This window comes from Eurytemora carolleeae, unplaced genomic scaffold (assembly GCF_000591075.1).
Source record: "Eurytemora carolleeae unplaced genomic scaffold, Eaff_2.0 scaffold442, whole genome shotgun sequence".
Classification (NCBI taxonomy): Eukaryota; Metazoa; Arthropoda; class Copepoda; order Calanoida; family Temoridae; genus Eurytemora; species Eurytemora carolleeae.
In genome coordinates this window covers 188253-252560 of record NW_019396383.1, presented here as the reverse complement: position 1 = coordinate 252560, position 64308 = coordinate 188253, and the positions used below count along the sequence as shown (strand labels likewise).

Sequence of the window (64308 nt, the reverse complement as noted above, 5' to 3'; positions counted from 1 at the left end):
AAACGCACAGGCGCAAGGAAATGACACACATTATCCAATTTTTTTTCTAATGTCATTTTCATGCGTTTTTCCGCGGCGCAAGAACGCACGTTTTTGCAAAATAAAATGATATTTTTCAATTGAAAACACACATAAAGAAAAGATAACGCACAAACGCACGGATATATAGACATATAACCCAAATTTTGATTTTGGGGCAGTTTACACCAATACATTAATACGAGGTTTCATGTGTCGTATTATCTCTGTAAGAACACATCGTAAATGTGTACTTCAATATCTAAATGATGTGCAGGGGTTTGTAGAGAGTCATTTTTCGCTGCGATCTCAGACACAGAGTTGTTGACATCCTGGAATATTGAAAAGATTGATGTGATCGTTCCTCACAGGGTTTTCAATCTATTATACATATTCATAAATAAAATCCTACAAATTGCAACTAAAAGTCTTGCTATTATGGTGGTGGCCAGTTTAACATAATTTTCATAGCACCCCAAAATTTTCTTTCTTCAACTTAAAAATTCCTTTTTCCAGACGTTCATGTTGTAAACCCCTATTGAAATAGTTTACACCTGGAATGAGAACAATGCATGCATTTACCATTCAGTACTTTTTACTAAAGAAAAGAAAAAGAATTCTAATAAATCATGATATAAGATTTGTATTTGTACTTTATATGGTCTTGAATAATTAAATTTAATTTTAAGAAAAGGAGTTTGCCAGATAAGTTTGTAGAAAACCTTTTGATAAATGAAGTGACATTGTATTTCAAATTTCTTTTACAAAAAAGTTTTTAAAAGTCGTCTCTCATAGTTTTCACTTCGTTGAAAATGATCTAAGTAAATTCTGACCTAAACTTTTTCTGATCTTAGGGGTTCCGACCTAAAATTGTATTTTGTCTATAAAAGGTGCGTTAAACTCCAATGCATTTTTGGTCGGTTTGCTCCTTGATCGAATTCAGTCTATTTGAAGACGACAAACGACAATTTTCAGTGGCATATTTACAATATTCGCAATTTTTTTAAATTTTTTTTTTTTTTGAAAATCGATCTTTTTTCGTTTTTTTACAACTTTAACTAAACTATTGGTTAGTTTTTCATAAAAGTGAAAACGATCCATCTCTTCCAGAAAGCCCAAACTTTTATTAAAATAATTTTTGCTACTTTTTGTTAAACTGATAATCATTTAATTCATCTTTCATTAACATGTGTAATATGATCGCCTCCATTCTCCACAATATTAAGAGTCTTTTCTCCTGAATAGGGTTTCCGCGAGATTATTATAGTTTTTGCGCAATTTTTTTGCGTAATAATTGCTCTGAACAAAGTTTTTACACAAATTGACAAAAATTTAAAGTTTCAGCACAGGCTCAAACAGCTGAGGGTTCATTTAAAACTTTATGTACAAAAAAATGTTATTATGCAACTATCAAATCTTAGTTTGTTAATTTCACTTACAAAAACTGCAAATTAAGGAACAAAACATTAATTAAACAGAAATTAGAGACAGAGAAACTTGGTAATGATTAAAATTCTATTATCTTTGATTGATAAAGTATGAATTAGATATGCATGTTTATATTTCTTTAAACCAGTTATTTTTATTTGCGGCTTCTCTGTAAAAATAACTTACACATTTCGTGCTTATAAGAAGCAATGGAGAAATTACTAAAAATTAAACAGTTTTTGAGTCAGGAAAATGGCGTTTTCTTCCATATTTTTGATCAGATTAAGTTTCCAATTAACGTTGTAAATCAGGAGTTGCCATCTTTGTGCATGAGGGTCACTTGAAATTACGCTTACAGTCCCTTAACTCATTAATTATAAATTAACGGTATTAAAAGGAAATTAAAATTTTTAATGGTTTAATATCATTTAAAATAATTGACATTTCAATTATCTAATCAGTTTGGTAAAAAAAATAAGAACATCTAAACCTGCTCGGCTACCCCCCTCCCCCACCAACTTTAACTTTAAAATTATCACCTTTTTCCTAAGCGAAAGAAGCAAACATTTCGCAAAACAGTGTTACGAAAAGTCAAAATTGCTGCTTTTTTCGCGCAAAAGAGTTACGCAACGAACGAAATATTTTGCGTTTAGTTTCACAAAAATTCCACTAACGTTTTGCGAATGGAAACCTTACCCCTGGATTAGCATTGTAATCTTCTTTCTTCCTCAAAATTAACAACTCAAGATCCTTTCAAACTTTCAGAATTATCCGCAGATCCTTTTAAACTTTCAGAATTATCCCCAGATCCTTTAAACTTTCAGAATTATCCCAAGATCCTTTAAACTTTCAGAATTATCCCCAAATCCTTTAAACTTTCAGAATTATCCCCAGATCCTTTAAACTTTCAGAATTATCCCCAGATCCTTTAAACTTTCAGAATTATCCCCAGATCCTTTAAACTTTCAGCATTATCCCCAGATCCTTTTAAACTTTCAGAATTATCCCCAGATCCTTTTAAAATTTCAGAATTATCCCCAGATCCTTTTAAACTTTCAGAATCATCCCCAGATCCTTTAAACTTTCAGCATTGTCCCCAGATCCTTTAAACTTTCACAATTATCCCAAGATCCTTTCAAACTTTCAGAATTTTCCCCGATCTTTTAACTTTCAGAATTATCCCCAGATCCTTTTAAACTTTCAGAATTATCCCCAGATCCTTTTAAACTTTCAGAATTATCCCCAGATCCTTTAAACTATCAGAATTATCCCAAGATCCTTTTAAACTTTCAGAATTATCCTAAGATCCTTTCAAACTTTCAGAATTATCCCCAGATCCTTTTAAACTTTCAGAATTATCCAAAGATCATTTAAACTTTCAGAATAATCTCAATATTCTTTCAACTTTCAGAATTATCCAAAGATCCTTTAAACTTTCAGAATTATCCAAAGATCATTTAAACTTTCAGAATTATCCTCAGATCCTAAATTTTAAACTTTCAGAATTATCCTCAGATCCTTTTAAACTTTCAGAATCATCCCCAGATCCTTTTAAACTTTCAGAATTATCCCTAGATCCTTTCAAACTTTCAGAATTATCCCCAGATCCTTTAAACTTTCAGAATTATCCCAAGATCCTTTTAAACTTTCAGAATTATCCCAAAATTCTTTCAAACTTTCAGAATTATCCCCAGATCCTTTTAAACTTTCAGAATTATCCCAAGATCATTTAAACTTTCAGAATTATCCCCAGATCCTTTTAAACTTTCAGAATTATCCCAATATTCTTTCAAGCTTTAAGAATTATCTTCAGACCCATTTTGAACTTTCAGAATTATCCCCAGATCCTTTTAAACTTTCAGAATTATCCCAAATCCTTTCAAACTTTCAGAATTAACCCCAGATCCTTTAAACTTTCAGAATTATCCCAATATAATGTTCTTTCAAACTTTCAGAATTATCCTCAAACCCTTTCAAACTTTCAGAATTATCCCCAGATCCTTTAAACTTTCAGAATTATCCCAAGATCATTTAAACTTTCAGAATTATCCCCAGATTTTTTTTTAATTTTCAGCATTATCCCTAGATCCTTTTAAACTTTCAGAATTATCCTAATATTCTTTCAAACGTTCAGAATTATCCCCAGATCCTTTTAAACTTTCAGAATTATCCCTAGATCCTTTCAAACTTACAGAATTAACCCCAGATCCTTTAAACTTTCAGAATTATCCCAATATTCTTTCACGCTTTAAGAATTATCCTCAGACCCTTTCAAACTTTCAGAATTATCCCCCGATTCTTTAAACTTTCAGAATTATTTTAAAAAATTAGATAACCATGAATTTTTTTCTTCAAAAACGGCTAATCCGTTTCATTAACGATTTAAAAATCAACAGTTTTTGCGGTTCGTTAACGGACTCTTCCGTGAATTTTACAGCTAATATTTGGAAAAATTAGTATAAATTATTATGATTGAATGTCATTATTTCAACTAATTAAAGTGAATTAAAACAGCCTTTTTGTAAAAAAAAACTGATTAACATTTTTTGCTCGATTAAAGTTGAAAAAGTAAATCTAAAACTTTTGAATAAAAGAAAATTCCCCATTGAAAAAAATATATCAAAACTTTAGCATCAAGACTTGATACCATTTATTTTTGTCTGTCTTCCTTTACTGAAATATTAATATATTAATCATATGTTACACACACAATTAAATCTTATTAGTCGGTGACTGTGAGCCAAGAATGAAATCAAATCAATTTGTAAGCTTGATCATTGCATTCAGCTTGATAAATTCAGGTATTGTAGAACACAATTTTTGAATTTAATCCAGGATGGAAGCTTTTAATGGTCAGAATAAGTTTAACTATTTTACAATTTTATTAAATAAATTCTGCTATTCAAAATAATTTTTTGATTGAAATAACAAAAAAATCAAATTTTTATACCTTATTTTGTTTGTTTTTGGTGACTTTTTTGTTTAGTTATTTCCAATACTTTCTTGGTTGAAACTGAGGATGCTACTGAAAAGCCCAATGTGAAAACGTCTGGAAAGGATTACTATTTTGGAGGAGCCCCACGGCCTCCTCCTCTGGTACCTGCTCCTGTACCTGCTGCTCCGACACCTGCTCCAGTAACTGCTGCTCCGGCACCTCCTTCTACACCTGTTCCTGTAGAGTATCCAGCATATTCAGCATATTCAGCATATTCTGCTTCAGAATATGAAGAAGATACTGCTCCAATAGAATATGATGAAGATGCTGCTACTATAGAATATGATGGAGATACTGCTTCTAGTTCTATAGAATATGATGAAGATACTGCTTCTAAATATTCAAAAGGATCAAAACGTTCTGAAACTAGTTCGAAGGGATCTAAAGGATCAAAAAAAACTGAAACTAATTCTAAAGGATCAAAACGTACTGATACTAGTTCAAGAGGATCTAAAGGATCAAAAGGTACTGAAACTAGTTCAAGAGGATCTAAAGGATCAAAACGTACTGAAACAAACTCAAGGGATTCTACAGAATCAAAACGTGCTGAAACTAACTCAAGGGATTCTACAGGATCTAAGCGTACTGAAACTAATTCAAGTGGATCTAAAGGTTCAAAACTTACTGAAACTAATTCAAGAGGATCTAAAGGATCAAAAGGTACTGATACTAGTTCAAGAGGATCTAAAGGATCAAAACGTACTGAAACTAACTCAAGGGATTCTACAGAATCAAAACGTACTGAAACTAACTCAAGGGATTCTACAGGATCAAAACGTGATGAAACTAATTCAAGTAAATCTAATGGATCAAAACGTACTGAATCTAACTCCAAAGGATCTAAGGGATCAAAAGGTACTGAATTTTATTCAAAGGGATCTAAAGGATCAACACGTACTGAAACTAATTCAACGGGATCCAAAGGATCAAAACGTACTGAAACTAATTCAAGGGGTTCTAAAGGATCGAAAGGCTCTGAAACTAGTTCAAGAGATTCTAAAGAATCAAAACGCTCTGCTTCATGGGAAGCAAGAAATGGCCATGACAATGATTCCCAGGAAGGAAGTAACGACAATGATGAAGATGCCAGTAATGGTGATAACAATGATGATGCTGAGCATGGATATACTGGAGGAGAAGATTACAGTGCCACACCAGGGGAAAAGGCTCAACCTCTGCTTAATATTGCAAATACTGAAGGTGATCATATTACTTAGAATTATAATGAAAGATGTATCAAAAAACTATGCAAAAAGTCCTATTTAAATCTCATAAATTGTGATTGAGATTTTATGATTCTTGTGGCTAGTGCTTAAAAGTATAATGCATTGCTTTGTATTTAGGATATTCCTCCCCATTAAGCCCGGCAATTTCAAAGCTCTGTGAAGATACTGCTTACAAGTCCTGCAAGGCTGCCACTATTAACAAGGATGTTCTGGGCTTGGACTGTTTTCTTCTTCCTGGAAATGTTGAAGTTAAACTTATTGAGGAAAAAAACAACACATACAACTATGGTGCAAACGGAACACATTTTTTTGGAGCTTTTGATCCCAAAACGGGAGCATTAAAAGGAAACGCAAATTTCCCTGATGGCAGTTTGTTTACTTTGGACTTTGTAGAGGGCAAGGATCATGTGTGGAGAGAAGTAGATTTAGAAACAGGGAAGGAGAAACCAGTGGGATATGGAGACCCTCATCCTACACCTAGTGGGTATGGTAAACCTGTAACTAGCGCCACTACAGCAACAATTGCAGGTTATGAAGTCACAACTCCTCGTGGCTATGGAGAAAAAATAGGATACAACTAATCAAAACTCTGGACTACAAATACTTTGAAAACCAGTTTTTTGTTTATAAATATTATCCAACCTATAACATCATATTTATCCTATCTATAATTTCTATGTAAACTTTTACGAGTACATTACCTTAGAGAAGGAAGTATGTTTGAGGAGAAGGATGGATACATCTTTCCATGTTCTTGTCTCCAGATTTACTTAAAGGGACTGTAAAGGAAAAATGAAAGGGGGTATAGGCTGAAAGCTAATCACTTTAGCTCTTGATCGCGACCCATGAAAGTTTTATCTAATGTTCCTGTTTCGAGAAATTAATATAAAACTGTGTTAAAATTATACGAAAGTTCATATATGCAAAATTTAGAAAATCTTAAACTTAAATCACGTGACCAGAACTATCACCAATGGCAGAGCAGTATACTGGTCACGTGTCTCCGCCTGTATCACGTGACCACTTTACTGCACTGTTCAAACATAGTGTGAGAAAAATGCACATCTCGATATAAGTGTTTTTGGAAAGGAGTTCTTGAATTTCTGCTCTGCCCCTATCACTTCATGATCAACCTTGTTGCATGTAGGGTTTCCAGCGAACGAAAAAATGCGAACATTTTTGGTCGAATTTCGTGAAAAAAAATGAAAAAAATGCGAAACTATTTTTGCGAAAAGCCAAAATTTTGTGAAAATCATGAGTTTAAGTGGTGCAACAATTAATTGCTCAAAAGAACTTGTGGAATTCTCTGCTCTGATTGCTCAATATTTGATTTTCATTATGTCTTATAAATAATTTCTCTTCCTTTACTTAAATAAATGTTTGAATTTTGCATTTGTTTTGAAAATTCGGTATTTTTCGCGAAATTTTCTCTTTTTTTGCATAATTTCCTTTTTTTTCGTGAAATTCTCGCATTTTTTCACGAAATCTTTGCATAATTTTAGTCGCAAAATTTTTGCATTATTTTTATTGCGAAATTTTTGCATTATTTTTTCGCGAAATTTTGGCATTTATTCAAAACAGATTGAAGCGACACCTCGTATTATGAACGAAAATTTACGCATTTTTAGTGAGCGAACGAAATGCGAAAATGAAGCAAAATGGTAGTTAGCTTATTATGTCAAAGAGTAGCCGAGGTCAGCCTATATTAGCTCCAGGAATAGCTTAGGTTTGCTTGTTAAATCCAGGAGTAGCTTATGTTTGCTTATCACCTCCAGGAGTAGCTATTTAACCTAAAATTACTTGTTTATCCTACGTAATATATCAGCTTTAATGTTTAAAAGATCTTTTAATCCAACACAAATTTTACATTCGTATCTGATATTTGAAAGTATGGTGAATGTCGTCTTATTCTGAAATTTTCCGTTTATGCAAAGTTACCAACAAAGGCTGAGTCTTTATCTCTACTTCCTTATATTTATGATTCTTTGCCAAATCAATAAATAAGTTACAGGACTACTCACAAAGGATGATTCTGTAAAGACGACCGAAAACTCTTAAATGTGACAATCCCAAGGCTAAATTAAGTATACACTAGTTTTGGCACAATTCTAAACCATTTAGTTGAAATTGTGGTTATACTGAGCAAGGAGATATCAGAGCTCAAACAACAGAAGCAAGAAGAGAAGGAGATAAAAAACCAGCTTAGAAAATGCGAGGACGATCTAGATGAATCAAAACAGCGTCAATTAAAAGGAAACCTCATCCTCTCCTGTCAAAAACCAAAACCTGGCAGTCCATCCATCATCAAATGTGATGAACAGCTGGGTAGCAGCTCCATTTCTGCTCATTGCATAGAGCTAGTAAAACAGAAATACAAAGTAGAGATACCTGAAGGCGATATTCAGGCCTGTCATAGGCTCCCAAATGGATCGGTATTGCTTAAGATATGGCAAAGAGGCCCAACTTCAGCCTGGAATCAACTTTTGTCTGGAATCAAGACTGGAGGAAACAAGGATTTCAAGGAATTCAAGCTGTTCATAAACTTCCAGATGACGACAAGAAGAAGTTCCTTAATGTATGAAATAAGACAGCTAAAGAAACAAGGAAACCTTTTCAAGCATGGGTCTGACGAGAACGGGAACATCTGGATTCAAGCTAAAGAGAGTGATCCCAAAAAGAGAGTGACCCAACATTACAGTATGTACAATGTACATTGTTTTTATCTGCAATTCTCATTCGTTTATAGTGGGCCAACCAATTAAAACAACCTACTCTGGTTAGGCGGGTCCAAACTACATAGTAAATTGTGATTTTTTTATTTGTATTATCTCGTGCTTTGTAGTTGAATAAAAATATGAATGAATATAAAGTTATCAAAGAGAATAGATTAGTATAGAGAGGGATTGACTAGAAAAAAGTGTAAAACCACCATTTCCCTAAATAAATACTCTTACAAACTGTCATGCATTCCCGAGTTCATCTGAGCATAAGCTCCGATAAAAAAAAAATTAATTTGTTTTTTTTGGTAAAAAAAAACATATTTCTTAATTTGGATAATCAAACAGTACCAATATTTTTGAACTACTCAAGATACCAAAACATCAAAATTAAGGATGAGGAAGGTAAATGTTATTAACTCTTTGATTTCAATTTGATAACTTTTATACAGTGGGACCCATAAAACTGTGAAACAGAAAAATGACATTTAAACAAACTAATTTATGCTTGCTAAGTTTAAAGTCTTGTTACCCAATCCAACCCACTGCGTCTTGAAGGAGGTCTGGGACGTCCACAAGACGGGCCAAGTTCCTCTATTTTCCAAGAAAGTATTAAGCTTTCCGTCTTCACTGTTCATTTTGTGGAGACATTATAGACACATCTTTACAGTCTTTTACCCTTTTCATAAAATAAACTCTAGCCTACATAATAATATTATGGCTTATGAAATTAGGTATTACAAAGCTAATTCATTAGAAAGACGATATCGAATTCATCACTGAATTCCCATGTTTTTTGGGACACCCTGTATGTAAAAATCCTGCTTCCCATCCCTTTCTTCAGGCACCCCTCCTGCGTCAGGAAAGGTCTTGAGTCAAGACTCTCAAGACTGCAGCTGAGACCTATTTCCCCCAACCCCGACTGGGCCTGTTTCTCCCTCAGTCTGGGGCCAAGACCAGCTGATGACGGTACTCAGTTTTATGAGGTACAGGGTGTCCCACGAAACATGACAGTATGCAGGACGACTTGAATGTCGTCTTGATTTTTGATATAATTTGCTGCGTTTATTTGTCAACTTTCAAATTTTTAAAAGTTACAATTTTTAAAAATTAATCTGAATCTATTTTTGACCAATTTTGACAGTAAAATATGCCCCCTCTAGAGGCGTAACTAGGGGGGGGGCGGCCGGGCGCACCCCCTCCGTCCCATCACCTGAGAGTGGGGGGCGCCCCCTCCCCCTACAGAATGTAAAGAAAGATTGGCAATAAAATAGAGTATATTTAAAATTATGATTTTAGGCACTGTTCAGAATGAAGACGACATTTACTCATAAATTTTAAACTTTTATATTGTTTTCAATTTTCAGTTGCCTGTTTGCTCACAAGCAGAGTAGACCTCCTATGTGGTCCCAGAATTACAGCTAGAGAAGTGCTGAGTTTAGTTACGCATCTTGTATCCTAGAGGGGAAGCTGGTAGCATAGATTACAAAACTTCATCTTCAGCTTGGTGCACTGAAAAAGGAGTTTAACCCCTCATGGGAATACAAGCCATGCACAACGATACCGGTTTTTTACTTGACCAGATGTGAGGACTGGACTGCCATATGGAAGATTCCTCTCAAAAGAGCTTTTAGGGATCACAACTCCCCATTTTGCATAAGGCGTGCATTAAAGGGTAAATTCCTTAATTCCTCTAACTGGGAAACAGTATAAAATGAGGAACACAGGGAGAAATCCCCTATACCCTTCTTCCTACAAACCTCCTTATCTCTCTCCTACCTGCTCCACAACTCGATATTAAAAGAACTATTTGGAAAGGACTTAAAGTGTAAAAACAAGAAACACGAAGCAAGAAGAAGAAAGAAATTGAATAGAAAGAAGTCTAAGGGAAATCTCTTGACAGTAGAGATGGGGCCTTAAAGCAAGATTAACAAGAAAGAAGAAGAAAACTTTGAACTGGAAAAATTAGAAGGGGATTTGAGCTTTACACTGTCTAATTTTTTTTCACCGAAAGCGAATAAAGACAAATATACAGGATGGCAGACGTCCCATCCCCCCCTCTATGTCCTACTCCTGATAAAAATTGGAAAATGTGTAAAATGCCCCCCTCACCCCTCTACCCCCCACCCCACCTCTATCAAGAAAATTTCATTGAAAGTGTGCTGGCTGATAGGAATGTAGAAGCTGACTCTCAGAATATAGATACATGGCTCTAAAAAATAGTTCTGCCTCTGCAGAAACATAAAAAAAATGGATTTATTTTTATTTTCAAAATTAGCCAAAGTATGATTGAAGGATGGGCGAGGAATGGACGATCAAGAAAAAAGAATGAAAAACAAGAAATATAGAAGTCTCAAAATGTTTCCATCTGATACAATATTGAAATTTAAAAGTATTGTAAAATTTAACTAAAATAAATTATCAAAGTTAAATTTATTGTTTGTAATTTTGGTTTAGACAAATTTAAATGATGAAATTATATTTGTTTATATGTTTAATGTAGACGATTAAGCTTTAGTAATAATAAGAATGGCAGCATCAAAAATGTCTCCCCCCCCCTTAATCCCTTTCAATCTTTAAGATTCTTAAATATCCTGAATAATAATTTTTACCTGATTTATTATCATTCTTATGTTTAAAATGTGAAGATTTGTTGTATTACTTATTTTTCGTTTTTTTCCAATACTTTTAAGTTTGGGTGGGTCCAGAGAGGTCTTCATGACAAGTATAATGTCGTTTGGTTTGGGGTTACTTAAAATATACTAAAAATATATCAAAATTTGTTAACATTTTATCTCATGGCTTTGATGTATAATTTAATTTATGATAGTGTTGCGAAATAAGATCAAGTATAATAATAATAATAAGAGTAATAAAAGATAATGATCATAATGATAATAATAATAATAAAAATGATAGTGATAATTATTTTAAAATGTTTAAAATAAAGACTAAATTACTTTACAATTTAATAATCATTTTTAATTATTTAGAATGTCTCAGTGGTAGCTGCGGAGAAAGAAAGACAGATTTGTTCCTTGCTACCTGCACAAGGAGCTAAAACTCACTCAGTATTTATGAGGACCCTGAGCTGGAAGGGCAAAATCACAGGCTGAGATCATTCTTAACCTGCTCCACACCCTATTCTTCTCCTGCTCCAGGATCCATTCATCTCCCAGGAACCTCCCATGTTCAATCTTTATCCTGGAAATATCAAAGTGTCCTCTCTATCATGTCTCATCTATACAGATCCGGTATTATTTTACGTCTATATTTCAGTTTTTTTCTGTTCAAAAAAATTGTGTTTTTTATACTTTTATTTTTGTAAATTTCATATTAAGTTATTTTTAAATTACCTAAGTTTTTGGGTTATTATTTTACTAGGCTTAATTAGGTTCTATTTCAAAAAGTACATGGAACAAATTAGCACTGAAATTAAATTTTTTTTCACAATTAAATTTAACTATTAAATATTATTATTATTCTTCTAGGGAGAGAATGAAGAGAGTGATTATGAATATTGTGATGAAGCTAAACCTGATTCTCCCTTCCTTAATCCTCATGATCCTACACATAGACAGGCTCGTTAATCCTCATGCTCCTTCACATAGACAGGTTTGTTAATCCTACACATAGGTTTGTTAATCCTCATGCTCCTTCACATAGACAGATTCGTTAATCCTACACATAGGTTCGTTAATCCTCATGCTCCTTCACATAAACAGGTTTGTTAATCCTACACATAGGTTTGTTAATCCTCATGCTCCTTCACATAGACAGATTCGTTAATCCTACACATAGGTTTGTTAATCCTCATGCTCCTTCACATAAACAGGTTTGTTAATCCTACACATAGGTTCATTAATCCTCGTGCATAATAAAAGTAAACTATAAAATATTACAATTTTAAAATCTTGTAAGTTTTGTTGAATTGTTTACTAGAACTATCCTAATTATGATTAGCAACACTATAAATAGACTTATCAAAAATTAACCTTTATCTTATAAATTCTTCAACAAAACTTATTTTTAAAATAAATCTAATTTCAGAATTAAGTAATAATATAATATATATTTCCATACTGTCAATTCAATACAGTTAGTTATGTGTACAGACGATTTTCAATATTTTCACAGACAAATTATACAGCTTTCTAATTAAAAGATATTTTTTAATCGGAGCTATTAGCCATCAAGTAATTAGTTAATCCATAATAAATTCAGAAACAGCTTTTACTCTAGATTTAACACATGACCTATTATTCTAAACATGAGTGTGATTAAATTACAAGAACTAATGAAAATTAACAATAAACATCATCACATTATCAGCCCGTGTATGCATGTTGGGCTAGCTGGTGATCAAAATTAATCACTAGTAAATAATAATATATGAATTAGTTTAATAGTTATAATACAAGAAAATTAAGGTAAATAACAAAAATTTTCGTTAAAAACTAAGCTCAGCTTTTTTTAGCAGATAACCGGTTTACACGTGTCCTAATCAAGATTTACAAAATATTATTCTAAATTAATTTAGATAAATCTAAAGTATTTATAATATTCTAATATTCAAACAGATATTTGAAAAATATTAAGACCGCCATTTAAAAAAATCAAATCGCCATTTTGATTTATTTTCCCTACAGCTGATGAGTTTATGATTGAAACTGGTTTCTACAGGAGGATTCGTGCTTACCGAGCTCACCCAGACTTTTGAACTCGGCTTTGCAGGTTCCACAGCTCAGGGTAGTTCGGGCAGGTGTAGCTGAAATATTCAAAAATATGTTAAGTCTTTCTGGTAATAATCTTAGCTTTTGCAGCTGATCTATCTGCATTCTGCAAGCCTCTTATACAGTTTAAAATAATTACAACAAAAACTTCTCGGATTTATATGTTTAAGATGGCGAATTATAAATATATATTTTTTTAAATCAACATTATTTAATATTTATAGGCTAACTAATATAATACACCCCTTTTCTGGGGGCTAGTGAGATAAGCCACAAAAAAACTTGGTCTTGTTCGTTTAACCGTTTGGGAGTTCATTGGTTACAAACAGAAAACCCAAAAGACAGGCAAACAGATAAGCTAATATCAGATAAAGATAAACCTTGAAGAATATACATTTTTAAAATGAAGTTTCTTCTGATCTATTTTTCGAGGTCTAATAATTTTAAAATTATATAAATCCCTTGTAAGGACTGAAATTATTTCACTTGAGATTGAATAATCCTAATTGATAAAACTGTGAAATAAAGACTACTTCAACTAAGGTCGTCTATTTAATCCTCGGTTATATGGGCCTCTCTGTATACTATTAACCTTAAAATATAATAATAAAATTAAAATTAATTCTACCTATGGCTGCTGGAACAGGTTTAGGAAGAGCTGGAAGCTTGAGCCTGGTTACTCCAGGTACTGGTGGAGGTTTACCCCTGAACTCTGACCCCCCCTGGAGTACACGAGGAGCTGGTGGAGTAATTAGAGGAGGGAGATTGGACGGGTAGGATACACCAGGTGTATAACCAGGACTGGGAGTAAGCTGGATGAGAGCAGATCCAGAGTTCTGTTTCTGGAAGCTGGACACACAGCTAGGATAGGTAAAACTACGGCGTAGGGTTGGTACAGTGGATATACTTCGACCATCCGTAGATAAAGTACTGGTTACAGGTACACCTAGTCATTAGGAAGAATAAAAACAATATTAATAATACTAATAATTCTAATAACAAAAACAATAACAAACACAATAAAAATAACAATAATAATGCACTTTAAAGAGTGGCATTCCTGATTACCAACGGAACCCTTTTAACCCTTTGTCTGATCGATAATGTGGAAATTATCGTCCTTTTTTCTAGCTTGAATTTAAGTGTCTTATTCTTACAATTTTTTATGAGGCAAAAATGCGCAACTCAAAATAATCAATTTTTGAAGAGAAAGAAAGAAGACTTTTAAGAGTACTGTTGTGAATCGGACATGCAACTACATAAATGGAGTCTCTTGAATTTAGGTTAACAGTCCCTTTGACAACCATCCAACGACCATAAAAACTACCTGAAGCTTTCTGTTCAAATGTTGGGAAGTTGGTTGGAAGAAGATTAGAAAACGAAGCTTTTACTTCTTGCTGTTGAGTTGTATACACAGCTGGTGTCTGCTGTTGAGTTGAATAAACAGCTGTTGTCTGATTTTGGGTTGTATAAACAGCTGATCCCTGCTGTTGGGATGTGAAAGAAGCTGTTGCAGGAGGCTGAGAGCTGGCTGCTGTAGCTAGAGCAGCTTTTGAGAGCAGCGCTGCTCCGAATGAAGGCGGGGCGGGTTTATCATCTTCCTTGTAGTTGTCTGTATAGTATCCTTAAGAATTTACATTGTTAGAACTCATTTTAAAATTCTTTTTTAATATTATATAGCCATGAAAGAATAGCGAATTCGTGGATTAAGACTATAGACTATTGTACGGAATTTATAAAGTAGTTTTTCTTACATTCACTGTTCACTAGGGTACTTTAAAAATCAGAATCTTGAAATTCAAAAGGCACTTAACGGACGAGGTTCCTTAGAGTTCCATCCAGAAGGCTCTTAAAAAGAATTTTTTAAAAATCCGAAAATATTTCACGTGTTATACTAGCCCTTGAAGTTTACGTACGAGATTGTGTGATAATTTATTTCATTACAGTAAAGATAAATTAATATTTGTATACAACAAAAAATATTCTTAAATTAATGCTTAAGAAAACTGATCAAAATACTTGGTAACTTATTCTTCTTATTTGTGCATAGAAAAAATCTAATTTCATTAAAATATTTCAGAAAACTTTCAAGTTTAAAGATTAAGTTTCATCAAAAATAGTTCAGACAATTTTCAATGTTGATTGTTAGATAAGGTTGGTATAAATTTTATGAGATTATTAAAAGTTTTGATGTCTTGGTTTCATTTCCTTTTTATTGAATCCTTATAAGTCCCAAAAATGAGGACACAAATTCACGATCAATAATTTCTAACCTGGGATCAGATTCAGTTATTAAGGGGAAGGTGTTCTACTACTTAGACTAAGTTAATCCAATCAACTTGAAATTTAACTGGCTCACAAGAGAAGGGGTTAAATTTAGTCTACATAGTTAAACTATTTCTTGCTATTCATTATATTTGGTCCCTGAACAAGTTTTACTCCTTGTTCTTATTGGTTCAACTAAGATTATTCATAACATTTGAACAACCTTTTAGGAATCATGTATAATAATTATTCTTCAGGAAAGCTTACGAGCCAGAGCAAATGAATTTTTTCAAATAAAAGAAGGTTGAAAAAAAATCTACAGATGTAGGATTATATGCAGGGGTGTATTCAGGAATTTGTCCGGGGGNTAATTTTTTTTTCATTCCAGAGGAGCTCAGCACCTATATGCGCCTGAAAACCTAATGAAATCAAAAGATTTCACTGGTCCAGGGGGCTAATCCCCCATAGCCCCCCCTGAATACGCCTCTGATTGGTGAGTCCGGGAATTATTGGTTTTGGCTTGTGAAGACAAGAATTCACTGAGTTTAGTTTGTCAATATCATGATATATATCAATCAATTCCGCTTTCAAAACCTGATAATACAATATAGAAAACATAAATATGTTGTAGGCTAAGTATCATCAGTATCTTAACAACACTTTTGAGGTTGGCTTAGGCAACATTTTAAAACCCAAGCAAGAGTTGAAACCGCTACACTAGTTTCATTAAGTCTAAAGTATTGTCTTATGCATAGTAGATTTAAATTCGGGAAAAATATTGGTATTTCGCCGAAAACTGAATAATGATATTTCAGACTAGGGGAGGATGAGATCTGACAAAAACTTTGATTTGCAACAATTTATCAGCTACCCTGGCTCCATTATCAGCCTAAAGAATCATAGAATGGGTGTTCTAATTGACCTCATAAAAAGCCTCAAAATATAACTTCTGTAACAATGATTTTGCAGAACCAGGATTAAAACTGACAAGGTTAGATATTATTGATTGTTGTTAAAGATCATAAATCCNCCTCAGTCAACATTGATGAAAGGTTTCTTTGTAATTTTTAATTCAATTTTTTTTATATTTTAACGAGATAGTTTTTACTTATAATATGTTGAAAAAAAATAAATTCAATTATTATATCTTAATTTTTCCCCTTTTAAGAATATTTTTATTTGGAACTTCGTTTCGTTTCTAGTGCCTTTTGAATTTCAAGATTTAGATTTTTTTTAAAGTACCCTAATGTACATTTTGATATTTTCTTTTGTATGTAAGACAGCCACTTAACCTCAACCTTAAAACCCTTATATCTTACGAGTTTTAAGTCATTGTTTAAGTCTCATCCTTTGTGGGTAACCCTGTACCAATCGAAATATAAAAAAAACATCTGTCAAATGACGAGAAATTCTTAAGAACTTCCTGATCTATGCAAGGTAAGTCAAGTTTCAGTATAATTTATCATGGTAAACAAAACAAATAACACTGAATTTTACTTTATACACTTACCAAAAATTAAAATATTACAAATACCTTTACCGCCCTGAGTCGGTACACTAGAGTTTATCACAGGTATGGTCGAGAAAGATCCTCGAGGTCCTTCTCCTCCTAGAGATCCTCGAGGCCCTTCTCCTCCTATACTCTCATCCTCGGAGGAAAGACTAGCAGCAGGAACTGGAGCTGGTAGTCCCATCTTACTCAGCTTCACAGGCAAACTAGATAATATTTATTTGATTGATTAATGGAAAAATTTATTTCTTTGGAATTTTATTGCGGGGTTTCTCCCAATACCAATTTGGATTCGGCTACTTCACGTTGGGTAAAATCTAAAAAAGAGAGAAACCATGCCAATCTTGGAGAAATCTAAAGGTATTTGGAGGTAAATTGCCAGTCAGCGGTGTATGTTAGTTCTGAGACTCATATTACCCACCTTTTTAGAATCACATTTTTCCCCCCAAATCCAAAACTTAACTATAAGTGTATTTTACAGGTTTCTGAAGCCCGTGCAAACTACTGCGACGGCGAGGGGGGGTCAAATCAAATCAAATCAAATCAAATCAAATCAAATCAAATCAAATCAAATCAAATCAAATCAAATCAAATCAAATCAAATCAAATCAGACTGTTAGGGACGCTAGGGGGGTTGATGAGAAAAGTTTTAGACATTTTTTCCTTTCGTATAATCTAATTTTTGTTAACATTGCATATTGACGAAATATAAAACATTTAATATCAAGGGAAGGACGATGGGGGGTTGCAGAGTAGAGATATGAACAATCAAACCAACCTCAGTCTTCTCTGTAATCCCGACCTCCGATCTGAGAAAGTTTTCTATAGTCTCGATATCTTCTGTAGTGTTGAGGTCGACCTCGTCTTCTTCACTATCTTCCTGTTCAACCTTGCAGTCAGCCTCATCCGTTCCAGAGGTTTTTCGGTGAACCTGGTTGGTTCTATAGTTTCGCGAACTTGCTTCAGGCACCGCCCTGTAAAAAACAATATTTTTAAAATTGCCTTACAATTATGCAAAGTGTCGCAATTGTATGCATAAACGTGGTAGTGTAAAAAACGTTTGAATGTTATTTTTCAAGGGGCCATTTTTTTCTTTGTTTTTGTAAAACACGACATTTTGCGGATTTCCCGTAAACATTAATTGATTTATAAAATTTTAATTATCCATAAACATTTAATGTTCTCTCCACAACAAAATTGGGCCTAAATGGTTCAGCTGTTTAGACATTTATTGGATACAGACAGACAGACAAACCATCAAACTAGCCAACTTTATATATATATAGCCTGATACTGTTTTTGTTTCTGTGAAGAGGTAATTCATCTCTTCCCCCTTTCCCTTCTCTCTTCCATCTTGCCTTTTTCCCCTTTCCCCTTTCCTCTTCCTCCTTTTCCATTCTCTCTTCCCCCTTTTCCTTTCCTTTTTCACTTTTCCCCTTTTCTCCTTCCCCTTTTCTCCTTCCCCCTTTTTCTTCATTCCCCCCCCCAAGCTGATATTTTNTCCCCCTTTTTCCTTTTTTCTTCATTCCCCCCCCCAAGCTGATATTTTGCCCCCGGCAAACAGAAGAATATTCACCCCTGTTGCCAGTTAGAACAAATCAAATCAACTTTCTAATATAAAGCTTAGAGAAACCCTGACTAACGGCGAATAAGGAGGGGTATGTTATATGCTGTATGCATACTATTGTAACCAACATTTAAATGTATTAATGTTTATGATCGAACCACATATCCGTTACCTGGCAGGTTTTTCTTTAACGGTTGGAGCAGGCTTAGAAATAGTTAGAGGAGAAATAGTAGTTTGCGGGGTTGGTTGAGGCTGGGAAGGCAGCGCTGACACCTGTATAGATACCGAGGGTGGGATGGATATAGAAGGTTTAGTATGGTTGATAAGCTTAGAGCTATGAAGCCTGGGATCACGGGGTCTCTCCTCCTCCTTGGATACTCCTGAACCTGGAGCAACACCACTCAGAACAAGTTTCAAGCTTTCAGTGGAGGGAAGGGAGTCAAGAGGGTTCAAGGACGGTTTGGATTCATCCGTAGGTTTACTGGATTGTCGGAGATGCTTAGACCAGAGACGTCCAGGTTCCCGAACTATCCGTTCTAGATCTATCTCAGTTGGTTTGAGATCACTGGTTCTAGTTTCAGGTTTTAAGGAGATATCGTCACTGGGTTTACGCGGAGGTTTCGGCAGAATTTTCTTACTCTCCACAGAGGACCGTCGGGGTAGGGCGAGCTTTCGTGGATTTTCAATTAATGGTGGAATAGGTCTTTTCTTGACTGTACCGGATGGAGTAAATTTCATGGGATTGGCAACGCAATTCAGATTAGATAAAACTTCAGTAGTTTTCACATCCGGTTTAATAGACATATTTACTTCCGGTCTCAATGGTTGCTGATCACTAACATCCTTCTTTGAGCTTGACACTTTGACAGGTTCTGGCTTATGAATGGACTTTTGTACAACAGGTTCCGGTTTAGGTACGGGTTTGTGTACAGCCGGTTTCACAACATTTGATCCTACAACCGTCTCGGGTTTCTGTACCAGTTTTAACGGGGATATTTCTGGATTCTTATTCTTTGACCCGGAAAGTAATTTAGTTTCCATCCTGGACTTATCAGATGAAAGTTTTTCCTGGCTTGACTGCTCATGTTTTCCTTTCTCTGAAGTTCCGATTTTTTGTTTTGTTTTACTTTTCTCTGTTCCTTGTATTTCTAGATTGAGTTTAGCATACTTCTTGGTGATCATAAAATCCTTCATGCTAGACTTATTCTTACTTCTCCGCCCATCCTTCTTCTCCGGCTTGTCCGCCATATCTGCCTTGGTCAACTGCTCTTCGAAGGATATTTTCTTTACTTTCTTTATTTTCCTTGCTGGATCCATTCCCTTTATACTAACTATTTCTTTGTCAAGCAACCTTTTTTTAAATTGCGGAGATCTGGGAATTCGAAATCTTGAGTCCCCTTGTCCCGAGGTTGTCTCATGAGTGACCTCTTTGATCGTAGGGACCGGCTCAGGGTTGGGATGGACCTCGAGGTTACTTAGTTCAAGAAACTTTTGGATGTCTCCGATATTTTCTGAGGACGGCGGCTCTGTTAGCTCCCCAAAACTCTGAAAATAATCTAGGTTAAAGTAACGCAATAAGGATGTTAGGTATATCTGGTGGATACTATATATGATTTTAAAGTAAAAAAAATAATGTTTTCACCCTTTATTTTGCATGCTATACAGTTAACGGGTACCGTAACAGTACATGAAAATTTTAATCAAATTTTCTCCTGTATGTGAGGACCGATCAAATCAAATCAAATCAAATCAAATCAAATCAAATCAAATCAAATCAAATCAAATCAAATCAAATCAAATCAAATCAAATCAAATTGGCCCTAAATCTCATGTACCTAGTGTTAAATTTTTGAATTAATAAAAATGATATGAATATGTTTAGTCTCTATACAGTAAACAAGATCGAATGTTTATCTACTTTAAATTAGGACGATAAGGAGGTTAAATTATCTGATCTAATTATTAACCTTGTTGATTGATTTGAGAAAGTGTGCTGTGTTGCCCGAGCTTCATGAACATCAGGTCTGTGTTCGTGTACAGTAGTTTCAATACTCTCAACCGGAGGATGGTGAAGGTTCAAATCTCCGCGTAGAGGCTGACCGAGATCACCTTCAAGGACGTCATCCATCTCCACAAGAGATACTTCAACATCCAAATCCTTATTTGCTGCCTAAATAATATAACGAACTGAATATACAACATATCATATAATTTTACTAGTTGAATTTGTAGGAATTTCAATTAATTGCTTAGATGAAGATTACCAAAGAGATTTCAATCAAACCAAATTATCTTTCTAGAGCAGTCCTACTTCCATTATACCAGTGCTTAGTATCCGGATCCGGATCCGATGGATCCGCAAGATTTTGGATTTCTGGATCCGGATCCGAAAAAAATATGCAGATCCACGGATCCGGATTCAAGGGGTAAAATATCAACCAAAAACTGCAAAAAAAAACTTTTTTACTCCTAGAACCAAAATCTGAACTTTTGAAAAAAGAGAGATTATAAAAATTTCCTCATTTCTAAATGGTTCATAGAGTTTTAGGATAAAAATATGCGAAAAAAATAAAACAAAAAATTTGAAAATTATTTTTTGTTAAAAAAATTCAGTAAATCTTAAAGTAATGACCTGGATCCGGATCCGTTTTTTTCCAGTGCGGATCCAGGATCCGGATCCGGATCCGCATCAAAATTAAATGGATCCTAAGCACTGCATTATACAATTTCAAAATGACTTTACTGCAAGTACCTGAAGTTGTTGTAAAAGCCGAGCAGGTTCTAAAGAATCCTCCTGGTTTAACATATCTTCTTTCCTTTCTATACCATCGGACTGCAAGGGCTCCTACAGAAAAAATATATAAAATAACATTGACACAACTATTCACAATCCATGTTGAATTGTACACATTGTAAATAAAGTAAATTGTATAAATACATAACATAATCTTTAGCTTCACAGTTGGTTACTTTGTAATTGTATCCAACATTTAAATTAATATTGAATTATTTGAAAATCCAAAACTAAAAACAGAAAACTTTCACTTTTATGTATTTATTGTTTGCAAAGTAAAAAGGTTGGAGTTAAAATATTTCAGATGTTATAATTATTAAAAGAAGGCCTGGAAAGCGTGGTATATTATATCTATCTACCTCTCCCTGGACTAAGCAGGTCGAGATGCATTCAGTTTCTTTAATTCAAATTCAATAACACGTTTTGGTCTATAATTCAACGATCTTTAAAATTACGGACTTTTCTTGAAAAACATTTTCACTTGTAACAGGTCCGCCGACAAAATATATAAGAGAAAAAGCGTAAAACTTATGTTTGATAGGTCAAATCGTATCGAAACATATGGACCAAGGCCGAGTTTAAAGAATTTGAGCCGCGGCTCAAATATGGTTGTTTCCACTTAAAATTGCATTTAATTTTTCAATATTTAAGCCGGTGCTCAATTGAAACCGGTTTTTGGCAGATTTAGGCTGCGGCTCAAATTCATTAAATTCGTACACCGAACTGTTAAATTTGCGTGACCTGGTCCTGAACATCTTCTATATCTAGAACTAACATTCTGTCCAGATCATAGTTCTCATCTTCACTGTCCAAATCCTAATCAGATAATTTATTTATTTTTATTACTTTTTAAAATATAAAAAACTGAACTTTAAAAAAAAATTTTTTTTTTTTTTAAATACTTAGTTTGTAGTCGGACATTGTAGGTTTTCCCCTTTTCCCCTTCATCATAAATATACAAAATACATTTTCAATTTATCCTAGATTTTTTTATAATTGAAGATTCTGACATGTTGAGTATTTATGTACCTTCTACACGCTGATAGTTTATTTAAGACACTTTAATTACTTACCCTTTTCACGCTGATCATTTATTTCAGACACGTCGCGTTGATCATTTACCTTATTCACGTTGATCATGTTTACTTTAGACACGTAGATCATTTAGCTTTGACTAGACAGACCAATAGACATATTGATCAGTTACCTTCTACATGTTGATAATTTCACTTTTACACGTTGATAATTTATTGTGACACATTGATTATTTACGACCATAGACATGTTGATCATATACCTTAGACACGTTGATCATATAACTTAGTCACGTTGATCATTTACTTTAGACATGTTGATCAATGATCATATACCTTAGTCACGTTGATCATTTACCTTAGACACGTTGATCATTTATCTTAGACAATAATCATTTACCTATGGCTGGGGACTGGGGATAGGCAATAGCTACATTCATTTTACAGTAACTTTTAATGTTTTTAGACGTTTAAAAGGTTTTACAACAGTATGAGAAGGTTCCAACCTTTTAAACTTTATTCTGTAGAATTTTGCTTTTCTCAAACACGCAAATTTGTTAACCTACAAGAAAATATAAGGCAAAAACGAACCCAAAAACGATCGTTTTAAAACGATTGCTTTTGGGTTAGTTTTTGCCTAATATTTTCACACAGGTTAACAAATTTGCGTGTTTGATAAAAGCAAACTTCTACAGAATACAATGTTAAATCGTTGGACTCTTCTCAGGTTGTCGTAAAACCTTTTAAAAGTCTTAAAATATTAAAAGTTTCTATAAAACAAATCTAGCTATTGCCCGGCAATGTTGCTCAGTTACCTTAGACACGTTGATCATATTGAACTGAGCTCGAAGTGTCTTCTGCATCTCGTGCACGTTCTTTATATGCCCCTTCAGCTTTTCCTTGGACTGAAACCTAAGAATACAATTAATCAATCAATCATCCAACTAAGTGTAGTAATACCGTTAATTTTTAATCTCGATTATTTTTGTTTTCAGACATTTTTTGTATTAAGATGATTTAATTAAGTCTCATTATATTAAAGTAGACATGAACTTAAAACTGTTATATGTAAAAATCTTGAATCTATTGCTTAAGAATTCAAAACAAACTGTGCGTTCAACAAAATATGATATATACTGTCAGATCCTTCAGGCAAAGAATGGAAATTACATATTCTTCATGAATTACGCCAAGTTAAAGATGATAATTCTAAACAATTTTATTGATAATGAGATCGCTACCATGATTAACTTTTTATGTTCCGACTAGAAATTATATTTATATATCTATACTTTATTTTTGTTTTTCTTTTATCATAGTATTGTACCGGACCATTTTATATTTGTAAACGAAATAAATCTGGGGTCGCATAAATTTTATTTTCTACGTACCTTGCATTACACTTTAGACACTTCCATACAACGTCCTGTTGATTATGCTTACTAACATGTATATCAAGCTGGTCGCGTAGCTGGAAGCTTTTCCCACAGCCCTTCAGGGTACACTTAAACAAAATAAATAATTAAATAATTTTTTCAATTTCAGAATTCAAATTAAAGATTGCAGTCGGTCCAAATCTTAAGATTTCTGCTCGTCATATTTTTTACAAGTGACACAATGCAGTCAAGAAACGAAATTCGTTTTTTATTTCTTTGACTTCTAAAAATTGCAATTCATATCTTTAGATTTAAATACTTGTCCTATATTCATACAACTGTTACAATAAAACCAAAATATAAAAAATAAAAAATAGCTGTAATTTTGTAAATTAGGTCTTAACACTTACTAATCTGCAAAACAAATAAACAATATAATTTGTCAAAGTTCAGAATATAGATTAACATTTCTGGGAGTCCTATGTTTTACCAATGATACAATGCATTCAATGCATAATTTGCATATGCAGCAACGCTAAAAAAATAAATAAAAACTATAATTTTGTAAATTAGGCTTCAACCACATATTGTATTGAAAACAAAGAAATAAAAATAACTTGTAATGCTGAATTAAGATTTCACGTAATTTACTTCATAAAAAAAAGTCTAAAGTCCTTTGTAACGTCATAAAATTTTAATCAAATAACTTTATCGACTTGCAATTGATATTTCAAACTTCATAACTAATATTTCCTGCGGGGGTGATACTTGTTAACTTTAATGACCAGTAAGTAAACAAGTTGATTGAATAAAATGAAATATGTCACTACGTTCTGTCACCGGTGTGAAAATACTTTTATTTAATGGTCTCAAAACAAATAAAAATTAAAACCTAAAAAAAACCTTTTTCGCCCGTAATAATAATACTAATTCCAAACCATTGTTTGTAAAAATTCAATATAGCATGGGAAGGTTATTTACAGGATATGGTTTTATTATTTACAACTACTTTACAGGGAAGTTAAGGGAATTTAAATCCACCAAGGGTTCCCAAAACCAATTTTGACAATTGTAAAATTTAGAATTTCCCGAAAAAGTAATTGTATGTACACCCTTTTATCGTCTTTTGAGATGGAAATGCGCAAATTTTTCCCTGAAAACGTTGCAGAGCGGGTTTTTGTTTTACATAACAGTCCCAAGGGACGTTAAGTAACTTAACCTCCCTCTGTTGGGGGAATTATGGGTCGGTTATGCTGATAAAAAGGCGGTAAAAAAAAATTGATTAAACTAACCTTAAAAGGTTTAGCGTCTGAATGATTATGTACGGCATCTCTATGTCTGTAGAAAGCGGATTCCTCGAAGAATGTTTGAGAACATTGATCACAGTTAAACTTGACATGGTAGCTTGAACCAGTGCTCCCCGGCAAGCTGCTCCCTTGAAAGCTGCTACGGCTGCTGCTCCTATGTGAGTCCTGATGGTTCATGCACAGCTTGTGTGACCTAAACCTGATAATCAATAAATCGATTAAAAAATATCAGGAAAAACAGGATCTAAATGCTCCACGGGAAAGAATTAAAATATGAATTATTTTTGATGCTCCGAGTTTTAAACCCCTTTTGATAAAAAAATTTCCATTTTTTCCCCTAGAATTCATTTCGTTTCCCCTAGAAATAGTCATTTAGTTTCCCCTAAAATTCGTTTATTTTCACTATTTCAGAAAAAAACACTTTTATCGCACTGTCTAGACATATCCAACTTCCGGGAGGAAAATATCATTTTCAAAACGGGAGTTTATACCCCTGCAGTCTGCATTTGGGAACTAAAAAAACTGTTTCTTCTATTAGTATTAGCTTGATAAAATATTTGCTCCCTCTCTCAAATTGAACACTGTCTCCAATGTATACAATAAGGGAGTGAATCTTACCTAAATGTTTTAATATATAAAAAATGTCGGAACGGAAATGATATCTACTTAAGCAACTGTCTTGTGTAGTGATGCGGGACAATATGTTTTTCGCCGGGATTTTTACTTTTTTGTTTGTTTAAGGTTTAAATTCAAGATTGTAATTCCCAACGTGGTTATAGTGACTAAATATCTTGAATTTAAACTGAAAACAAAGAAAAAAGTAAAAATCACAACAGTGAACATACTTTCCCAAATAGTAACACAAGACATTTCTTTATATAAATTTATACAATTCACGTTTCATAAAAATGTGCAGTTTTTTAAAAATCCAAATCCGCGAAATTAAAAGGGAAACCTGTTTGCCGGTACAAAATGTTATTTTTTTATGCCTTAGAACAAATAAGAAACATTTTATACCCAAGATCATGAAATTGTGAGTAAAAATGTAGGATTAAAATTCTCTCAAAATTGAATAAAATGTTGTCTAGGTATTTACATCAAAAATGACACCAACACTTTCCCAATTGTCGTATGGCGTTTTCCAGGCCTACCTTTTATCACAGAAATTGCATGAGAATGGTTTACAGGCCAGTTTATCATGATGCTCCAGACCCTGAGCAAATACATTTGTAAAAACTCATTCAAGAGATCAACCCCCCCCCCCCCTTCAACAATTGACAAGTATCATTTATAACAGTAAAAATGGAAGATTATAAATTGAGCTAAGGAATATAACATTAAGTATGTAAATTCGTACTTTAAAATCAAAATCAGACTACTATAGGGCTGTCTTGGCTGTCATACATTCTACAGTTTCAAGACGACTTTAATAATTTAGAATTGTACCCTGGGTTTAATTTATGATTTGTAATCTCCAAAATTAATTTTAGCCTTATTTTTCAGGGGGGGGGGGGAGATAAAAAAATGCTGAAAAATGTTGCAAATAGTATTCCTGAGGATTACAGAAGCTGGTTCCACAAGATCTGCAGGTATATTTCCCAATCCATTTTGTGCTTTCATCAGAATCCATACTGTCGCTCGAGTCATTCCAATCATCAACCGGCTCATTGTCAACCACAGGCTCGATGTTGTCAATGTCGAATTCGTCGTCGTCGTTGACCTGAATGTTTCGACTATGATCACGCTTAGCTGCTCCGACGACATCTTTACCGTTCAAAATGTTGCTGCGACGAATTGTTTTCTCCTTTTTCTTTAATAGTCGTTTCTTCTTTATCTTTGATTCCCTCGGAGAATGTTTTCGTCTGGCATCGTTTTCATTCTCCTCCACATCGTAATTGAACTCGGCACGCTCGATCCCGAGAATTCGTCGAGCCTTCAGCACATCGTCCATGGACGGCCGAGACAGGCGGGAGAAAGTCTTCGATTTTCTCGTGGGTTTACTAAAACAATAATACTGTCTTTATTTAACCAGAATCTACATTCTACAACTTTACCATCATTAATCAATAAAGTAATTTAAGAATTTTACAGAATAAATATAAAAACAGGGGTAAAAATATTATCAAACTTACTTTATTTCTTATAGAATAGACTAATAGAGTATTTATAAAAATTAAAAAAAATTGGGACATGAACTGGAAAGATTCTCCTCTTTTTGATACAGTTTCTCAAAAATAATCCCAAAAAAATGTCTTAAATACATAACATTTTTTGGGGCGCTACATGCAAACGTTCTTAATGGACTGAATGGAAAGAAAAAACAATTTTTAATGAGTGTGTGGGAGGAAATGAATTTTTAAAAAAATACACACCCCTGATTAACTATTGTACTCCGCTTTAAAAATGGACAATAAACATGTTGTCAAATAATTTTGAGAAATTCACCTAATTTGATCTGGACCAAGATATCTAACAGTATAATTCTTATCCGCCTCCGGATTAGAAATCTAGAAACACAATAATAGAAAGTTAATTCGAAAAATTCACTTTGAAAATTCATCCATTGATTCTGCAGCATAGATCCCAGTTGATAATAATCAATTTTCAGATAGAAAAATAGGATTTCTGTAATTGAACAAGTTTAAAAGGGTTGCAGTTGTGAATCAAATAGGAAGGTCGCTAAAAATTACGATACTGGATACTGGAATATACCTGTTTATCAGTCCAATATGAGTTCCGAACCAGGATAGATATTAAATTACAAGATATTCTCGATATTCGGCTTCTTACAAAAGACTCCTGAAGTATAGAACTTCATAAAGATATATTAGAAGAAATCAGAGAATTTTTGTGGAACCTGACGTGGCCGCAGGAAAAAAACAAAAACAATTTAATTCTAATATTTTTTTCAAATTAATCAAAATTAGATATTTTGCGTAATTTTTTTTTGTCATTATAAATCCAAAAAGTCCAAGAAGAACGGAAAGCATCTTTAAAAACTTTGTTATCAAAAAAATGTTAGGATCTAACCAACCTGACGCATTCTGTTTACTAATCTATCAAGTCGGGAGTCGCCACTAAAAAAATGTAATTATATTTTTCTCTAAAAATTATTAAAATTAATATAATAGTACATTTAATTCGATTTAGAATCAATAAATATCAAATTAAGAGAAAAAAAGCAAAATTAAACATTTTCAGATTGTTTGATTAAGACAAAAAAACCAGAGATTTAAGTTATTGATCAATTGTTACAATCCAACGCCAATGAATGTTGTGTTTAAAGACCGATATTTTGATTGCACGAATTACATAACAAAAACAGGTTTTTACATGCGAGATAATCGTCTCTTATATAACTGGTGGTGATCTGAACTCATCCGGGTGGGACCAGCTGAATTGTAAAAATCGACCAAGGGGTTTATATTTATTTATTTAAAATGATTTTTATCAGAATTTTAGAAAAGAATAAAAAAATATAACATGAATTTATTTGCCCTTAAAAATCATTTATTTCCCAAATTCAGTAATGAAACCCAAAAAAAAAATAATATCATACTGAGAAAATGATTTTTGAAAAGGGAGGGAAAATTCTAACAACAAATATATACCCTGTATAAGACACGTGCAATGATTAAGTACCTTGAGTATGGAATGAGGAAGGTTGGTTCTCCTCTTCTTTTCCGTTCAATCTTAGGATTATCAACATCCTAGAAATAAAATCAAGATTTAAAGGGATTAAGGGGTTCCGAACAGCAATTTTTTATCACTGCTCACTTCTTTGTCAAAAGCGTCTTCAAATGAAGCTTTTCAAACATCCGGAACATCGTTGGAATATTATCATTTCCTAATCCATTAAAAAAATGATGAACTTTCAATATGAGTATTGAGTAGTATTGAGTATGAGTGTAGATTGATTTAAAAATTGATTGGTAAAATCTTTATTTACACCCAATGTATCTGTAAAATTGCTAAATCCTTCATTCATTCAGCACCATAAAGCTGTGAAATAGGCAGACGAAATTCATACAATCTTTGTTTATTTGGTGTTGTTAAGAGCTGATAAGTGGCTACAAAATCAACTAATACAGTGAAATGAGTCTGTGTACACTGCACAGTTTTAAAATTTAAACTCGAGCCTTTCAATCGTCTTATTCTACAGTTGTATGGTTCTCAATGAAGTACGTGAAATGGCATGTTTGTGGTCTTGAAGTTTAATACAGAATTCACGTTTAAAATATATCAAAAAGAAATGAGAGAACTGTTGTTGAAGTATCTCATTTCATTTTTCCTACTCTCCCAGGGAAACAGTCAATAAAAATTCTGGTTAGACATCGAAGGAAAAATATAAAAAGACATTTAAATAAAAAATGACTGATTTAACTTAATTAATTTGCAGGGCTTTTTGGGAATAAAATTTCTTAACTACTCGATTTAATTATAGAAATTTAATTTAATAATTTTTAAAATATCAATTTATCTGGTTCCTTCTCTTAACCTAGCTTTTCTTTCAAGGATTAAATAAGTAGATCGTTTTAGAAACAATACCTTTAATATCTCAGATAGTTCTCTGTCGTCTCTGTCTATTTCAAAATCGGCGGGTTTCCGCCGTTTGGACGTAGCGGAGGATTTAACGGATTTCCTCTCTAGAATGATTTGACGATATGGCTTCGGAATGATCGCCCCTAATTTTGCTACCTCCAGGGATCGTCGGCGCAGAGGCTTCAATCGAACTTCGATACCTGAATCTGATTTATTAGAATCTCCTCTATCTGATAGTTTGTTTTTGTTAAACTTTTGTTTGGATTTTTCTGATTTTGAAGATTGAGTGCTCCGCAACTTATTTTTGGAAAATTTGACTCCGTCTCTTAATCGCTTAAGCTTACGCTCTGCATAGTTCAGCTGTTTACGGCCAGCTTTGGTCTTTCTTCGATCTCCAGCATCTGCTGAACTTGGATCAGCCTTCTTCAGATTTTCTAGCAGCTGAAGCTGTTTCTGAATGAACAATTCCTTATATTTGTCTCGTAGTTTCTTTTTTGGTCGACCAGGTCCAGTTTTCGTTGTATTCTTACTACATTGAGGCAATATCGGCATCTCTTCGTCTTCATCCGATACAATAATAATGGTTTCGTTGATTTTCTGCTCAGATGGCGGATTTATCTTCACAGTTGGCGGATTTTCGAATAATTCGGAGGATTTGATTGGCTCCGGCTCCGGTTCCATTTCACTCTCAGATGAGAGATGAAATTCTCTGGAAAATATGGCGTCGTCATCCTCCTCCGCTATTTTCTTCTTTTCAGGTCTAACAAATGGTCAAAGTTATATTTTTTATAAAGGCGACTTACCTTACCTAAATCTTAAGATTAAGGCATTATGAGTAAATCTTAAAAAATAAATAAAACCTATGAAAAAATTGACAATAAATCACACCTTTACCAAAAAAAATCGAAAAAACATGCACGACTATTTTTGAGCTACTAGGTCACAAATTTTAATTTAAAAAATATAGATTTTCCTCTATATAATGGACTAAAAACATCATTTCAAGTAACCCTCCATGGAAAGATGGCAATGCCAGATTCACAACAGTATCATTAAATCTGAGAAATAATGTGGAATATATTTCTTCTATGTTTAATTATGTTTACCTCTGATAAGTCCTTTACGTTTTCCTGCAGTAGAAATGCGCAAATCACTTTGGCAAGAAATGCACAAATAAAAATTTTCCGTTTACAACAACAAAAGCAGGGAAATCTAATTATTTCCTGATCAGGCAAAGCGTACCTTTGTAAAGTGTGCATTGTCATCAGTGCATGGGCTGTCAATTGAAATTACGCTTACAGTCCCTTTAAGAAAACAACCCCAGAAAAAATGTTGCCACTGAGCGTGAACATATTTCCCAAAAAAATATTATTCGGTATTCCAAAAAATATTACCCCTGCAACAAACTGGATTAGTTAAAATATTGCCGAAATAATAATTATCATGCAGAATGTAAAGTAGCACTAAAAACTAATTTATAAAACTAAAGAAGATTCAATTTTATATAAATCTTTAGCTTTAATAATTAAATGAATTGCGTTCGACATTTATTCGTGTCTAACTAACCATTATAAGCAATAACCTGCTTGTTTAACCAATTTGGACTAGAAACCATCACTCGATGTACTTTTGGTGAAAGTCAAAAATAATTTTTAAATATTTGGTGTTGGGGCATTCCATGTCTGTTAAGATAAAGCCCAGAAATTGCCATATCTGATTAGGCGGAAATTTAAGCAAAGCTTGATAATCAAGAAAAGCTCATTTAATTTATAAACATTATTGGAGAGACCTCCGGATTGAAAATTAGGAAGCTAATAACAAAAATTTGTTTTAAAATCTTAAAATTTTATTTTTATCATCTTAAAAAATTTAGATTTTGCCAGACTATAGTTTGAAAAATATTGAAAAACCAATCTATCGTTAACTTGAATAAGGCAAAGTAGCTATTTAATAATATTTTTCCGATAGTAAAAATATTGTAAAAATACTGCACTGGTTTTTAATTAAACAAAAACTCGTAGCTATAAGAATGTATCTGTAAATTCTAGGTTCTTTATAAACTCAAAACTCAGTGAACCAACTATTTTTATTACACTCACTCGTTGAAGTGGTAAAAAAATCTTGACTAATAAAAAACACCACGGAAAGTATTAAAACACTTTGATGAGCCAATTTTTATGATGGAAACCTGAAGCCATAACTTTTGTGATTCACGGGAGCAAGCTTTGATCTACATCTTATGCACACACCTACGGTTTAATTTAATTCCTTTTCAATATCCCATGCTAGTTATACCCTAAAGGAGTAACTTTATTAGAAAACGAGCATCAAGATCCTAACATTTAAAGAGTCTACGTTGGGTATCAAGATTTAGCGTTCAAGTTTAACGATTCATGATACAAAAGTTCCATCATCTGAGTCCGAATTTAATGAATTTGAGCCGCGTCTAAAATCCCCCAAAATCCGGTTTCAATTGAGCGCCGGCTTAAATCTTGAAACATTGAATACGATTTCAAGTGGAACTAACCGTGTTTGAGCCGCGGCTTAATTTTAGCCGCGGCTCAACTTGTTTAAATTTTGCCTCTGATTAAATATCTGCTTTACTTTAAAGAATTTCAGGACATTAATCAAGCTCCTTTAAAATATATAAAGCTCAGACACAAATTTCTTTAAATAAGATTTTTTATTTTCCAAATTTCTGGCCTTGTTAAGCATTTCAGCTATTACTTACATGATCTTTTAAATGTATCTAGAGTGTATTAAAATAGCTCTGTTAAAAAAGAAAATACGTTCCCCAAATAAAAAAAAAAAGTTTTGATAAAATAATTTTAACCCTATCTCGACAAGGGGAGGGGAGGGGGCATTGTAATTAAAAATAGGCAACAAACTGCCTTAATCCAGTCCTTGGATTTCAATATTTTATAGCTCTTTGAAAAGCCTACAACAAAAGGAAGCAGATTGCACAATTTTAAGAAATTAAACAACGATTTATGCAAAGACGCCTTCAGGAAGTTTGCACATTTTCAGTTTTCTTTGAATACACACAATACACATAAAGGTTTTACAAATTTTCAAATATTTTTGCGTAAGAATTCTGAATACATTTTTTCTTTAAATAACTGGATTGCGCAATAAGTATTTGCATTGTTGCAAATTTGTCATTTTATCAGTTCATTGCAGTAGAGGAAGTAGCAGTATTTTGGGTAGAGGAGACGTAATTAGGAACTAGGCTAGGTTAGGAAGTTCGCAGATTTTTAAACATTTTTTGTTCGCGCATTTTCGATTACACATTTATGTAATTTTGAACATCTATAGACCTTCCCAAGGGTCATGTGAGGTCCCACACAAAAAAATTTGGGACCAATCAGTTTGGCCGTTTTAACGTTTATTGGATAGAAACGAACAGACAGACAGACAGACCAGCTAAGTATGTATTTGGATGAGGGTTATGATTGTGTTTAAAAAAAAATCATGAAAAAATGGCATGCAAAATGGTTAATTTGTTAGTGAAGCAAAACAAAACATAACCCAGTCTTATTTTAACAACATGGATTCAGAAATAATAAAAAAACTTTTTATTCAAGACCTTGCACATTCTTAATTAAGAATTGATCTTTTGAAAGATAGAAATTTTAGAGTAAAAAATTCAAACATATATTGTTGAGTAAATTCTTTGATTTGAAACAGTGCATAAAAAAATTGCGTACAAAAAAGCACGAAACCATGACATTTTACACATATGGGCAGGGCAACCCACAATAAAAAATTTCCCTCGCCCATTTATTAGTTTTTAAGGCAAAGGTCGCAACGAAAAACATTCCTCCAAACCACAATAACTTTAAAAATTGGACGCTCATGTGACAAAGTGCTAGTATGGGAATAAACGAAAAAAAAAACACAATTGAAAATGAAATTAGATTTTATAATCTGGAATGCAGAACTGTTATTTTGATTTCCTAATTGCATCATTGAATTTAATTCTTGAACGAGGGAGGGGTGGCTGCTCTCAGGGTTTTGGAGTTACTCCCAGGGTTATGGAGTGTTTCCTAGGGTTTTGGGGTAATTGTGAAAATTTTTCCGATCTTTTATGAAGTTCTTTAAAAAGGGCACTTTATGACCAGAAATTTGAAAAAAAGGACTTTGCTTCGCCTCTTTAAATGTCTTTGTTAAGATAATTGTAAGAGGGGAAAAATCACAAATTTCAGTACAAAAAAATTTCGGCGATCATATAGTCTTGATTAGACAAACTGACGACATTTGTTTAGATTTAACATTAAGCATTATTTGTAAATGTAAAACAAACTTTTTTTTAGTTAGATACGGTTTCATTTGAGATAGTCCAATACATTTCAACATCTTATAAGTTACCTTATTTTCAAGTTAAAATAATCTTTAATTAATTGTGGTCATTAAAAATTTTAAAAAAGTTTTCCTCAGAAATCTCGATAATTTGAGTAGTGCGCGCTATACAGAAGACTGTAAATTAGACCAAGAACAAATAAGTTAATGTTGGATAAAAATGTTATATTAATAGAACAGTTTTACGAGATTCCCACCCCTCTTTTAAAATAATCAATCATCTAAAAGAGTTTGGGAAGGTTAGTGTATTAGTCAAAGTCTCTAAAAAGCGGAGATAAAGTTTAAGAATTTGAATAACGAACAAATTTGCAATACTACTTTTGGTTTGAATTTATGTCCGAATTTTTTGCTAAAAAATGTTTTAAATCACAGCAAAGTTAAAAAAATTGTTAATGGTTTAATTTTCAATAATTTTGGTCTTTAGGTGGGTTAGTAATTTTTTTTCAAATTACCTACCTAATAACACATAACGCCATTTTAATCTGAAATGAAAACCTAATCCTGAGTTAGCGCCCCGATAATCATTTTCCTGAAAAAAATTGTTGACCTGGCAAAATCTAAAATGGCATCGTTATATTTAGAACTGAAACTTAAACACAGATTTAATATTACTTGTGACCATAACCTAATGAAGATCTCAGATTGGGCGGGGTTTGATTGTACCGGCCCGCCCTCTGGTGGGATGGACTGTACCGGCCCGCCCTCTGGGGACAGCCGAAATATTTGCGGCTTTTCCTCCGGTAATTCGTAGATTTGCACCATTTCTTGATTCAGCAACACCTGCTGGAACATTTTACTATCTTCATCAATATTTATATGGGAAAAATGCTCGGCTTTAGCCGGCGTTAATAAATCTTTTGTCGTAAATTCCGAATATTCTTCCTCGACAAATTCGGATTTAATACTCGACGCAACCTCAGTTTCCGTCGAAATTAAAGAATCCGTCGAAATATCGACAATTTTCACATCAAGTTTGTTTTCAAATATCTCCTCAGTATTGTCTTCATCTGTATCACTCTCAGTCAGGCTTCTCAGCGACCTTGAAGTAAATTCCATCGTGAATTAAATGGCAAAGAAGACAGTTTTTAAAATTAAATTACAGCCTGAACATATTTTTTTCATGAAATTGAAAAGACAGCATTCAAATCTCATAAAAGGGAGTGAGAGTTAAACTGAGTATGCAGTGTTGTGGAAAACTTCTTTCGGGTTCATTTGAGAAATATAAAACTTTTTAATGATCTGTAAATCCTGAGTTTGCGCGCAAATTCAACGTTCAAAACTCCTACTTTGGGGGTGGATACGTTTTCAGAATTAGTTTTTTTTTTTAATTATTAAATAACGACGACATAAAATGTAAAAAAATTCTACAATAAACTACAGAAGTCATGTATAGGAACACGTTGAGAAAATAAAAATTAATCTTATCATCACAAATATGTAATCGTGTTCATTAGTTTCTATTTTCTCATTATTCTGGTTTCTCATTTTTCACAAAGATGTTTGCAAATTTTCTAGAATTACTATTGAAAAGACGACATTTGAAGAATTTGAAGAAATCTGCGAATAAATTCAAAGAAAATAAGAAATTCAATATAATACTGAAAACGAAATAATCGATTTTAGCATTGATTTATTGACAAATTTCTTTTGAGAAATATGTTCCTAACCATCTATTTAGATTTCTGTATAATTTTTACTTTATTTTTCGTTGTCGTTATTTAATAATTAAAAAAAAACTATTTCTGAAAACGTATCCACCCCCAAAGTAGGAGTTTTGAACGTTGACTTTGCGCTCATCTCAGGATTTAAAGATCTTTAAAAAGTGTAATATGTCTCTAATGAATCCGAGAGAAGTTTTCCACATGCATACTCAGTTCAACTACCTTACATAGCCGGTCACTCCCTTTGAACTGCTCTTTAAAAACATCATATTGTGATCAATCCATCAATCAAGATACAAATAAATTTTAAAATTAGAATTTTTTTTTAACCAAAAACTTGCCAGTGATAATGTTTAACTACATCAATATTTTAGTCCAGTAGACCCTTCTCTTTTTGAAATTTAGGGCATAAGCGGGAAAAAAATAGTCAAATCCTAAATAAAAAAGAGAGAGACGGCAAAGCATTTAATTATCTAAAAATGCGTCACTAACAGACCCAGTTCAATATGAGAAATGATTTAATTAACTCATTACTACAATGTACTCACTATCTTTCATTTTTTAGTTGTCTCGACTATCTCGACAAATTTTGGCGTTTATATAATTAAAAGAATAGATAAATAAAATAGAGGTAACTTGGAAGAAATTGAAAATTATTCAGTAAATGACATTTGCCTCTATTTTTAGGTCAAAAAAAAAATACATTTTCCACACAACTGCAACATGAACGTAAACATACCAGGTGTGTATAATTCCATGAAAAATCATTACCCTCCCCCCTCTCTGGAAATTTTTTTTTCATTTAGAAGTTGGCCATGCTTACCATGTTTATTGTTTACCCGTAGCGCAACATTTTTAGCGGGGGGTTTAGTCGCTAAATTTGAGAGGAAAATAAGTGTTCAGAAGAAATTAAACAAATTTTTGGCAAAGAATGAAAAAAACTTGCCTTTTCATATCCAATTTTTCATTTTTTTTCTATGTATAAAAACATTTTCTTCAGAGGGGGATAATTCTTAAAAATATACACCCCTGAATCGTACTGCAATGTATATTATGTACATCATGTTTACTATACCCACCTAGCTCGGATGGTGGGTAGAGCTAGAGCAGAAGATTGAGGAAGCAGTCCCCTTGGCTCGGACCCAGGAGTTGCGTACGCCTAAAAACCAAACTTCGTAATATAATTTCCGTCACACAAACCCCTAGCGTAGAAGGCAAACGATTCGGGTTTGTTATTTTCGGAGCAATTTGGTTAAGTTGGGGTCTAACGGGACCTTTCGGGAATAATACGAATGAAATTAAACTACTCCAAATGCCGCCGTGTAAATCTTGGTTAGAATAAGTATATGTTTTTTTGCTATATTTAAAATATTATTTCGGGTCTTATTTTTATTGTATAATACTTTTGTAATTAAAACCTTTCATGTAAAAAATGCCATTTTTTGAAAATTCATAATAATATTTATTTCCTTTAAAAAAGATGTGGCTGATTTATAATTTATACCTTATTAAACCCCTTTTCAATTTTTTCTCTTCTACTCTCGCGTTCCTTTTCAGTTATCTCACTCTCAAGATCACTAAGGATCAAGTTCAAATTTTTTTTTAAGCATTATCTTCCATAGATATTTTTATGAGGAAAAATCAAATTCAAAGTTCAAGGTTGCTTACTCTTATATTTGTGACGAAATTCAAAATATGAACTTTCCTAATGATATTTTTCAATTGTTCATTTTTAGAAAAAGTCTTCTCTGAAATTTCATTAGAAAATCCACAAATTTTCTCCGTTGAACTTTGCTCCAAGGAATCCGGGAAGGCGAAACGAATTCGAGGATTTTGATGAATTATTGATTTGTTAGTCAGTCGGTTTACAGAAACCATCATTTTCTTCAACCGGAAAGGTTCGACGGTTTCGTTAGAATCGCTCTCGAAGGAGCTTGAATCCTCTACTTCGTCGTCGTTGGATAGTTTTGGCTGCAAATAACTGAAAATGTATAAAATAAATAAACGATATCAAAACTTATTCACAAGGGTTACACAGTCGGTTAAAGGGGGATTATGTCAGGTGGCCCTCTATACCTGGTTACGAACGGAATCCGTTAAATCTTAGTTTTAACAAAGTTATATGAAAATGTCCTTGCTTCGCTATCTGAAAATCGATAACAAACAAGTTGGACTTTTTTTTGGAATTATGCAGCAGGCGCCATAAAAGGTCATAATGTTGAGAAATCACCCCCAACCCATCTTTGAAAAAAAAATTTACCCCTGAGGCTGAAAGTTGGGTATGTTTTTGGTTTTGGGTTTCTTTCGCTGAATTTGGGAACACGTATTATTCTTAAGGGAAAATTATCGAAAAAGGTTAAAAAATTCTTGAAATTTGACAATCCTAAGACTATTCCAGATAAGACTATGTCTTCCTCTTTATTATTCATCTTAAGGTTAAATTATAGTAATAATAATAACTGTACACCCATTAAAATCAACTTTTTGTACCTTAGTAGAGATTTAGTGGAAGGAGTAGGATTTAGATTTTTTAACCTCTCACTCTTTCTTTTCTTTATCGACTTAAGAACATTAATCCCTCCACGGATTTGAATTTGGTCCTCGTCCTCCTGTGGTTCGTCCTTACTGGAGGACGTAGATTCTTCTCTACTTGAAGAGGGTTCGTCCTCTCCCCGTCTTAGAGGTGACAGGGTTAGTTTGACCCGGGATCCGGGTAAACTTAAACTTTCTTCTTTAGTCGTAGCCCTAAACAGTTTAAAAAATCTATTAGATTAAGAATACATAGACGTTTAATAAATTTCCAGAACAATGTGTATAAAAACTAACATTATTATGTTAATTATATTATTTTTCAGCTTAACCACGATGCTTGAAAGCTTTGCCTAATGTGTGATGTGTAAAGAAACTATAATTTGTTCAATAATAAATCTGAAGTTTTGATAAATTCAAGATCGGAACTGTTAATAAAAGTTTCAACTTAATTTCAGAAGAAAGATATTTGAAAACTTGAGTCAGAGACAGAAATTACTAATCCGTTCCAATTTTACGGGACGGCTTCAAAATATAGATGCACAACAGCGTAAATAATAATTTGATCCTAAGAAATGCATTTCCATGATGATTTCTAATTAAAGGGCCAAAACAGTAAACTTTAAGTGCAAAATATATAACTAAAAATAATTCATTTGTATCACTTGATAAGACTAAAATATTAAAATTGAAAATTTTAAGTAATTTTTCAAAAGTGTCAGATCAGTTCCAATGGTATGGAACACAATGTGCCTCAAAAAATGCTATTTTTTACAATTTTGCATTAAATATGGCAAGTTATATAAGACATAAAAAGGTTTATCATTTTCAATTTAGTTTTTTGAGACAAGCATGTACTCAGAAACAGGGTGTATATTTTATTAAAAAAAATTTCCCCCTCTTTAATGTTCCATGAATAATTTTTTTCCCCAAGCACCAAAACTTATTAAGGGGAGATACAAACCTTAATCTTTCTTTAATAGTTCTACAATATTTAACTTTAATTCGTTTAGTTGCTTGCAGATTTAAAACTTGAAAGAATTCTTCTTTTGAAGATAAAATATCAGTTTTACTCGGACTCTCGGGCTCTTCCATTTTATCTGAAATATTGACATTTACAGAAAAAATACTTAGCTTTAGTCCGTGAATTTTTCCTTTCGTGATAAATAAATAGTAAATATATTATGTAAAGATAATTATGAGCAAGATCTGGACTTAATTCCCTTTAAAGAGGGACTGGGACATCCCCGACTCACATCGGTACCCTGAAGTGAATTTCTATATTCTGCTGAATCTAGAAAGTAATTTTAAAAATTTCTATATTTAGAAACAGCAGAAAAACGACAGTTGAGATGGCTAAGATATCGGGTAATTATGTTCGACATGGCGGAGACTAACCAAAAATCGTATATTGGGAAATTACCCAATTTTGTACATGAACACTAATTTTCAGCAAATTATTATTTATTTTTTATTGTTCAAGAGTTACGTTAGGACAATTTTTGGGCCGAGCGCTTCGGCTAGGACAGTCTAAGGGGCCGAGCAACGCGGCTGGGACAGTCTAAGGGACCGAGCAACGCGGCTTGGAATGTCTAAGGGGCCGAGCAACGCGGCTAGGGGACTGGGCGCACCGGCCACATGATCATTTGTATCCAAGTGTTATATATGAGATCCATGTACAAAATTGATTGGAGGGGGGGTGGCCAAAAATCGTAAACTAGGAAATTACCCTAAACCGTCCAAATCTGGCCTATTTAATGTGACACTGTGGTGTCAAAAGCCTAGTTGCGGACTGCGCAGGAGCACTGAGTACTGACCAGGCAAGGGCAGGCAGAGACGACTTGTTTCCGTACTCCGCTATAAGAGCATTGCCGCAAACTGTTCTAGAAAAATTTAAAGATTTTCGAACAGCTTCTTTAAAAGTCGTCTTTTAAATAATATACCTGTTAATTTTTGTTGTTTCTTATTTGTTTCTCTTATACAGAGTGTCCCAAAAAACACGGGAATTCAGTGACGAATTGGATATCGTCTTTGTTATGAATTAGCATTGTAAGACCTGATTTCACAAGCCATAATATTATTATGTCTGCTAGAGTTTATTTTATGAAAAAGGTAAAAGACTGTAAAGATGTGTCTATAATGTCTCCGCAAGATGAACAGTGTAGACGGACAAGATTATACTACAATTTTCTTGTTTTACTAAGTACAACGGTATAACAGTCAAAACATAAACAAACAAATTGTGAACACAGCAGACGAAACTCTTACAGATTACTGCTTTCTCAGTATGGTATCACATACTAAATCAAAGAATTATTTTAAAAGACGATATCGAATTCGTCATTTAATTCCCATGTTTATTGGGACACCCTGTACCTAACAATATACTTAAACCTATCAAATTTTGTTTTATACAATAAAGTGATGGAACCCAGGTAATAATTTTGCGTAAAATCCGCGGAAATTCCTAGGAATCTCCTGAGAATCCGCAGAAATTCCCAGAAATCTTTCACTGGAAAATCCGGTGTAAATGTCGACAGCAATTCAGAGGAATTTCTCGTAACCCATTCCAAGGAATTTCTCCAGGTCCGAGAAATTTCTTGTAACCCATTCCGAGGAATTTCTCATAACGGCCTATCCAATTGGAATTTCTTGTAACCAATTCCAGGTATTTTCTTGTAACCAATTCCATGGGGAATTTCTTGTTAACAATTCTGCAGAAAACCGGAGAATATGTCGACAAAATTTGTGGAAATTCTTGGGAATTTCCAGAGAAAAGTTCTTTAGATTCATTTCCTGGAAACTATTCCCAAGATTTTCTCAAGAGTTCCTCAGGCATATCATGACTTATTCTCATCATATTCCTGAGTAGACACAATAGTAGTGAATAACTTAACAACCTACTGTATTGCCCCTCCAACTTTTTAGAAGTATAACCAACATCTTAACCAGAACATTTCAATCATTTTTGATCTTACTGAAGTTGCCATGCATTTTGTTTATTCAGAAAACTGAATTGTCAAGAAAAAATGAAATAATTTTACATTTTTTTCAAAACATTTTTCTTTAAAGATGGTTCTAAAGTAAATTATTTTTTAATAATAAGGATGAAAAGTAAAAAAAGATTTCGTTAGGGCAGTACATAATAGAAGAGAACCTCTGAGACTCCTGAGACACCTATTGGAGAAAAATGGAACTTGAAAATTCTGTAATGAAGTCCTAAGAATTTCTCAGGAATTTCCGGAAAAATATTCCTTAGAAATTCTTAGGAATTTCTGGGGAAAAATTCCAGAGGAATTCTCGGGAATTTCTCGAAACCAAGTCTTTAATTCCGTTCCCGAATCAAAAGAATTTATCAAATGACGTATTGAAAAATTTTCAATAGCTGTTTTATATTTTACTTATTTTACGTATTTGCTAAAATAAATAAATAGCCATGAATATGCGGGAACAATTTTAAAGAGCTCCATATTATCATTTAATTAAAAAACTAAATATATGCAACATTCCATTATCAGAAAGTGAAGAATACACCATTTGATGAATTTTTTCGATGTATGGCTTATAGGGTTTAACTGTTACAATTTGGAAAAGGCAAGAGTACTGGGTCATTTTGTGATTTTTTTTAGAATTATACCAATGTTGACAAAAAAGATCAGACAATTTTCAATTTTAAGTTGTCTTTCAAATCATTGTTAAATATTTTGCATTTGATGAAAGGATTTAATTAATAAATTTAATGTACTTAATATATAATTCCAGACAGGCGACTCTAAAGTCGCTTAGATATCTATTTTTTTAAATAAAATATGTATGCCAACATAAAAAAATAGTATCACAGGTTTATTTATTTACTAAAAATGGTTTTGGTATAAAATATTTTTGATTCGAAAAAGGGATCTTTTGCAAGCAATGATTTTTTTAAATATTTGATTATGCAATCAATGTTATAAAATAATGTTACTATTGTCTTCTTATTCTTCTTTTTTCTTTTCTACTTCTTTTGGCTTCAAACCAAACATGAGGAATGCTGAAAAAAAACTTTAAATATTTTTTTTCCATAAAAAGCAAAGATATTTCAATACTGAAAAGTGATACAATTTTTAGAAAATTACCTGTATAGCAAAGAAAGGTTAAAGCCAGTGCAATGATAGCATACATAAATACCCCTAATTCTAGCTGTTTATATCTAAATAATAATATACATAAATACCCCCAAATCTAGCTGTTTATATCTAAATAATAATATGCATAAATATCCCCAAATCTAACTGCTTATATCTAAAAAATAATATACATAAATACCCCCAAATCTAGGTGTAGTGTTTATATCTAAATAATAATATACATAAATACCCCTAAATCTAGCTGTTTATATCTAAATAATAATAGCGCATAAATACCCCCAAATCTAGCTGTTTATGTCTAAATAATAATATTCATAAATACCCCATAATCTAGCTGTTTATATCTAAATAATAATATACATAAATACCCCCAAATCTAGCTGTTTATATCTAAATAATAATATACATAAATACCCCCAAATCTAGCTGTTTATATTTAAATAATAATAAACATAAATATCCCCAAATCTAGTTGTTTATATCTAAATAATACTATACATAAATACCCCCAAATCTAGCTGTTTATATCTAAATAATAATATGCATAAATAACCCCAAATCTAGCTGTTTATATCTAAATAATAAAACGCATAAATTCCCCCAAATTTAGCTGTTTATATCTGAATAGTAATAAACATAAATACCCCCAAATCTGCTGTTTATATCTAAATAATAATATGCATAAATACCCCCAAATCTAGCTGTTTATAGCTAAATAATAATATACATAAATACCCCTAAATCTAGCTGTTTATATCTAAATAATAATATACATATATACCCCCAAATCTAGCTGTTTATATCTAAATAATAATATAAATAAATGCCCCCAAATCTAGCTGTTTATATCTAAATAATAATATACATAAATTCCCCCAAATCCAGCTGTTTATATCTAAATAATAATATACATAAATACCCCCAAATCTAGCTGTTAATATCTAAATAATAATATACATAAATACCCCCAAATCTAGCTGTTTATATCTAATTAATAATATACATGAATACCCTCTAATCTAGCTGTTTATATCTAACTAAAAATATACATAAATACCCTCAGATTTAGCTGTTTATACTTTAATAATAATAAACATTAATATCCCCAAATCTAGCTGTTTATATCTAAATAATAACTAACATAAATACCCCCAAATCTAGATGTTTATATCTAAATAATAATATACATAAATACCCCCAAATCTAGCTGTTTATATCTAAATAATAATTAACATAAATACCCCCAAATCTAGCTGTTAATATCTAAATAATAACATACATAAATACCCCCAAATCTAGCTGTTTATATCTAAATAATAATTAACATAAATACCCCCAAATCTAGCTGTTTATATCTGAATAATAATAAACATAAATAACCCGAACCTGTTTGAAGTAATCCATGTTAGGACAGCCTCCTCATCCAACAATGAATCTGTATTTAAATCGTAAAGTTAAATATCTTATACCAAGGGAACAATTTTTCATTGTTTTTTTTTTGGGGGGGGGGGGAGGGGGGTGCATGAAACAATATTTTTTCTTATCAAAAATTGATTCAGATATATTTTCAATTATTTTTTTCAGAAAATGAGGAAATGTAAACAGATTTTAATGGTGGGCATCTTTTCGAGGTCCATTTCTTAAACATTTAAAGTTTTAGACTTTTAAAAGGCTCTAGGCTGATGGGCTTGTATATATAAGAATCTAAGATGTAGAGCCTTTTCAACATTACCACATGCTTGAAAAGTTTGCTTATATTACTTTCAGTAAAATTTTTACTCTCACTAAAGATATTATCCAAAACGATTTGTGAAGATGTTTTTTAAAATCACTGGTTAGTATATTTGAACAGAGAAAAAATTGGCAAATGTAATATTATAAAAGCCAACTTATGGAGAATACAATTTTGCAATGGGATAAAAGACTAACATTCTTTTTGTGCACTTTTATCGAAAAAAATGTAAATGTTTAATAACGGAGCTCAAAACCAGGCCCATCCCTAGACACAGTCCTTAAAACGGCACTGCCGACAACGGCAAGGGGCGTACACAGAAATATTTCTTTCCCAATAATCCACTAGCTATAAAGAAACCATCATTAAAACTTAAAGATTTTCAGGTAAAAAAGAAGGATATCATACTTTAATTACCTTACTTTTAATCAGACAAAGCTGTCAAGAATAAAAAAGTACATTTTATAAATAATCAATTCAATGAAGGTTTACTTTAACTTAAAGCAGCACTCTGACCCTTTGATTTACATTTCTTTAACCTTTAAAAAAACATTTTAAAAAAGCATTTCGATACTAAATATTAAGACATTAGGATAAAATACAAAAAGCGTTAGGAAAATAGAGAAATAATTGAAAAATGTCCGAATGGTTTCTCAATTACGAAAGAAAAAACAGGATATAAATTTATTATTAGCTTGTCCCACTATTCTATGGATCTATAGAGTGTATTTGATTTACATGAACTGCACAAGATATGTATTTTCTTTTTCCTACATGTGCGAATAATGAATAAAAATGGAATTTAACTTAATCAAAATAATCTGACAAAAAAAAGAAAAAATAACCTCTGTAGATGCTTGGGAATTTTCTTCTAAAATAAACAAGAGAAGGAAGGCGGGATACTCCATACTTTTTAGCATATCGTGGATCATTCACCTCAAATATTAAACAACATTTTTTCAAAATAATATGTTGCGATCCCCCCTTTCCTCCAGCCCTTCTGTAAATATTACGCAATTTGGTTCTTGACGCAAATTAAACTAAAAAGTAACAAAATAATTATTTTAATTTTTTGTGATTTGTATTTATTATTGTTAAATGATTCAAAGGAATCTTATTAACTAGCCTCAAACTCTAATTCAGCATATATATCAATACAGTACAGTTGGTAAATATAATTTCAGTACCTGACAATTCATGGGTTATGCACCAGCCATGTAGCAATTCAGTATCTTATACATTGTATTGAAGTATATGTAATTGTAATCTTTATTACTATTATATCACCATTTCAGTTAGCGATTTTGTATTGATGTATATGCTGACCACTGTAGTTAAAGTTAAAGTTCAAAGTTTGAAATAAAAGAGTTTTTAACAGGTTGCAAACAAATTAGATATTTTTTAAGGATTAGAAAATTTTAATTTTTTAGTTCCTGTCAATAGACTTCAATTTTTAGAGTTTCCCGCTCAATTCATAACAGTACGTTAAAACCATCATCTAAGCAAAGATGAAGAAGATTTCGTCGTTTTCTTTCATGGAAAACGTAAAAAAAAACCCTCCTTTTTGAGGCCAAATTTAAAGAATTTGAGCCGCGGCTTAAATTTGAGAAGCGGCTCAGAAGCAGTTCAACTTAAAATTGTATTCAATGATTGAAGATTTAAGCCAGGTGCTTAATTGAAGCCGGTTTTTGGCGGATTTGAGACGCAGCTCGAATTCATTAAATTCGGACTCAGTTTACATAACCTCGATTAAAAATTATCACTTCTTAGATAAATTTTAGGCATATCCTTGTGAATTGGGAATGCTCTCCGGAAATGAAAGATATTTGAAATTACTTTGTAAATCACTTTTAACAAATCACAAACTTACCTTGACAAAAGTAATATCCAATGCATCAGTTTCATCATCAATCTTTTCCAGNATCTATACAGGGATAACAAGATTACATTCATTACAGTTATCCTCATCTATGCAGAGATAACAATATCACATTCATTGCAGTTATCCTCATCTATGCAGAGATAACAAGATCACATTTTTGTAATGATTATCTAGAATTTTCTGCGTAAAGGTAATCTAAATGTTTGCCCTTAGCAACTGAATACTTACAAAAGTAGACTGCTACAAACTCATTTTCTTCTAGAAGTTTTTCTAGCATTTTCCTATTCACCTCCTCAATTTCATCCTTAGTCTTCAAATAAATCAAAGTGTTAATTTCTCAGTGTTCTTTTTTCATTTCAAGCCCCCCCCCCCCCAGCGGTCCCCCTGAAATAATGAAAAATCACAGAGTAGAGAAATATACTAGAGAGAAAACAAAACATTCCGTCTAGAGTGGAAATAAAACTTTCCGTCTAGAGTGGAAATAAAACTTTCCGTCTAGGGTGGAAATAAAACATTCCGTCTAGAGTGGAAATACCATTTTCCGTTTTTAGTGGAAATACAACTTTCCGTCAAGAGTGGAAATAAAACTTTCCACCTAGAGTGCATATAAAACGTTCCGTCTAAAGTGGAAATACATCTTTCTGTCTAGAGTGGAAGTACAACTTTCCGCCTGGAGTGGAAATAAAACTTTCATCCGATACAACAAAGTGGTGCCTTTAAACTTTTGGGACAAAATTCCACCTTAAATATTTTCTTCATACTTTGTGACAAGTCTTTTGAATAGAGGATAAGGTGTGAAATCACGATTAAAAAGAACTTTCCCAATTTTTCAAAGCTTGAATACAGGGAATCTTCCCAATATTACCTGGAAAACATCTTGTGAAGTCAACCACTCTAATATACGGTCATCCTCCATTAAGTCACCGTCATAACTGATTTTAAAAGATGTTTAAAAATACAAATGAAAAATCATTTTTAATTTGTTTTTTACTTACACAACAGGGGACATTCTTCTAAAGTACACGAGGGCTGGAGTGTTGTATATGTTGTATTGCCTAAATACAGAAATAAATGGAAAAATAAAATTAAGATTTTCCAAAGATATTTGGTTTGTAGTGTATCTGACAGATTGAGGGTTATCAATATCATATACCTGGCAGCATGAGGGTCATTATATACCTGGCAGCATGAGGGTCATCATATACCTGGCAGCATGAGGGTCATCATATACCTGGCAGCATGAGGGTCATCATTCTTGACAAAATCAATTCCATAAAGATCAGCTTCATCATCAATATTCTCCAGCTGTTCAAGGATTAGATCACACTCAACACACTCATCGTCAACTAATCAATTTAATCAAATAATCAATTAATAGTATAATTGATCGTTCAAAATTGATCAGAAGTCTAGAATTCAAACAAGGCTTAAAATTTTAACTCTGTAATCACCAATTAAGCAAAAAACAATTAGGATTAGGATTTTTAGTAAAGAAAAAATTAGAAACCTGCCTTGCTTACATGCACATTGCACAACACTGCAGTGTCTACATTGTACACAGAGCCCAAAACTTAAGACAGAGTATCGGTATGAAAACCAGTTTTAAAACCCGGGTTTTACGAATGAGGTTAGGCAGTTTTGTGGATATCAATATTTTTGTTATGAAATATTTTCTTATTTTCTTAAATCAAAATTTACAAAATGTTAAGACTCCATAAAGTAAAATTTAGAAGTTTTGTTCAACAATACTCTTTTAAATTTCAGGCTCTGTAGTGCAAATTGTGCATTGTACTATTTATAAAAACAATAAAATAAATCATGTTGGCCAATATTTGCCATTTTTCATTGAATCATCTGGCAAAATTTAATGAATCGTAAAGATCGCTGAACTACTTGCCGCCGGTTCATAATTTGAATCACGAATATTCAAATGCTGACGAGTCTTTGACTTGGAATTTACGATTCAATATTTGAACTAGCGTTAGGTATTTCAATGACCTGGCTCAAACTCATTAAATTTAAAGAAAAGATTATATGATTGATGAAGAATCTTACAGAAGAAGACAGCAATAAGGGGAGATGATTCTAGTAGCTTATCAAGCATACGGTGGTTCACCGCCTCAATTTCATCAGCTAACTCCCTTAAACAATATGTTGTACGATCTATTATATTTAAATATGTATACTAAAGGTCGGGATAGTGCTCACTGCCAACTATATCTATAGGAGAAGGTCAAATTTATGCAACATTACTGGAAAGACTTTATGACCGATAGTAACCCCCTTATAGTTTTCACTTTACGGAAGGAAAAAGCAAATTTTTTAATTAACTTTTAATTAACAATTAAAGAGAGTGTTCGCGAAAAATGAAAGGGGGTATAGGCTTAATGCGATAAAAAAGCGCTTTTGATCGCCACTAATCTTACTTCTATCTGTTGCGTCTTTAAGTAGAAAAATGTTAAAAACGACTCAAACCGAAGAACGCAGCGTCCATACAAATTTGGAAAGATGCAATATTCAATTCGGATCGTAAACAAATCAATTTAATTCCAAACAATTCATTCAGATATTACAAACAGTAGTCATCGATTATTTTTCGACGCATTCGTATATAGTTAATATTTCATAATATTATATAATATATATATATATACAGATAATTTTATGAATGTTTAAATTCCATAGAACAGAAATTAATATATTCTCTTTGTTAAATTCTTTCAAATTCTTTATTATATACCTATTCTCATCATCCGTCAGCCATTCTAGCACTGAGTCCTCTGACTGAAATTTTAGAAAATTAAAATCTAAAAATCAATGAAGATTTTTATAAAAAATAAATAAAAACAAAAACGTCTTTATACAGTGATAACCAGAACTGTAGAATAGGATGACGACATTAAAGCAATACTGAAGGGAATTCGATGTTTTTGCAAAGAAAATATCTTTACTAGAAAGTAATTACATCACTTACTAAGTGAAAGTCTGTTTACTCTGCACAATTGCTGATATCCTTTGGCAGAGGTTTCTGGTTATCACTGTACGTTAAAACGTTGTTTAATTGTGATTTCCTATTAAACTATTTAATGAAACTTCTTTTTTTTTGGAACATTTTCTGCTGAATATTCAGGATGAAAATGTTTCCAAATTAGACGGTAAAGTAAAAGTGCAAAACTAATTGAAAATTCAAAAAATAGAATCCTTAATTAATTCCCTGATTTGTAAATGGTGTTTAAATCTTTATTATTATTGAACTCAACAATATAAAATGAAAAAATAAATTCTAGTTAACCTTCAGATCTCCTTCAAATGTGAGAGGGTTGCCATTTCTGAAGTAAACCAGAGCAGGGAATGTTTTGATTCCATACCTTAATTTATAATTATATTATTCTGATTCTCATATTTAAACTGCAGAGGTCCGAACTTTTGTATGGAGTATCGCTAATCTTGAATGCTTCATCTCGATAATTAAAGTAAACACTTTAAATTTTAGGATAAATGCTTAAACAAAGTCATCCTTCACAAGCTAGGTATGACTCCGACTATAGTAATTAAATTGATCAGTATATCTGCATAAGATGTAGATCAATGCTTGATCCAGAGATTAACAACTCAAAAGTTCTGACCCCTGAACAAATTGCACGTGTTGCCCAAAGTTCGGCTTGAAACTTGGAACTGAAATTTACTGTGAATTATTTATGAATTATTTATGAAGTTTTGTCCAGATTAAAAGGTGTGAATTGGATTCTAACAATTTCTCTATTGTTTCTACAGCAAAATGCGCAAGTCCGTTTCCAAGAGATTTTACATTTTACAATTGCAGTTTCTAATAAAAATAACCTGGATATTTAAGAGTATCATTGTGAATTGGACATAAATGTTAAGTAAAGGGTACCTTATAACAACGTCTAGACATATTTACATATTTACCGTTTAGCAAGTTGTGGGTCCTTAAGCTTAACAAGTTGAATTCCAAACATATCACAATCATCATCAATATTTTCAAGCTCATTGATCATCTGGTCACACGTTCTACAATTCTGCTTGTCTACAAGAACATCATTATTATTATTATTAATATTATTATTATTATTATTATTATTATTATTATTATTATTATTATTATTATTATTATTATTATTATTATTATTATTATTATTATTATTATTATTATTATTATTATTATTATTATTATTATTATTATTATTATTATTATTATTATTATTATTATTATTATTATTATTATTATTATTATTATTATTATTATTATTATTATTATTATTATTATTATTATTATTATTATTATTATTATTATTATTATTATTATTATTACAGAAGAATACTGCTAGGTATTGAATATCCTCCACCATTGTTTCCAGCATTGACCGAGTAATCAGCTCTATGTGGGATTCAACCTAAGAACAGTTTACATGTTTTAGGTAAAATAACACTCATCTACAGTACTTAATCTATAAATGCACTATATTTAAGGGATAAGTAACTGATCCCTTAAGTTAAGATCAGCTTAGTATATACCCTAGAGGAACAATAAGACTAAAAATATATTAATAACTGCTTTTCATATATTCACAACAGAAAAGATTTCACATCAGAGGATCTGCAGTACAACTAAATCCAAACATTGTAAAGATTCCGGCTCAGCATCTTTAAAATTGAGTTAATGAAAAGGGATTGATCCCCCCGGAGAATGATTGATTGCTAGATGTTTACCTTCATCTCTATTAACCAGTCTAGTACCTCCTCCTCTACACTCATATCTCCCTCATACAGGGCAGGCACTCCATCCTTAAAAGGAATTGTTCACTTAATCTTATTATTAAAGGGATTTACAGTGACCCTCCATTTACAAAAAATGAGAATGGAAAATGAGAAAGATGTTTTATCTTAAAGGGACTGTTAAGGTAAAATGAAAGGGTGATATGCTGAAGCCTTAAACATTTTAGGAGTTGATCCGGACCAATAATCTGATATCCCTGTTTCGAGAAATTGATATAAGTCGTACAAAAACTCCTATATACGTAATCTAGTACTAGTCGACGGAGCCTTGTGGCCAAATACTGAACGGACATGGGTGATACAGACAGAGCCACTTGACCTGATACTGCACTGCCATTGGTAGAAATTCTGGTCACGTGATAAAGACGTAACAATAATATTTCAAAAATATCTATTAAAAATGAATAAGCATTATATTCAAATTGTAATAGGAGCATACCTAAAATCTTTAGGCAACTCTGGACTATCGTAATTTACAGATTAGTTCAGTATTTGCTGAAAGTGATCTGTTAGGAACTTTCATTCATATATTATATCATATATATCTGAGTTTTGGTATAATTTTGACACAGTTTTATATTAGTTTCTCGAGACAGGGATATCAGATAGAACTAATATTGGTCTTGATCGACTCCTAAAATGTTTAAGCTTAAGCCTATTTCATTTTACCTTACAGTCCCTAAAAAATTGTTAAATTCTCTGATTTCCTGAGTAGCTTTACTTTATACTAACGCCAAAACGGTAGAACTCGAACCTAATGTCCCAACTAAACTGTTTTAGGATAAAAAGGAATAAAAGTTCTATTTTCAAAGGTTTTTTACTTCGTTACAGAGAAGAAAATAATAGAGTGCGAGATTTAATCACGTCAGGATATAATCAAGAAACTAGAAAAATGTTGAAAAAGTCCTAGTTTATTAAATTAGTAATTATCTTATTTATTTTGAAATAAGATAAAAGGTGGAATTATACCTTGAAGAAAACCAGGGAGGGGAAGGTTTCAACCCCAACTTCAATGGCAAAATCAGAATCTAAAAAAACATTAATATTTGTTAAACTGCAAGATTTAGAAATTAATATGTTGTTACAATTTACATTCTGGTAAAGGGTGAGTAAAGAAGTTTTTAAATAACAATAATCATTTTTTTGTAGGGCTAATGTTTAAGATAGAAAAAAAAATCTAGGAAATGTAGGTTTGAAAAAATAAACCTTATCAAATAAAAAACAATCCACAAATTTTTTATTCCAAAATACTCTTAAAAATTCAAAAAAAATATAAAACATCAGAGAAAAAATATTAAAAAATATTTCTCCAATAAAAGTGCATGCAATAAAATACTATAAATAAATCCTTAACATAAATATTTTTAGATCTAATTGTTAAGGCAGTTTTGTTTGAATCAACAGCATAATCTTATGAACCTTTATACCTGTTGTTTTAACCATTGATATTTTTTGCCTGTTTACATCATCATCAATATTTTCCAGCTCTGTTAGAATTGCAAGGCAGTCATCACAACCGTCATGGGTATCTGAACATTTTTAAACTCATTTAAAAGTATAAATTAAAGGGATTGTTTAAACATTTATAAACTCATTTAAAGTATAAATTAAAGGGATTGTTTAAACATTTATAAACTCATTTAAAGTATAAATTAAAGGGACTGTTATAAGCTCATTTTTAAGTATAAATTATTAAAGGGACGTAGACGTAGCTGTAAGTGACTAGTTACCTCTATTTATAAACAGGCCTATATCTGATTAATATCAGTTCAGCACCTTTTTAACAGTTTTTATTTCTGATCAGGAATGAATGAGATATCTATATTTGTCTGTATAAAAGTGATTATTTAATTGTTCAGGTAAAGGTTTAAGGGGTTACGTTGTGGATTGGTCGTGGACCCTTCTAAATCAAGGCAAAGTAACATTTGTTCCAGGGAAAAACAGGTTTAATTCGATCTCTTACAATAATTTTATTGCATTTTCAATCTAATAAATGTTTTGAAAGTGTGTGTTTTAATGAAATTATTAATATCGATTACACTTTAGTGAATCCATCTTTTATCAAATTAATTTATGGCACTGGAGTTGGACTCAGCTAGGAGCTAGTTGATAGAATATTCGACTATCTTATGTGTTACACATTCACGTTTTCTATTTTACACAGCTACGGTAAAGAAATACTTATTTACAGGGAAGTTAAAGAAATTTTACTTAACCAAGAGTTCCCAAGACCAATTTTGCCAACAAAACATTTAGATAGGAGCATGGTATGTTTTTTTGGACACAATTGGTCGAGGAAACCCATGGTTAGATAACATTTTTATTTTACTAAAAAAAGAAGTTGTACCTAATTTTATAGTCTTTTCAGCTGAAAATTATTGAAAATTTCGCCGAGCGGGTGGTTATTTTAACGTCCATCAGTTAAGGAAATCACGGGTCGGTAATATTGGCTAAAAAACATTATCTTTCAATGTCTATACTTACATATAAAGACTGCAATAGCATCAGAGTTTTCAATTGTACTTCTCAGTACATCTCCTTCTTGTTCCTCAATAGCCTGAAGTACGAAAATATCGTTTAAATTATCAGTATTCTGATATTGTCTAGACTCCAGAACTTGGTATTCTTGACCCCTGATTAGTGATGGTCGCGTTCGTAGTTTTGAAATCGTTTGTTCATGGTTCATTAACGACTCATTTAGTTAGAAATGTGAATATTCGTTTATTTCACAAATTAAAATTCTTTCAGCGAAATCGTTCCCTATGGTCACAAACAATTTTTGAATCGTTCGTGAACGAAAAAGTTCACTAACGACTTCTATATCAAAAATTTCTAAATCGTTCGTTCAAGGTCTGAATGAAATAAAATTCAAACGATCGATAACGATTTCAAATAGTTCATTTTGTTTATTCCTGTGCATTTTGAAGAAAAAAAAACTATCGTTTTCTTGCCCTGAACAATCCAATTCGTACATTCATTGTTTGTTAGTTTTTTTGAACGACACCGTCATTAATAACAAATTTTGTTATTTTTGAAATATTTGAGTTTTTAACGAAAACGACGCCAATCTCTACGAACCCTTAATCAGGAATCCGTTTTGTTTACAAATCCTCATATTATGAATTATATTAAAAATAACATGAAGAAAGAATTAATACCTAAATACCCATTTTCTCACCTTTTAATCATGTTTTTACGTTTAGCAAATCTTCCACATTATGAATTGCATATTTAAAGGGACTGTAAGCGTAATATCAGGTGACCCTTCATGCAAAGACATGGCAATTCAACAGATCCTTTGAGTCTGATCAATTACGAATTAGATATCAGAAGAAATTCAGAATTGAGAAACTCACAGAAATAAACACTTTTCGAGTCAGAAAACGACGGTATCTTCCACATTTTTGATCAGGATAAGGTTTTAAGGGTACCGTTGTAAACCAAGCATTGCCATCTTTGCATGGAGGGTAACTTGAAATTACACTTTCAGTCCCTGTAATAAAATTTTTCTTAAAGAAATACCATTTTCAATTTTTTTTTACCTCGTTGCTTGGATCTTTCTGTACCATCATCCATTCTAGAATACTCTCTTCTCGTTTCAAGTCTCCAGCATAGATTGTTGCTTCTTCGCCAAAATTTCTAAATATTTTTTTATCAAAAGAAAAATTTATAATTGGCCCTTTTTTTGTTTTACAACATTGTTCGTTCGTCATTTTTTCATTAGTATACAATACATTCAGGAGATATTGAATAGAAGGAGGGGGCGATAGGGTTTCCTTACACTTTGCTGTGACGTTTTTGGACTGCTGAAGAACTAGTTTTTGCGTAACAACAATAACAAAGGCAGCCGATCTAATGTAAACAAACATGAGTTAGTAAACTGTGAAAGTAGTATTAAATCTTGTTAAAAAAGATTGAAAAAGTTAAGAATTTTAGTTTTATAAGCAAAGGACCTTATTACAGAGACATTTTCAATCAAATTCAAGGTTATCCTGCCCCCCCCCCTTGTCCCTAGATGTCTGTTTATTATTTGTGTTATTGTTTACAATCTTTATTATTGTTGTTACGCGAAAACTAGTTCTTCAGCAGTCCAAAAACGTCACAGCAAAGTGTACGGAAACCCTATCGCCCACTTCTTCTATTTAATATCTCCTTTCAATACATTCATATTGTTTTTTTTTATTATTTTGAAACATTAAACAGAATCCTCAGATTCCGGGATTTTCAAAATAAAGATTTTGTCCAAAGGCCGCAAGGAATTCTAAAAAATTATTCTTCAGGTTAAGACTAAAAATGACTTAAAATCTTTGTTGAGGCCAGCTTTCCTTAAAGTATAAAGTCCAATTTAAAATCAGCAATTAATTTTTTTTTAAATTCCACGTATTCAAAATTGTACCAATTCTAATCAATACGTTCTGAATTTTGACAATTTACTTCATTTTCTGTGTAGTATAATTGTCCTCAAGTCAGTTTAAATAAAAAGATTTGGACATGTCAATTCTGTAAATGGAGGGTCACTTGTAATGACATCTACTGCAGTCCCTTCAAAGAACATGCTTTACCTGAAGAATACAATGGCAGGGAGAGCAAACACTCCAACTGTTTTGGCCAGCTGTTTATCCTCAAGCTTCACAATAGGTATTCCAGCAACATCAGCATCATCGTCAATATTTTCTAGCTCCTGGAGTTAGGGATGGCCGTCATTTTCGGATACGTTTTTAAACAGCTTTTTTTGATTTAAACTTTCTCCACAAGAATTTGATATTTTTATCATTTATCAATAAAACAAAATGAAAGCAGTTTTACTTATCATACATAATTTAAAATACGATAATAACCAGAAAACACTGAAATAGGAAGACGACATTATAGAAATACTTAAGTGCATTTGAGGTTGTTACATCGCAAAAAGTTTTACTATTTATTAATTTATTAAATTTGTAATTTAATGAAATGGGTTTAATTAAACTGCACAAATGCTGTATCTCATTTGCTCATTGGGCTTTTTATATCTATAACTTGAATCTAAAAGTCGTCTTCCTGGGTTTTCTGATTATCACTGCAGGATGAACAAATATCTCAGTTTCTTGTTGGGCAATTTTGATTAAAAAAAGTATAATGTACAGTAGTATGAATAAAACTGTGTAATAGGAAGTAGATATTTCACTAATCTTATGAGCATTTGATGTTGTTATGAAGCAATTAGTTTGATCAACTTTTAAAGTGAAAAGAGTCTCTGAATGTTGCAAAATTGCACTGTTGTTCACGCTCTATTAAATACTTAAAATCAATACTTGAATTAAACAGCAGTCTTTCTATTCTAAAGTTTTTTGATCTCATTGTATAAAAAACGGTCCTCAAAACAATATCCATCGTCCATCCCTACCTGTAGGACTCCGGCACACTGCTTGCAATCAGACTCAGAATCTTGAAAAAAGAAAATGAAATAATATATATGAAAAAATTTTTAGCTTCAAATTGTCGATTAGAAAGGCGCCATTTTTAATAATTCTAAAATTTTCGCGGATTTTTCTAAATGAATTGACGCATTATCAAATATCCCGGTAGGTATTTAAAGTTTTGACGGTCAATAAACCTTCACGTCATGATTAGGGGGGGAAAAATAAAAAACTGGACATTAAAGGCAAATTTTTTTCATTCTTTTTAATACTTTATACTTAAAAAATTTATCTATTTTCTCCTAATGAAGGGTAAGAAAAAAATAATTTCGAGAAAATATACACCTCATACACCCCTGCATGTCAAGTAAGGTTGTAGGTTGCCATAAAAAGATTGGGTCCGATCGGGTTCAGCCCGTGTTTATTGAATATAAACGAATAGGCAGACAGGCAAAGTTTATTTATAAAAGATAACTTACAGAAGAAAACCGTTAAGAATTCATTTCTTGAAATAAGTTTCTCAAACATCTTCTTGTTGACTTTCTCGATTTGATCAGAGATCTCCATAACAGTTGGATCAGTCAGCCAATCCAACATCTCCTCTTCATCAAATAGATCACCTGAACATAGGAATCTGAAGTTAAAGAGACACGTCACGAATTTCAAAATGAGGACTTTGATTTCTTTTACAGGGTGTCCCAATAAACATGGGAATTCAGTGACGAATTCGATATCGTCTTTTTAAATAATTCTTTGATTTAGTATAGTGATACCTACTGAGAAAGCTGTAATCTTTAAGGGTTTCGTCTGCTATGTTCACATTTTGTTTGTTTATGTTTTGACTGCATATACGGTTGTACTTAGTAAAACAAGGAAATTGCAGTATACAAACAGAGTAAACTTGTCCGTCTTCACTGTTCATCTTGCGGAGACATTATATACACATCTTTAGAGCCATTTACTGTTTTCATAAAATAAACTCTAGCAGACATAATAATATTATGGCTTTTAAAATTAGATATTACAATGCTAATTAATAACAAAGACGATATCGAATTCGTCACTGAATTCCCATGTTTTTTGGGACACCCTGTAGATAGACATTGCATGAGGGTCTAGTTTTATATTTTGTATACAGGGTGTTTCATAATTATTTAATACCCCTAGTCCTTACATTAAAGATCAAAGTCTATTTAAGAAGTTGCCCCTTAACTGTCATTTTTATTGGGACACCCTTGTCGTGAGTAAAGTATCAAACTGACATTAATAATTATAAATGTTACAGGAACGAGTTATAAATTTTGAAAAAGAAACTTTAAAAAATAAACTTTAAAACAGTATCTTTTTTAATGATTCTTTTATTTCTTTATTTTATTAAACTCTTTTTAAAATAGCAGCCCTCGACTATTAAGTGTCTAGTTTTTATAAATGTAAAGGTTGTTTCATGACAGCTGAAATATGACCAACATGTCGTCTTTGTCTAACATACTTTGCGGGATTTATATTCGGCAACCTGGTTCAAGGTAACATTTTTCAATCAAATGCGAGCTGCCATGTTTAAAATAATTTTGTTTTTAAATTACAAAAGTACACTATTAGAAATATGTTAGAAATATATATAATGTTAGAAATGTTAGAGATATCCCTGTTTTCTGTTACTAAAGCCGAACTAAATGTTCGAAATTGAGAACAAAATGTGTTTTCTAACAGTGTATCAAGAACTGCTTACCATCATATTTGACGTAGTTTCCCTTTCTAAAGTATCCAAGACCAGGAGGAACTCGGTTCCCGTATTTTTTAGACATCAGAGGATCATTTATTTTGGCTATCCTAAATTCAAGATTTATCTATATAAAAAAGCTCTTTGCTCATATATATATCTTTATATGTTAGCCATAGCTGGAAAAACGGCTGGACCAAATTAGCTGAAATCTTTGAGGGAACCATGGGTATGACGGGGGTAAAAAATAATAAATGTTTTTCTTCCTCAAAATTTAATTTGTTTAAATTCCACGTGCAACGCCTGGCACTTTAAGCTAGCTTAATGATATCTTCGGATATCAGAAATTTCAAGTTTGAGGGTATTCACCATTTCCTTTAGATTTTAAACGATATGTGCATTAAACCTTTTAAATTAAAAGTTATATGTTCAAATAAAAAAACTTTGAATTTTCATCTGAGAATTTTTTCTTGACAAACTTGTAAAAAAAAGCTCTGGGGGTCATCTTTCTTGGACACAGGTGATTAAAGGGTACCTTTATTTACCGTTTTTGGCCCTTTAAGAATTAAGTTGACAGTCCCTTTAAATTGAATCTCCACCTGACTCCATATTCTGCTGCTTCGTCATCAATTAGTTCAAGATGTCTGATCACTTTAGTCGAGTCTTCATTCTCGTCAACTAAATATATAAATTCTTTTTATCTTGACTTGATGGTGTAAAACTTTAAAATTTTCTTAACATTTTCAACATTTCTTTCCTGAGCTGAAAACTTTAGAATCGTGGATTTCGAGATTAATGCTTGATCTTCTCTTTTTCTTAATATCGAGACTAACCTAATCTTGTACTTGTATCCTGAAAAGTGTATAAAATTCAACCAATCAGAGTCGCGTACATAAAGCCGATAAATTTGAAATTTTGCGCGCCATTTAAGATTATATATAGAAACGGGTGAGACTCTCTAATTTAAAAAACCAGGTTTTTGATTTTTCTCTACAATAGCCAAGAAAGAAAGGTTTAATAAGAAAATCAAAAGTGTGTCCATTGAACTCTATCCCCGTAGTAAATTTTAATTCGAACAGGACCTGCCCAGTTTGTACCGGCCTACCAGATAACAGCGTGTACTGACCCGATCCTATGCAATGGTACAGTACGTCCCCCTAACCAGACTAACATACCACAGGGGTCAAATTTCTTGGCATAGTCCCGGGAGAGGGCTAACTATGACAACTCCCATGGCGCGTCCAAACTTTTTGCAGTACCTAGGCCTATTTGACCAACCCCTCTGGCTTAGTCCACCGTGATTGGATACTCAGATTTAGTAATCGTGATTAAGGATATCTCATTCTAAAGTGGCTCAGTAACATTTTGCCTAGTACAAGTTCGCCTAGTACAAGTTCGCCTAGTACACTTTCGCCTAGTTCAAGTTCGCCTAGATAACATTTTGCTTAGATAACATTTTGCCTAGACAACATTTCGCCTAGATAACATTTTGCCTAGATAACATTTTGCCTAGATAACATTAGAGAGTAATTTTCGCCTAGATTAACATTCTTCAAATTAACCAGCTTTTGGAACAAAAAAATACGCAATTTTTACTGTAAAAATTTCACATTTTTTTTTGTAGTTTAAATCATTCAGTTTTCTACTGGCATTGATTTCGACATGACGTCCTTAATTCAGGCAGGGAAAACCAAACGAGGCAGACCAGCCATAATTGATTATCAACATTTCTCATATGTCTCCAATGGACCTGGTAGTCAGAAAGTTTATAATTGGCGCTGTTCAAACAGAAAATGTGATGCCACCTTAGGAACAAGGAAATCGAGTGGAAACCTGGTCGGGGATACTCTTTAAGAAAAAATTTGTAAACATTATAATAATACATTTTTTTTGCTTTTAATTGAATTTCTTGAAAAAAAAGAAGAACTTTATAAATTTTAGTGAATTTATCTAGGCGAAAATTACCTTCTAATGTTATCTAGGCGAAATGTTGTCTAGGCAAACTGTGTTTAGGCAAAATGTTATCTAGGCAAAAAGTTAGTAGGCGAACATGTACTAGGCGAAAGTGTACTAGGCGAACTTGTACTAGGCAAAATGTTACTGAGCCTCTAAAGTTTCAGCTCTGGAAGGATATTTCAAGTGACTCTGCAATTCTGATTCACATCGGGATTCTTGAAGCCGTAACATGTAAGTAAAATTAACGAATTTGAGCCGCATCTCAAATCTGCCGATAACCAGTTTCAATTGAGCGCCGGCTTAAATCTTGAAACATTGAATACAATTCTAAGTGGAAACGGCCAACCATATTTGAGCCGCAGCTCAAATTTTTAAATTACGCTTCTGCATTATTTTTGGTCAAGCAAAGTTTGAAAGGAAACCGTTGTGAATCCTGTATGTAACTCTTGGATTGGAAGGTCTCTAGAAATGTAGAAATCATGTTGAGAAACTCCTTCTATCTTTATAAATATACATATTTGTTGTTTTGCTTGTATCCATTAATTAATTTCAAAACGGCGAAATCCATCTGTGTCCGAATTTAATGAATTTAAGCCGCGTCTAAAATCCCCCAAAAACCGGTCTCAATTGAGCGCCGGCTTGAATCTTGAAAAATGTAATACAATTTTAAGTTTATCCAACCATATTTGAGCCACGGCTTAAATTTAAGCCGCGGCTCAAATTCTTTAAATTCGGCCTCGGGCCGAACTTTTTTTAAATAGTAACTCACATGAACTACAGGAAAGGTTTAAGACCTGTTGAAATAAAAGGGGGGGGGGGGTCGTTAGCTAGTTCTAGGTAAACTTACAAAAGAAAACTGCCAGGAACTCAAAATCATCAATCATCTTGATGAGAAGTTCTCTATTGATATTCTCAATTGTATCCTCCTTCATCTGATAGAGCAACCAGGTCAGCAGTTCAGTTTCTTCGGCAGCATCTCCTATAAACACACAGATAAATACATTTACAGTCCTTTAACTTAGAATTTCGAGGCCCAGCAGGGATTCAATTTATATTTGACTCGGACATTTTTTGTTTTTCAAAATTCGCACTTTACAATGTGACATCATATAATTCAAAGGGCCAATGAAAGAGATAATCAAAATACACCTTATAAACAAAACAAAAAACTCTGTTCACTTAAAAAACACTGAAAATCTCTAAGAAAAATGTCATTTTGACTTCATTTCTAATTTGAAGCTCTAATTCTTCCCCCATGATGGTTTCCCCCCAAAAAGTAAGGAATTTTATAATAATTTTCTAATCTATTAAATCTAATTATATAAAGAGTTTGCAGTCTTTTCAATTATGATTTCCTAAGAAACTTGGAAGGATCTAAAAAGTAATTTATTAATAATGGTTTTTTTTCAGTTATAATATAACGTGATAACCAGAATAAATTAGAATTAAGGTCGTCATCGTTCAATCTTTTAATTAGACACGTCGCCAAGTATTTTCTGAAGTAATACCGTCAAAACTAAGAAAATGAGCCCTACGCATATTTAGAGTTCAGCATAACAATTACAAATTGACAAACTTCACCGAAATTTACAACTAAAAAAAGATTTCTGATTTAAAAAACATGTTATTTTGGTCATCAATGTATTAAATCGTTTACCATCATAAATACTCGGCTGCTTATCTTCAAAGTATAATATAGCCGGGAACTCTTCTATTCCAAACTCTGCTGCAAACTCAGGATCATCTGTTTTCACAAACTTTACTCCAACAGCTTCAGCATCATCATCAATCTGCTCTAGTTGTTTTATAGCTTCATCACACGCCTCATTGTCAGCCACATCTGGAATAGTTGCAACATTGTTTACATATTTAAAGGGATTGTCGGCGTTTTTTACCTGACCCTACATTTAAATAAATATTTTTCTATTAAAAACTTACGGAGATGTCCTTGTTTTTACACCTGAATATTGACAATTTTCATTGTAGTTTCTCTATATATGTGACTTGCGGATTAACCAGAAAACTTAAGCATAAGGAGACGACATTGAAGTAATACTGAAGTGTTTTTGATGTTGTTCCTAAGCAAATAGCTTTGCTTATAACTTATAAACTTACTCATTAAGTTAAATGGGTCTGTTTACATTGCTCAACTGCTGTCTCTCATGTTCATTGGACTATTTAAACTCATAACTTGAGTTTAAAAGTCGACTTTCTATTTCAGAGTTTTCTGGTTTTCACTGTCAGCAGAAATTATCTCTTTTGAAAGAAAAACGACTATATCATCCTGACTGCCACACAGACAATATCTATTTATGCAACTGTCTTGTGAAGTTATCATTAAAAATTTTGAATTTTTAAACCGAAATCAAACAAAAAAGTAAAAATCACAACCAAAACATATAATAATACAAAACAGTTGGATATATAAATTCATTTAATTTAAGTTTTATCAAAATGTTCGATTTTTTTATTGAAATCCGCGAAATGAAAAGGGAAACCTGCTTTGCCGGTATAAAATGTTACTTATTTGCCTGGGAACAAGATCATGAAATTGTGAGTAAAAACGCGCGATTCAAATTTTCTTAAAATTGTATAAAGGGTTAATGGGAACATGGATTTTAAACAGAGAGAAACTTGAAATTACATGGACAGAACCTTCACACAATATCAAAATATCACAAGATTTTAGAAGTAAATTATGAAAGCTTATTGTGTAAGAAATAATGGAAAATGTTTATTTTTTTGCATTGATAAAAGAAAAATAATTTACATCTTAAACATAAATTTTTCTAATTAAAAAACATGCATATATATGAATACTTACTGTAATGTAAATCAAATCAAGTCCTTGATTTAAACTGGAAAATTAAAACATTATAAAGGAATGAGTCTTTGCAACCTCGGCTTTCTAATCCCTATATCTTTGCATTGCAATCAAATGTAGAATAGACCTTTGATATTTCAAATTATGAATTCTCTGACCGAATTTAATGAATTTGAGATGTGTCGAATGTCGATGAACACCTACTGCAGGTTCCACCGATTGAAAGTTAAAGATTAAGGGAGGATTTGAATCAGTGATTCAACTTTAAACTGGCGGTAGGCAATTCAGATAGGTTGAAACCTGACTCAAATTCTGGCTTTCTGTTTGAATAAGCAATCTAAGTTTCAATTTGATTATTTCCACCATCAGGTTGCAATTGTATAGGGATTAGAAAATTTGAGTTTGTGGCAAAGACTTGATTTCTCGAGCTGGAAAATTAAAATTAAAATTTTATACTTACATATGAACACCATGACAAAGCTGTGGTCCTCCATAAGATCATGAATTTGGTCTGAGCTAAAAACAGATTCAAGTTAATTGAGACATCACAATATATTTGACAAGGATTGTACTATGCACACTTCGTAATAAGTCTGGCAACAAATATTTTAATGAAGATTTGCATTGCAGGGTGTCTCCCAAACACGTTATATTAAGAGAATTTACTGATTTTAAGACTGGTACCAAAAAAAACGTTTGGTTAAAATTGGTGACATTTTTCAGGCCATTTTGTCTAAAAAATCTAAATCTTAACAAATCAATCAACCAATCAAATAAGCTCTTTATTCATCTATAGTTTCTCTGCAAAGGTGACTTGCGCATTTCTTGGTTATAAGAAAACAATGGTAAATAAACTGAATTAAACATTTTTCGGGTCAGAAACGACGATATCTTTGTATTTTTAATCAAATTAAGGTTTCAAGAATACCGTTGTTAATCGGGCATTGTCATCTTTACATGGAGGGTCACTTGAAATTACACTTACAGTCCCATTAAATTTTTTTGAATGGTTAAAGTGTAAAAGACGGTAAACCTGAGATCTTCGATAACATCTTGATTTGATTTAAACTCCTCATCAACCCAGTTTCTAATTGATTCTTCGTTCATAAGATTATCTAAATACGATATTTTATGAAAATATGTTGTACAATTTATGTATAGTGGTATACGGCGTTTATATCACTACAAAGCTGACGCCTTTTTGTTTCTTCTTTGGTTTAAGTTTTTTTCTCCTGCAGCAGAGACAAACAAGCATGCAAACAAAAAGAATATATCTTTTCTTTACGGGAAAAAAGCTTTTCTTTAGATTTTTATTGTTTTTCGATAAACCTCATGTAAATGTATTAAATTTACTAAAATAAGAAGAAATTTGAATTCATTGTTTTGTAAACTATTTTAAATATTTGAATAATTTGAATATTTCAAGTATATTTTCAGGGCTGAATACACAAAACCTATTCTTACATTTAAGAATATTACTGGATTTACTTTAATTAAATGAAAATATGGCAAGAACAAAAAATATTTGTATAATTACCTTCAAACACAGTTGGTTCTCCATTCTTGAAGTAAATGAGAGCTGGAACATTTGAAATGGAAACATCTTTCATTTCATTTACATTCACGCTACAAAACATTCATTATTAAATCTAAGAATTTATACACAATACTTTGCTTGTCTATGGGTGTTTGTTTGTTTGTATCCAAAAAAATTGTAAAAACGGCTGAACCAATCAAGCTCCAAATTTTTGAGGAAACTCACGTGACCCCAGGGAATGTTTGTTAATGCTCAAAATTACAAAAATGTCTG

General features: G+C 32.4%; 3 protein-coding genes across 3 annotated transcripts in view; 1 reads left to right on the top strand and 2 right to left on the bottom strand.

Annotated features, from left to right (window-relative positions):
* Window positions 1-4138: 4138 nt before the first annotated feature.
* On the top strand, window positions 4139-6322 carry LOC111702147 (ice nucleation protein). The gene is made up of 3 exons (XM_023473727.1): window positions 4139-4247; window positions 4433-5641; window positions 5785-6322. The coding sequence occupies exons 1-3, from the start codon at window positions 4193-4195 to the stop codon at window positions 6246-6248; spliced, it is 1728 nt and encodes a 575-aa protein (XP_023329495.1). The 5' UTR covers window positions 4139-4192; the 3' UTR covers window positions 6249-6322.
* Window positions 6323-17570: 11248 nt separating this feature from the next.
* On the bottom strand, window positions 17571-39163 carry LOC111702137 (uncharacterized). Its single transcript, XM_023473716.1, has 20 exons — window positions 39026-39163; window positions 38023-38277; window positions 37238-37513; window positions 37037-37109; window positions 36612-36691; window positions 34497-34910; window positions 29519-30272; window positions 28613-28680; window positions 28005-28047; window positions 27683-27769; window positions 27416-27477; window positions 26523-26970; window positions 26122-26183; window positions 24956-25169; window positions 23679-23791; window positions 23103-23199; window positions 21995-22069; window positions 21212-21304; window positions 20427-20629; window positions 17571-17866 (listed from the first exon to the last, which is right to left on the bottom strand). Exons 1-20 carry the CDS (start codon window positions 39154-39156, stop codon window positions 17578-17580), a joined length of 3837 nt encoding a protein of 1278 aa, XP_023329484.1. The 5' UTR covers window positions 39157-39163; the 3' UTR covers window positions 17571-17577.
* Window positions 39164-45888: 6725 nt separating this feature from the next.
* Window positions 45889-64308, bottom strand: part of LOC111702144 (uncharacterized) — a gene marked incomplete in the record, with an annotated part of 47363 nt that continues 28943 nt past the window's right edge. Inside the window, 25 exon segments of the mRNA XM_023473723.1 lie at window positions 45889-45932; window positions 46031-46112; window positions 46668-46734; window positions 46798-46857; window positions 47034-47148; window positions 47858-47943; window positions 48543-48586; window positions 49095-49170; window positions 49733-49850; window positions 50136-50217; window positions 50534-50608; window positions 51569-51627; window positions 52027-52128; window positions 53084-53156; window positions 54142-54238; window positions 55162-55280; window positions 55986-56026; window positions 56478-56618; window positions 57728-57828; window positions 58318-58396; window positions 60522-60653; window positions 61332-61514; window positions 62959-63014; window positions 63532-63613; window positions 64036-64124. Coding sequence (XP_023329491.1) covers window positions 45889-45932; window positions 46031-46112; window positions 46668-46734; window positions 46798-46857; window positions 47034-47148; window positions 47858-47943; window positions 48543-48586; window positions 49095-49170; window positions 49733-49850; window positions 50136-50217; window positions 50534-50608; window positions 51569-51627; window positions 52027-52128; window positions 53084-53156; window positions 54142-54238; window positions 55162-55280; window positions 55986-56026; window positions 56478-56618; window positions 57728-57828; window positions 58318-58396; window positions 60522-60653; window positions 61332-61514; window positions 62959-63014; window positions 63532-63613; window positions 64036-64124 — 2203 coding nt within the window.

Bases quoted from the DNA above. Each gene is read 5' to 3' on its own strand.
- LOC111702147 (XM_023473727.1), top strand. From the start codon at position 4,193: ATGAAATCAAATCAATTTGTAAGCTTGATCATTGCATTCAGCTTGATA. The intron at 4,248-4,432 runs GTATTGTAGAAC...TTTTTTGTTTAG, and splicing joins ATTCAGCTTGATAAATTCAG to TTATTTCCAATACTTTCTTG. The intron at 5,642-5,784 runs GTGATCATATTA...CTTTGTATTTAG, and splicing joins TAATATTGCAAATACTGAAG to GATATTCCTCCCCATTAAGC.
- LOC111702137 (XM_023473716.1), bottom strand. From the start codon at position 39,156: ATGGAAGAGCCCGAGAGTCCGAGTAAAACTGATATTTTATCTTCAAAA. The intron at 25,170-26,121 runs GTAGGCCTGGAA...ATTGATTATCAG, and splicing joins TGCAATTTCTGTGATAAAAG to GTTTAGGTCACACAAGCTGT. The intron at 21,305-21,994 runs GTCACGCAAATT...TTTTTTCTGTAG, and splicing joins TAGAAGATGTTCAGGACCAG to GAGCCCTTGCAGTCCGATGG.